At 35.6% G+C, this 67,410-nt stretch overlaps 3 protein-coding genes across 4 annotated transcripts in view; 2 read left to right on the forward strand and 1 right to left on the reverse strand.

The window, feature by feature from the left end:
- Nucleotides 1-28,854: 28,854 nt before the first annotated feature.
- Nucleotides 28,855-41,228, reverse strand: LOC104898686 (ABC transporter G family member 28). 2 transcript variants are annotated; one of them, XM_010685790.4, is made up of 14 exons: nt 40,406-41,228; nt 40,248-40,324; nt 37,503-37,775; nt 36,443-36,506; nt 36,204-36,350; nt 35,363-35,397; nt 35,130-35,203; nt 33,896-34,788; nt 32,853-33,149; nt 32,009-32,482; nt 30,870-31,018; nt 30,027-30,316; nt 29,365-29,498; nt 28,855-29,219 (listed from the first exon to the last, which is right to left on the reverse strand). In XM_010685790.4, the coding sequence occupies exons 1-14, from the start codon at nt 40,648-40,650 to the stop codon at nt 29,063-29,065; spliced, it is 3,309 nt and encodes a 1,102-aa protein (XP_010684092.1). In that variant the 5' UTR covers nt 40,651-41,228; the 3' UTR covers nt 28,855-29,062. The 2 variants fall into 2 exon arrangements, with proteins under 2 accessions (XP_010684092.1, XP_019106342.1); XM_019250797.3 differs by lacking the exons at nt 40,248-40,324; nt 40,406-41,228 and adding an exon at nt 39,041-40,211.
- A 7,267-nt stretch (nt 41,229-48,495) lies between these two features.
- Nucleotides 48,496-57,939, forward strand: LOC104898687 (serine/threonine-protein kinase PCRK1). Its single transcript, XM_010685791.4, has 5 exons — nt 48,496-48,776; nt 49,995-50,410; nt 55,405-55,665; nt 55,919-56,041; nt 57,037-57,939. The coding sequence occupies exons 2-5, from the start codon at nt 50,027-50,029 to the stop codon at nt 57,538-57,540; spliced, it is 1,272 nt and encodes a 423-aa protein (XP_010684093.1). The 5' UTR covers nt 48,496-48,776; nt 49,995-50,026; the 3' UTR covers nt 57,541-57,939.
- A 9,115-nt stretch (nt 57,940-67,054) lies between these two features.
- The window catches only part of LOC104898689 (transcription factor PCF1), a 1,152-nt gene continuing 796 nt past the window's right edge, over nt 67,055-67,410 (forward strand). Inside the window, exon 1 of the mRNA XM_010685792.4 lies at nt 67,055-67,410. This exon is cut by the window's right edge and continues 796 nt beyond it. The gene's annotated coding sequence lies outside the window, so the exon portion shown is untranslated.

A 67,410-nucleotide genomic window follows, 5' to 3' on the forward strand; every position in this document is an offset into this window, starting at 1 on the left:
TTCATCTGAGTCTCCAGAATTGCGAAGATGGCTCAGAAATGATTACATGATTCAATCATGGTTGATGAACTCTATGGAGAAGATCATTGCTGAAGGATTTCTTCTTCAACAGTCTGCACATCAACTATATGAAGAGATTGTTGAAAGATATGGTCAGTCTAACGCACCACAACTCTTTGAATTACATAAACAATTATCTTCAATTGAACAAAATTCTGATTCTATTGTTCAATATTATTCCAAATTGAAAAGAATTTGGGATGAAATTCAGCTTTTAGATGGATTTCTTGATTGTGACTGTGGTGCATTAGCAAATTGTTCTTGTGGTATTTTAAAGAAGGTACTTGCTGCTGATCAAAAGCAAAAACTCATTCAGTTTCTTGTTGGTTTAGATCGTAGTTATGATACTGTTACTACTAATATCTTGAGTATGGATCCTCTTCCAAATGTTAATAGAGCTTACTATATGTTGCTTCAAGTTGAAAGACAGAATAGATTGAATTTGCAACATGAAACCTCTAGTTAAACAAGTGCGTTTTTATCTGTCAAACAACCTTTAACTCAAGGAGGTTCTCAAACTTTTCTTCCTTCTTCTTCTGGTATAAAGAGAGATGGAAAGAGGCCTAAGTATGATAAATATGATAGAAAGTGTGATTACTGCAAGAAATTGGGACATACTATGGATCAGTGTTTCAAACTCACTGGCAATTATCCAGAATGGTTTCTTAATATGAAAAACAAGACCACTGGCAATCAGACTGGAGGGAGTAATAATACTACTAAAATGGTTGCTCATGTTATGGATCACAAGGACAATTATATTGCTGATACTCCATTGCATTATCCTACTGGTACTGAAGCTCCAACTACAGACAACAATGTTAATTCAGTACTAGTTCACGCTGTGTACAAAGAGATGATGAAGATGATGAAAACTCAAGGTTCTACAAGCTTTTCAGACATCAATTCCTCTGTGAATTTTGCAGGTATCATCACAGCTTCTAATGTTCATGCTATACCATCTTTTGATTCTCATTTAGCATGGATTGTGGACACTGGGGCCACAGATCATATGGTCTGGAATAAAAGCTTCTATGCTTCATATACAATTTTACAGAAACCTATTAAAGTTGGATTACCTGATGGTACATCCAAATTAGTTCACATTGTTGGCACTGTGAATTTGACTGATAACATTGTATTACAGCATGTGTTATACCTTCCTGATTTCAAACACAACCTTTTGTCTGTCAGCAAGCTTTTACTTCAAAATAATCTCCTTGCTATATTTACTCCTTCTTCTTATCAATTTCAGGACCCTTCAACTAAACAAATTCAAGCTGTTGGATATCAACAACATGGCTTGTATATGTTCAGTTATGTTTCTTCCTTACCTACTGGTTCTTCAGTTTCTAATAACACTTGTCATGTAAATGCTGTTCATTCTGATTTTAGTATTTTACATGCTAGATTAGGACATCCTTCTGCTCAAAAGATGTCTAAACTTTCCATTGTTTCTGATTCTAATAAACTGCAAGATTTTTGTTGTGAGTCATGTATTTTTGCAAAATCTCACAATTCTTCTTTTCCTATTTCTTATTCTCATGCTGGTGCAATGTTTCAATTAATACATGTGGACCTCTGGGGTCCTTACAGACATGCTTCTATTTCAGGAGCCACTTATTTTTTAACAATTCTTGATGATTTTTCAAGAACTACATGGACTCACTTAGTTCACTCTAAGACTTAAGTTCCTATTCTGATGAAAGATTTTATTGCTTATGTTTCAACTAAGTTTGATTCATCTATTAAAATCATCAGAAGTGATAATGGTACTGAGATTTTTCAAGAATCATGTACCACTTTGTTTAACAGCAAAGGCATTATACATCAAAGGAGCTTACCTGGAAAACCTCAACAGAATGGGAGGGTAGAGAGAAAGCACAAACACTTACTTGAGACTGTTAGAGCTATCAAAATTCATGCTCATTTGCCACATAAATTTTGGGGAGAGTGTTTGTTGTCAGCTACCTATCTCATTAATCTTATGCCTACTGTTGTCTTACAGTGGAAGTCCCCTTATGAATGTTTGATGAATCATTCTCCTTCTTATGATCATTTGAGGGTCATTGGCTATTTATGCTATGCTCATCATAAAACATCAGACAAGTTTGCACCTAGGGCCAAGAAGTGTGTATTCTTAGGCTATCCATATGGGCAGAAAGGGTACAAACTTTATGATCTTGACACTCACAAGATCTTTCTCAGTAGAGATGTCAAGTTCCTGGAACATATTTTTCCTTTTCATTCATCCTCTACATCTTCTACATCTCCTGAAGTTTCTGGTTCTAGGGTGACTCCTAGTATTTCTGAAGATGATATTCCTTCATTTTTCTCTTCTTCTCCTACTTCTCTTACTACACCAGCTCCTATTCCTTCTGTAGCTTCTCCTCCTTATTCTATTAACATACCTTCTATTGATCCTTCTATTTCTCCCTCTTCTTCTACTAAACCTTCTAATGATATTACTTCTTCTCCTATTACTTCTCCCTTACCTATTTTGAGAAGATCTAATAGAGTGAAAGTACCACCTGTCAAGTTACAGGATTTTGTTGTTTCTCTTCCTACTCCCTCTATTTCTTCTTCCTTTAATGTCTACACTTGTCTAGAACTTACTCATTTACCCTCAGATCATCTTGCCAGCCTTGCAAATGTGTTGTCTAATGTTGAACCATCTTCCTATGCTCAAGCTAAGATTGATGCCATTGGTCGGGCAAGAGGACGTGGAGGTTTTTCTGGTTCAAATGATGAGCGAGAAAGTACTCTTAATCAACTGCTTGTCGAGATGGATGGTTTTGGAACTATTGCTGGAGTAGTGGTCCTTGCTGGCACAAACAGGCCAGATATATTGGATAAAGCTTTGTTGAGACATGGTCGATTTGATCGCCAGATTACCATTGACAAGCCTGATATTAAAGGTCGTGAACAAATTTTTCAGATATATTTGAAAAAGCTCAAGCTTGATCATGAACCATCGTACTACTCAGAGAGGCTTGCAGCACTTACTCCTGGATTTGCTGGAGCTGACATAACAAATGTCTGTAACGAAGCTGCATTAATTGCTGCCAGAAATGAGGGGATTGTTATTAATATGGACCATTTTGAATCAGCCATAGATAGAGTTATTGGTGGCCTGGAGAAGAAATTTATTCCAGGAAGCAAGACAATGTGCACCTAGTATTGTTTTTATCGATGAGATTGATTAAGAGAGTAATAACAAAACTCTAGAGAGAGAAACTTCTCTTCTACATTTCCTTTCTTGATTCAGAATTACTTGAATCAAATATCTTCATCATTTCCACATGGTATCAGAGCACAGAGCTCAAAATTCATCGAAATTTATATGGTTTGGCCTACCTTGGGAATAAAACAAGGAAATATTCTCAATGAAAAGACTGTGTATGGTTTGGATCTCTCTGTGCAAGAGGGAGTGTTAATTCAAGGGAGGATTGGTCCTAGGTCCTCTCACAAGAGAAAACTGCCCAAGGCTGTGGAAGAGGAACCAGTGAAAGTCATACTGGAGAAACAAGTTCCTGCTCCCACAGAACCAAAGGAACAAAAACCTAAGAGGCGCAAGACTGTTGCTAAAAAGCCTTCCCCTCCTGTTCCTAAAAGAGTTAGACAAAGCTCTAGATTGAAAATTGCTCAAACTGTCTCTGTTCCTTCAACTAAGGACTTTCCTTTAGTCCTATCTGATGCAGAGGAACATGATCACAATTCTCTTAAGAAAACAACTCCTCCACCTCACCAAAAGTACCAGTATCCCTCACCAACATCTTTTCCATCTCCCCCTCATCCTTCTCTGTTCCTTCCAGCTTTGAATAGTTGAAGGTTGAGATGAATGAACCAAACCCTTTTTTCTCTACCTTTACTGACCTTCCAACATAATCACCTTTTCTTCCTTCCATTTACACTACCACCTGACCATCTGTTTCTCTTCCAGGAACAACTGGTCCTCCACAAGAAAACACCCCAGTTGCTCCACCTAAATCATCTTCTGCCTCTAATTCTAAGGAAAGGAACAAGTTCCTTCAAATGAGTTTGGTTGGGTTAACAAAGTATGTCTCCCTACTCAACATATGATTAAGTTTTACAATCACCTTCACTGGACTTTAGATGCTAAAACTGATAAAATGATGGGTTTAATCAAAGTCCTTAGTGATACCGTGCTTGAACAACAAAGAACATGGAAATGATGGCCCAAGCCATTAATAGTTTGAAGCAGCAACTTGATGGGAAACATGGAGAGGTGATGAAGAAGTTGGAAGACGTGGTTGAGGAAGAAGTAGTTGAGGAACACCATTCCCCTTCCCTTCCTAATGTCTAGTTCTTGTTTCTCTTCAAGGAACAAGACTTCTTAGCTTTTAATTTGTTTCTTTTCTTTTCTACTTTTTCTCTTTGTACTTTAAGGGAACAAGTGCTATAAATAGATGTTTTTTGCTATATTTGTCTTCGTTTGTGACTGATGTGCACAATTTCTTACTTGGAATGGCTAGTGATTGATGTTTAAGCTAGTCTACCCATTGAAAATCCGAACTTAACCATTTTTTGGTGCTTGTTAATGGTCTCAAGGTATTGATCAATCTTCCCAAAATCACCAAGAGTTTGATCTTTTTGACGATGACAAAGGGGGAAAAGATTACAGAACAAACTAAAAATTGAAAAAAAAATGAACAAATTGCAAAAAATGAAAAATTAAAATCCTTAATCTACCTTAATTAAATATATATAAATTATTATTTTATCTTTTTCATTCTCTTATGTTATTTGTTGTTTTTCTTAGTTTGTACTTTTGTTGTCATCATCAAAAAGGGGGAAATTGTTGAACCCTAGTTTTGATGATGACAAAGGAACAAAGATGCAAACTAAGTATTGGACTAACAAGTTGTTTAAGTGAGTGAATTTCAAGGTATATAAAGGAACAAAGAAATACTAAGTCAAGGAAGAAATCAAGTTTGGATTTTGAAGACAATAGTGAAGATGTTTCAATATTTGGTACTGGAGCGATTGGAGCAAGAAGACTAAAGCGAGGCTTTTTGTTTCTAGTTCCATTGTAAAGCAACGAGTAAGAATGGTAAGGAACTATGACAATTAAGAATGAGAATGATCGTTTGTTCCTTTGTAAGGAACAGACGAACTGGCGCTAAACTAATAAGTCAAAGGAACTAACTATTAAAAGGAACCAGACTTAGGATGGAGCATTACAACGGTTCATTTATGTCAGTTGAGTAAAAATGTCTAGATTCTAGGTAACTGTTTTTATTTAAGGAAAAATCTGATTTTAAGGAAAATCTTTTTAAGGAAAATCTTTTATTTTTCTATAGATAATAAAAATTCTTTTCGGTTTTTAGGGAAATATTTTAAAGATAATATTTTTGGTAAAAGGATTTTATTTTGTTATTAATAATTAAAATGTTTTTAATTAAATCAGATTTTCTAATTAATGCTTAAAGTGGTTGCTAATATTAAGGAGCAGTAACTTAATTCTCTCCCACGTTTGACAGTGATCATGGAGATCATGGGATGATTGAGGAACGTGTTCCTCCGGGTAAGGAACATCATGAAATAATGGTTCTACCACTTACACATATTTTAATCTCATGTTCTAAGTTATTACCACTATAAATACTAATGTCTAATTAAGTTCTAATTTGTGTCTGACCAAGTGATTTCGTGAGTTTAACTAAGTAAAGTATCAGTGCCTTCATTCTGTCATAAAAGCCATTTGTTCTTTGCCTTCTTACTCTAATTCCACTACGTTTATTTGATCAATTGTATTTTGGTTTTTGGGGTAAGGGGACTTGGAGTGAAGTTCTGTAAGAGAGAAGCTTTGAGTAAAGCGAGTTAAAGTGAGAAAACTTCAAGTGAAGTTGAGAGGAACAACTGTTAAGAGAACAATTGTTCAGGAACTTGAGTTTAAGAACTCAAGGTGTGGCCCGTGAGTAGAATTAGGTTGTAACAAAGTTGTTGGCCTAATTAGTGAAAGAGGTGAGTTTAAAATCCCTAGTGGTCGAGGTTGTTTCTTCTTGTTCGGCCCAAGAAGTTTTTCCTCGTAAAAATCCCTTGTGTTCCTTTAGCTTGTTTCTTTGTTCAAGTTTAAAATTCGGCAAAAAGTTACGTTTATTTCTACACATACAATTCACCCCCCCTCTTGTATTGTTCCTAGTGAAATAAACACACAGACACACACAGACACACACAGACACACACAGACACACACACAACACACACACACAACACACACACACACACACACACACACACACACACATACACACACACACACACACACACACACACACACACACACAACACACACACAACACACACACACACACACACACACACACACACACAAATATCTATCTATATATCTATATATATATATATATATATATATATTATATATATATATATATATATATATATATATATATATATTTAGGATATCATAAGATCATCCTTGTCATATCATCAGATCATCCTTGTCTTATGTATTGAGAAGTATGCTTGTTAAACCTGCTTTACTTTTATTATTCGATAATAAAATTCACCTATTAATTGTTATATGATTAATAACTATATTTCCTTGTTGTAGGGTTCATTGGACACTGATTGTGATATGTTTGTCAAGTAATTAACCAAGTCTACCACTTTGATTCTTTGCGTCAAAAACCACCACAGTCCTTACTAATGAATTATTTAATGTATTGATGTAGTGTGATGAAGCAGAATAGTGGTGTAGGACTTCGAGTAGGCAAAGCTCCTGTGTGGATATCAATCGAGGTAACATAACTAATTTGCTTGTCCTTATATAGGAATACTTTTCGCCACATACTTCACGTCTAACATGAATATTTTTGGATGCATGTTTTGGTGAATTTTACTGTCCGTAACAAGATAATAATGGAGTTGCATGTGGCTATTACGTGCTAGGGTACATGTTTGATATACTCAAGCATTGCACTAACATCCATGATCTTCAAAAGTTATGTAACTAATTAGTATATGTTACTTTTGACTAGATCGATGGGTAATAGTTAGTTGGTTTAATAACCAAAGTAGCACACATTCGCAACAAATAACCAAATTCTATCCCCAAAACATGGTACTTTGATGAATTTCATATAAATTTGACATATATAGTACAAATATGCATAAAGTATGTGATATATGCTTAGTTTAGCTCATAATTACAATAGAAAGTTCATAAGATAAATATTGAATTCGGGAAGGTAAAGGTGATTTTAGGCCTATTTTCCACGATTCGAGTCCAATTCGTACTTCTCGAGTCGTTTAACTCCAAATTCTTTTTGAAAATGATAATATGAGTAAAATATAACTAGTGTGTAGATTTTTCGGCTTGCATTGGGTGTTGATTGAATTTCGGAAATGTAAATGTGATTTTAGTCCTATTTAGCCGATTCGCATCAATTCATAGATTTTGAGTCATTTAACTCTAATTTCTTTATAAACATGATAATATAAGGTATAATATAACTACTGTGTAGATTTTTAGGCTTGCATTTGTTGTTGGTTGAATTTCGAGAATGAAAAGGTCATTTTGTTGGCCATTTCGTGTCCAATTCTTAGATTTTGAGTCATTTAACTCCAATTTCTTTTTGAAAATGAAAATATGAGGTATAATGTAACTAATGTGTAGATTTTTAGGCTTGAATTTATTGTTGGTTGAATTTCAGGAACGTAAATGTGATTTTAGGCCTACTTTTCCCGATTCGTGTCCAATTCGTACATCTCGAGTCATTTAACTCCAATTTCTTTTTGAAAATGAAAATATGAGGTATAATATAACTAGTGTGTAGATTTTTCGGTTTGCATTGGTTGTTGATTGAATTTCGGAAACGTAAATGTGATTTTAGTCCTATTTAGCCGATTCACATCAATTCATAGATTTTGAGTCATTTAACTCTAATTTCTTTGTAAACATGATAATATAAGGTATAATATAACTACTGTGTAGATTTTTAGGCTTGCATTTGTTGTTGGTTGAATTTCAAGAATGAAAAGGTCATTTTTTTGGCCATTTCGTGTCCAATTCTTAGATTTCGAGTCATTTAACTCCAATTTCTTTTTGAAAATGAAAATATGAGGTATAATTTAACTAATGTGTAGATTTTTAGGCTTGAATTTGTTGTTGGTTGAATTTTGGGAACGTAAATGTGATTTTATGCCTACTTTCCCCGATTCGTGTCCAATTCGTACATCTCAAGTCATTTAACTCCGAATTCTTTTTGAACATGATAATATGAGGTATAATACAACTAGTGTGTAGATTTTTAGGCACTAGTACAGAATAGACGATTTGCTTCTTTAATTGCGTCGCACAACTGGAACACCAATGCAGAAACATCATTTGCGTCGGATACTAAGGAGGTGCGATGCAAATTATAAGTCATGTGTGTCGTACCTATGGTGCATTCGACGCAAAACATGAAAGCAAATGGCTGTGATTTGCGGATCCTACTTACGATTTACGTCGGATATACTTAGCCCACTCGACGCAGATAGCCCAACCCAGTTATAAGAGGAACTAACTATGTGTGTCGAATGTAAAGCCCATCCGACGCATATCGTCCCTTCTCCTTTTAATTCCTGAAACCCTAATCTTATGTATCTCACTCTGCTTTTTAAACCCTCAAACCTTAACCTTACACCCTCTCTCTCTGTCCTTCTCCCACTCTTAACCGCCGCGCCGCTCCACCTCTTCTACTTTCCCTAACTCCCTTAGTCCATCCCCTTCTTCTACTTTCCATCTCCTATCATCCGAAACTTAAGAACAACGAACAAAATTGAAGATCTTGAGTACAATCGCGAACAACGAACAACTCATCGGTTTCTTCATGCGTCTCCGACGACTTCATGCGTCTTAGGCTGGCTTCTTCCTTCTTCAACAAATCTCCTTGATTAATTTCGGCAAGATCTTCGAACAATCGCGAACAACGAATCTCAGGCTGACTTCGTGCAAATAAATTCGTCTCTCTTTCCCTAAAATCTCTAATTCTTTCGATTGTTTTCGATCTCCTTGATTAATTTCGGTAAGATCTTCGACTTTAATTCTATTTCTCTTTCCTCTTTTTGTTGGTTTTGATTTTGGTAGAATTTTAATTCTAGTTCTGTTGAGTTAATTTATGGGTTTACTCGCTTGTTGTATCAGATTTTACGAAGTCTATAGCAGTGCAAAGTTGAAGAATGAGATTTTCAAGCAAGGTTCCATAATTTAGGTTTAGTTTTCATTTTTTAGGAAGTTTCCAGTGTTGTAGGTTACTTTCAATTTTTTTTAGATCTGGTAAAATTGTAAGCCATGTGTGTAAATTACATTCTTTTAATGAAATTAAGTTGCTTTCATCTTATGTTGCTCGATTTTCTTGTAGTTACTGAATTTGTTTTTTTTTTCTTTTTGAGATTTGATAAAACAAAAGAGTGAAATTCATGGGTTGATAAGCCTCATGTGCGTCGCACATAGCACTACATGCGACGCACATGAGTGAGGCTGGGCTGCTGGCGTGGCTATCTGCGTTGCACTTTACTCTTCATGCGACGCAGATGAGTGAGGTTGGGCTGCTAGCTTGGCCATCTGCGTCACACTTTACTCTTCATGCGAGGCAGACTCTTCATGCGACACAGACGAGTGTTTTGCCTCTATGGCAGGGGCGAGTTATCTGCGTCACATGGTAGGCAGGGTTCAATGCAGATAGCCGATTAACTACGTCGCATTGTTGTCCGGCGCAGATCCTGTATCCTGATCTGCGTGGAGGCTTGTGGCGCCGGACCCATGTCCGATGCAAATAGGCGCCTCACATCCGACGCAAATCGTCTATTCTGTAGTAGTGAGGCTTGCATTTGTTGTTGGTTGAATTTTGGGAAGGTATATGTGATTTTATTATAAGTCATTTAACTCATAATTCTTTTTGAACATAATAATATGAGTATAATATAACTAGGTTGTAGATTTTAGGCTTTCATTTGTTGTTGATTGAATTTCAGGTAGGCGTATGTAACATTTAGAACTATTAACTACGATAAATGATTGAATCCTTATATTATGTGTTTTATCTCATGGTTGTTTCAATTTGCAAGGTTTATATGAATAACACACCAAGGTTGGAGACCTTCACCATAAAGAAATTAGATGAAGTTTCAGAAAAGTTGGCAAGCTACATTTGTGATGATTGCTTATGATACATTATGGGACGATTTTGTGATATAAGTAGCTAGACCTAGTTGGTATTTCCTTTCTTATAATAGTTTTAAGCTAAAATGTTGGTATGTCAATTCTATGTACACTTAGACCAATACTTTTTGGCGATTTGAATTTCGTGATACCATAACTTGTTTGGTTAGGACTAATTAAATACTAAAAAAGATACGAGGAGATTCAGCCCCTTCCTACATATTTGATACCTTCCCCTACAAAAAAATTGCATGGTATCATAAATAGCTACTCCGGGTATTACCCATCCGCTGGGAGAATTTATAAACAAATACAAATCCTTGGTATCGTCCTCGATTTTTCTAATTCTGTCTTGATTACGTCCAATTGGAGTTTTACATTATTAATACATTATGAAAGTTAATTACGTTGAAAAACTTGTGATATATTGTATTTTTTTTTTGTGTGGAAGGGAAGTGTTGGGGTTGGGGGCTGCCACGGTGGGGTGCAGGGCTGGGGCAGTGGAGGCTGGCAAGGGGCAGCAGGGGGTTCTAGGCTGGGGTAATGGGTGTTGCTGGACAGTGAGGGGTGGCACAAGGGGTTGCAGGGCTGGGGGGCAGTTGGGGTGCTGGCATGGGGGCTGGTGGGGTGTTGGGCTGGGGGGAACAGGGGTGGTGCTAGCAAGGCAACAGATGGGTGTTTGGCTGGGGTGAGAAGGCTGTTAGGGGGGTGTTGCTGGGTAGTGGGGGGGTGGAAGGGGATTGTAGGGCTAGGGGTGTGTAGGGCAGTAGGGGAATGGCAGGGGGTGCTGTTAGGCAGTGGGGGGGGGGGAGCAGTTGTTGGGGTGAGGTTTTTTTTTATATAGAAAAACCTAACCAAAAGGGTTGTGGTTTTAGGCCTAAATCGCAGCCCTTGGGAGTGAAGGGTTGCGGTCAAAAATCGCAACCCTTTGCCGAAGGGCTGCTACTTCGAGGACTACGGGCCAAACAAGCAGCCCTTAGGGCTATTTTGACCGTAGCCCTTGACATTTTTTCTACTAGTGGTCCATCTTTTCCCGCCCCGCTGATCCAAACGTTCTCGCCCTCTAGGACAAGCATCAGAGTGAGGATGTGTGTATGAGAGTATGTAGCGAACACGATATTCTTATGTCGGTTGCATCATCACAGTGTCACTCGTGATTGGGAGGTTCACGATAGAGTTCTTCGGTATGTCTAGAGTGCTGGTTTTCTCGACATTCATCGTTTAGTAGGGGGCGATTGGGAGCTCGATCGAGCACTTCTCACCGCATTAATGGAGTGGTGGAGACAGGAGACACATATCTTTCATTATTTGACTGTTAAGGAGGCGACAATTACTTTAGAGGATGTCACTGTTATCCTTGGACTCAAAGTGCATGGGCCACTTTTTATTGGTTCAGGCGAGGGTAATTAGGCTGCAGTCCTGCACGAGTTGTTAAGGATTAGGTCCACTATTCCGGAGAACCAACCAAAAGTTCTCCATGGTTCGTCTTTGAGTTTGACATGGCTTCGGCTACAGTTTTTCTTGTTGTCGAACGATGCTTACATTCTTGTCTTGATGGGGTCCATTCTTTTTGCTGACAAGAGTGGAGATACAGTTCAGGTGACTTATCTCCAGCTCTTGGCTGATCTTGACGTAGCGGGGACATATAGCTGGGGTAGTGCGCCCCTTGCATACTTGTGTCAACAACTATGTCGGGCATCACATCGGGGTGCAAGGGAGTTAGGTGGACCTGTGATGTTGTTACAGCTTTGGGCATGGGAGCACATGCACATCAACAGGCCTGTGATTTGAGGGTGTGGGACCCACCTCCACAATTTGAAGATGATGTTCCTGTTTCAGGCTCCCAACATGTTTCCGGGGTTGACCCTTTAGCTGTCAGGTAATATCCGCCGTCTCAAATTTATATGTTAATTTTATTTATTTTCATTTTTTAGAAGGATATTAATGTATAGTTCTTTTTAGTTGGCTTCGGGTACACCTCACCAGTTCCCACTTAGCAGGTTGACTTTCTTATTATACGGATGCAGTTGACCATAAGAGGGACGAGCAGGTACATAGGGTCTATTATCTCATAACTTATGTACATTAGTAGACCTCTCTCACATGCCTAATGTTTTAACTTTAATTTCTTTCTTTATAGATGACTTGGCAGCCATATACTGAGGCGAGACTTAAGTAGTTACCTGCTATATGTCGAGCTGACCGACATGTATGGCGCACATTGGCTCCACTTATTTGTTTCGACATTGTGGAGTTCCATTTTCCTAATTGAGTTATGTTGTAACACCCCCAAATTTCTCTCTTTTGGAAAACTTATTTTAATATAAAACTCCTTGAGAAACTTGAGAGTATTACTGCCACGTGATAACGTTAAAGGCTTTAATACTGACTACTAACTGAACTAACTTCTCTTTATTAATATAAACTTTATTGTACAACTATATAACAATAAAAATAAAGAAAATAAAATAACAACTCCTTGACTAATTATGATTCCTCACTAGCTCCCCCATATGAAGTATGCATCATAACAACCTGTAAATTCTGCTCACCAAAAGGGTCATCACAGGGACAAAGCCATAAAACAAAACAAAACAAAACAAAAGTGTGTCAGTAAAATACTGAGTACATGTATATGTGGAATATTAAACACTTTATTTAATAAATCCTTTGAAATATTTAATTTCAAAAAAACCCTTTCTTGGATACTTGATAATACTTATATAATATAAAGTATATAGCCTTGATAAAAATCCTTTTTCCTTGCCTAGGTACCTTGCCTAAAGTGTGCACACCCCCCAAGTTTAGTATTCCTTACTGAGTCTATTACGAGGGGAACTACCTTGTCCACATGACTTATACAAAAAATACATGAGTATATAATATAATAGCTATCTAAAACTTGAATTAATATGCGAGAGGTTCTCTCTCTATACTCACCTTCTCTCACTACAATTATATTAATCCTCTATCCTATGCTAGTTTACCTTATCTCTCTTATCGTTTTTCCTAAATCCTTCCTGATCAAATTAGAGCCAGTATGTTATTAACTCTTTCTTTGAATTTCCTAGTTGAAATGCATGATTGAATTTCGTAATTTGTTAAGCCTTAATGGAACAATCCCAATCTACTTCTAATTTTGTTGTGTGGCATCGAAAGCAAGGTCCAGTACTCAAAACTCCCATAGAGCATTTTAGTAATCACCCTATTGATGTATCTCTAGTGCTAGTAGGCAAGTTCCTGTATCTGAGAGAATTCCCGGTGCGCCATGTTCAGCTTTGGGTGGATTCATGGTTCACAAGAGGTCGAATCATTGTTAAAAAGGAAGGTAATCTCTATTTCTTCCACTGTCGCGAGATCCAAGATAGAGCAGACATTCTAGGACTATATGATACGATGAATTTCCGAGGGGCCCTTCTAATAATAAAAGCATGGAAACCGCTGGATTCCTTCAAGTCTTTTAATTTCTCAGAATCAGCTCTATGGATAAAAATAGAAGGGATCCCTCTAGTTATCAATTCTAAGTCGCTTGCAAATCTAGTTTTTTCACGAATTGGGAAAATTCTATACTTCGATGAAGCATCAGGGCAACCGGGGCTCAAAAAACATTATCGAGCATTGGTTTGGCTCAAAATTAAGGCTCCATTAATTCCTGGGATGTATCTAGAGATGCAGGAAGGTCGAACTGTTTGGATTGATCTAAGGTATGAAGGAGTCTACGTTTTCTGCAAGCGATGTGGAAAAATTGGTCATAAAAGCTCGTCGTGTTCGACTCCATGGGATAAAGCGAAGGCAGCAATTGAGAAATCCATTTCCAACGCGTGCATTCCTGAAGCTCCGGTGATGTTTGGTAGCCCGAATGCGTCTTTGTATTCAAACAAGATAATAGGATTGCCACACTCCCCCGAATTCATGACAAGAATAGTTAAACTGGATGAGCCTCGCCAACCACCTTCAGTTAATTTCTCAAGTAGTAGCTCCGACAATGATGATGACGGAGATGATGCAAATAATTCAAATGACGAAGAAATGCATAATGCATCTTCGGATCCGGAGCCAAGGTACAATGGAAGTGGAACGGAAGGAGGAGCCAATTCAGGCCCATCCTCTAGACCCGCGCATGGGCCTTCTCTTCATCCTCGAGCCGCAGGCGGGCCCAATGCATGGGAGGGGATGAACGTGAAAAAATCCAAGTCAAAGCAAGCTCCTGGCAACGTGTGTAATAGTAAGGGTAAAAAAGTCCTTTCAATTAAACCCCCAAAATTCAAAAAATCCAAGAAGAAATTGATTGGACTATCTGAGACAGTAGCAAAAATCCCCAAAGAACCTGCTGCTACAGCTCATCAGCCGCAAAAATCAGATGACCTCATTGGTCATAATCATCACCACAATCTCTCTCCTCAATTAAATCAATTTAATACCCGTTTTCATCCAACAAATCTGACCCCAAATATACAACCCCACCAAATTGGGTCTTTCCTTCCATTAAACTATAACATCATAAATAGACACTCACCCCCTCTCTCCTCATTTAAATCTCCTCCATCTTACTCATCTTCACGTGGGAAAACAACAATAGAAATGGACTCAGCTACATCATCTCCTCACTCTTCAAATTCTATTACTCAGCCCCATCCTTTACCTTTAACCCCACAACACCCGCAAAATATTGAAGGAAATATTCCCCAAAATAATATTCCTGTACCTTTTGATGACTACATAGACTTGCTTCAACAGGAAGCTTTCGTAAGCAACGTCAACCCATCTGATGTTAACAGCTCATGGGGAAATTCCTTAGCCCCTAACAGCTTTTCCTCTTTCTTTAATTCTGAAGATGCTTTTTTTAGTGGGGACCCTCTCTTTGAACCTTTCTCTATAAGTGATCCTTTGGACTGGGGTTCACTTCAGAATTTTCTACAAGATCAATCCTCTAACCCTTCACCTCAAACTCCCCTTCAACTACCGGGTTCTCACTCATCTTTGCAGACCGGTTCGTCGAGCTCCTTCCATTCAACTGTGGCCGGGGTTCCAGCGTCTCAATTTGCGGACCTTCGAATATTTCCGGCCTGGCAGAATCCTCAAGTTCCGGCAATGGACGAGCATGAGATTGGTGGGAAACTCTTGGGAAAGCGTAATTTTGATGAGTTAAGTGAAGTCCTGGATGCTGCGGTGAAAAACAAGGAGGTGTTAGTGGATGTTCCGGTAAAAGTTGAATTTGAGGACTCTCAAGGCAAAAAATCGCAGTACACTGAAAACATGAAGAAGAAGCTAAGGGTCGAAGAACTTGTAGAGGAAAAGGGTGTTCAGTGTAAGGAGGTAGCAGTGCCAAAAGATGGAGCAGAGGATTTCGAGGTCCAGCCCAATGATGAAGCGGGTCCACAACCAGGTAAGCTCATAGCGGGGAAGGCTGTTATTTTATCTGACTCTGAAAAAAATGACCAGAAGGTTGTGTTTGAGCCTCCTCGAAGAGGCGCGGGTCGTCCTCCGAGACCTAAAAGAGTAATAGTCCAGGCATTAGTTTGTGATAAAAAAGGAAGTTCGAGGAATTTGAGCCATTAATTGAGGAGTTTATAAACGAGGTTACCTTGGACCTTCATAAATGGATTGCCGAGAAGAGGCAAGAGATTATGCGCAAATTCAAGAAATTTAAACATAGGGCTTTTTTTGGTGAGGATGGCTTGGAGACTGGGCCCAAACAGTCTCCGGGCGCCCCATGAAGATTATGGCGTGGAATTGTAGGGGTCTTAAGACAGCGGACTCCCCTACAATTCCATTTCTGGGTTGGCTAGTCCGCAAGTTTGCTCCTCAGATCCTGTTCCTTTCTGAAACTAAATCGAATGATGCGATTATTAACAATCTAGCTATGTACTTAGGGTTCCCTAATGTTGCCACCGTTGATCCCATAAATAATGCAGGTGGTTTGGCTTTATTTTGGTGTAATGATGTATATATAGAAGTAGGAACCTCTACCACTAATCATTTTGCATGTATTGTCAACGATGAAGCTGATAAGATGATATATAAATGGAACCTTATTTTGTTGTACGGATCGCCTTACTTAGAATATCGAGGAGATGTTTGGGATTGTATAACCCAAAGTATTAGTCAAAACAATTTAGATAGTGTAATAATGGGTGATTTCAATCAAGTGGAATATCTTCATCAAAAGCTAGGAGGCTCGGATCATATCCCGGGTAAGGAGCAGTTTTCCACTTGGAGAAGTAATTTGGGTTTAACGGAAGTGAACTCTCATGGACAACATTTCACATGGTGTAATAATAGATCGGAAAGTGATAGAATATATGAAAGACTAGATAGAGTTTATGCTACGGAAGAATGGTTACATAAGAAGTCTGAAGCTACAGTTTTAACTCTCCCTATACTAGTCTCTGACCATAGCCCCATTCTTCTGCTCACTTCTCCGACAAAGACAAGGAAGCAAACGCCTATCAAAATGGAAGCATGGTGTTTAGATTTCAAGGAAGTTTCGAATATCATTCTAGATAAGTGGCATACCCCGGTTATTGGATCCCCAATGTTTACTCTAGCTCAAAAATGCCGGCAAACACGATATCAATTATTCAAGTGGTGCAAAGACTACAAACATCATCATAATATAAGTTGGGAAGAATGTTTAGACAAGTGTGGATTGATTCAAGCTGACCTTCCACTAGACGATGGAGGAACTATCGACGAAGAGGTTAAGAAGGACGCAAAGGAAAAGATAGCGGTTCAATTAAAATTCTGGCAGCAAAGAGCTAAGAGCAAATGGAAGGCGTGGGAGGATACAAATTCCAAATGGTTCTTCAGGAAAGCAAAGAGTCGGAAGCGACGTAATGAAATATTGATGCTTAAAACTGCAGAGGGGAATTGGGTTTCAAGTAAGGATGACATACATCAGGAACTTCTAACTTATTTTTCTCAGATCTATCAGGGAGCTCAACACGATAGTACTTATTGGGACGAACTAGCCTCAATACGGAATCTAGTTCCTCATATTTCCATAGAACAGCAAATCAACCTGGTAAAGCCGGTTACTCTTGAGGAAGTAAAGTTGGTAGTGTTCCAAATGGGTAATCTCAAAGCCCCTGGTCCAGATGGAATTCCTGCGTTGTTCTATCAAAAATATTGGCCGGTTGTGGGCAATGATATTTGGCAAGCTGTTTCTCACTTTTTTTCGTTAGGGTATCTCCTTAAAGAGTGGAATCTAACGAACATATGTTTAATACCCAAAAAGGAGAGTCCTGAGGATGCAAGCCAGTATCGACCAATAAGTCTGTGCAATGTGATTTACAAAATCATTTCGAAAATCATCTCCAACAGGCTTAAACCAATATTACAGAGCATAGTTTCCCCTTTTCAGAATGCCTTCGTCCCAGGGAGGCTAATGGCAGACAACTGTCTCATCGCTCATGAAATTGTGGGCAACATCAAACAACGCACAAAAGGGAAGCAGTACGATGCCGCTCTAAAAATTGACATGTTCAAGGCGTATGATAAGGTTGATTGGAACTTCCTCCATTGGTTGCTCATTCAGATGAAGATTCCAGCTAGGTGCTGTCACTGGATCATGCAATGCGTCACAACAGTATCGTACTCTATTCTTATAAATGGAGAGCCAACACATAGATTCAAGCCTACTTGCGGCCTCAGACAGGGAGATCCTTTATCTTCATATCTTTTTATTCTTGTTATGGAAATCCTCTCTAGGTTACTAACAAAAGGATCGGAGGAACGCATTTTTCAGGGTATCAAGCTGTCTAGAACTGGACCTTCTGTGTCTCATCTGTTCTTTGCGGATGACTCACTTATCTTCTTCAAGGCTACGCCTGCATCATGCGAGGGTCTAAAGAACATTTTGTCGAAGTTCAGTATGCTGTCAGGAGAAGTAATTAACTTTCACAAATCTCTCATCATGTTCAGCCCAAATACTCCGCCAGAGAGTCGTCACCAGATGAGGAATATCGTTAACACTCCTTCTGCTGAGTCTTTGGGAAAGTATTTAGGATGTAATGTTGAAGTCAATGGCAGAGCGTCTCGACAATTCCTTCCTCTTGTTGAGAAAGTGGAGAATCGACTTTCCAACTGGCATCACCGCTCTTTCTCCATGTCAGGAAGACTCATCCTAATAAATAGTGTGCTTGCTATGCTCAGCCTAAATATTCTTAGTGTTTTCCTCATCTCGAAGACGACAGCAGACACGTTAAATTCAATTTTTGCACGATTTTTATGGGCGGGATCCCGGGAAACAAAACCAATTTATTGGAAGAGCATGGTTATTCTAGAACTTCCCAAGGGAGGAGGAGGTCTGGGCATATCAGGAATGTTCACCTCTTCAATAAAGCTCTTCTAGCTAAGCAGGCAGTCCGGATACATTCCTCATCAAGCTCTCTCATTTCTCAAGTTTACTGTGCCAAATACAAAAACTCCCCTGTGAACATGATCTTACAAAAACATAAGTTAGGCAGAGTTTCGTGGGGATTTCGAGGTCTCTGCAGATCAATCCAAGACTGTTCTGAAGGCTTCGTCAAATTAATCGGGGATGGTGCTGGTACAAGCATTCTGGAGGATAGATGGTTAAAGGGTGAAGCTATCAAGCTCAAACCGGGCATCAATTTAGAAGCCATGGGACTCCGGCAAGTAAAGGACCTGATGAAACCAAATCATAGAGCATGGAATACCCCACTCATATGCAGAGTATTCTGGCCAGACACTGCTATCAGAGTTCTTTCAACATACCTTCCGCAGGAAACCTTTTATGACCAATTTTCCTGGAGCGAGTCCAAGTCTGGCATTTTTCGGGTCAAAGACGTCTACACTCACTTTCTGCGTCAAAAAGGAAATTTAGATGTTGCGCAAACTCAAAGATCGTTTTGGAGTAAACTTTGGGCTTCAGATCTCAGACCCAAATGGAAAATGTTCGTGTGGAGACTTTTACATAAGGCCTTGGCCACTAATTCCAACTTGGTAAAGCGTAACATCCTTGTGCAGCCTGATTGCTATCTTTGTCATCAGCAGAAGGAGGATGAGAACCATCTTTTTAGAGATTGCAGTATATCAGCCCATGTCTGGTCGAGCTCAACCTTAGGCATCAAATCGGGTTCGAGCCAAGTTATTCCCTTGAGAGAATGGGTAAGAAACTTCTTACAGTTGTTTTGGAAGGAGGATGGAATCAAGTCAGAAAGAGCTATAGACTTCGTTGCCATTCTATGGTCGATCTGGTTACACAGGAATAATATCGTGTTCAGACAAATATATGACGACCCCTCTAGCATCCTACGGAACAAAGACATCCTTCTCAGAGATTGGACCGAGAGCAAGACTTTAAGAGGAAGTTCGAGTAAGAAGACCCTTTTCACATATGAAGTTCAGCAAGAGATTCCTTGCTACCCATCTACTAACTCCAGGAATGATATATGCGTCATGGTGGTGGATGGGGCCTGGAAAAGACATAAGGATAAGTTTCCACGAGCAGGTATTGGTTGGTCAGCTAAGGTAAATGGGACACGAGTCTTTGAAGGAAACGCAAGAATAGTTGCCTCGTCGTCGCTTCAATCTGAAGCTCAAGCTGTTTTCAGAGGTATCTATGAAGCAAAGTTGAAAGGATTCCAGCATTTACACATTCACTCGGATTCAGTGGATGTCGTTCGCACTATTGGTAGCACACATCAACCCTTTGAGATCGCCACCGTTATTCATGACATTAGAGCCTTACAAAGGGAGTTTAGTTCTTGTATTATAAAGAAAGTTGCCAGAATGGATGTCCTCCCAGCACATAGGTTAGCCGTTGCAACAAGGCAAGGTAACTTAGTGTCCTAAAAAAATAATAATAGCTAGCTACCGTTCTTGCTAATAAATAACAAGCCGTGGCCTCTTTATAAATCGTGATCATAAAAGATCATATAACTAATAAACATCCTTCGGAAATAATCCTCCTTTAAAAAGAATAATAATTCTTATATAAAACTTTAGCCATATAAAGGCATAAATAAAATAACTTGCTTAAGGGTTAACCTTTGAAAAATAATAATAGTTCAAAAACACTCCTTTTTAAATATTTAGACATGAATCAAAAGATCAAACTCCTTCTAAAATATTTGAATATAAATTCAAAGATCAAACTTTATAAATATATTAAAAGAAAGACATAATTCAAAGTTCATAAATAAAATTTATAAACATACAAACATGTTCATATAAAACAGATGCAGTTCATAATAAAACTCATAAAACATGTATTTCAATCCAAAATATTTTCCTAAAAACATGATACTACACTTGCAAAACAATTATTAAAGATCTACAAATACACGCACCTTGAATAATAATAACTACTAGGGAGAAGAAAAAAGGTAGGCTAAGAGGGAGAGAAAGTTTAAACTTGAGAAAAGAGATGTATTTCTCAAATTTGGTGTTGAAAATATGATGGGTGGAGACCCCTATTTATACTAGTTGGAAAAGTAGAATCGGAAAAGGATTAGGAAACTAAAAGATAGATTTTTGAGAAAAAATAATTAATTTAGTTAAGATAAACTATCTTTTATGATCATATAGCTAGAATAGAGGAATATTCCATAAGATAAATAGTCTAGATGCTAATTAACCAAAAGATAAAATAACCAAAAGATAAAACAAACAAATTTAACCAAAAGATAAGTCAAACAAAATTAACCAATTTGGATGCAACTCACTGGCGTGAGTTTGCACCGAAATTGGTTACTTAGATTTTTATTTTATTTATTTTATTTTTCTTTTGTAAATCCTTTTTGAAATGGTTTTAAAAATATTTTTAATTTTATTTTGAACCAACTACTTGAATGTAAAACTTAGGAAAGTTAGGCCCAAAATTCATTTGGGCTAAAATTTGTTTTAAATACCCAAAATATGCCTTTCTAATAAATAATAAGCGTTTTAGTAAATAAAACCTTTTTTAAAAAACTAAAACCTTTATAAAAATATAAATAATAACTTACTAAAAATACGGAGTATTACAGACTATCCCCCTTAAAAGAAGTTTCGTCCTCGAAACTTGAAACAAGCAAGTAAGAGATAAAACAAGTAATTAACATAAATACCATAAAGTTTCTATTAAAGTAAGTTGGCTCACTTAATAACTCATAAAATAAGTCAAAATTAGGTCAAAAATAGCATTTTAAGTTAAAAGCGCGAAACTCTATCGCATTCTACCCCCTTTAAAAGGAGTTACGGCCCCGTAACTTGCTAAGGCTTAAAACTTGACTTCAAAAATCAATAACACTTTGTACAATATAAGAATTGTTGCAGGAAATATAATAATAAAATCACTAGAGAAAAATAACACTTTCAAAAATAGCTTTTAAACTTGAAAAAGAATAACCTCTATGTCAAGGTATTAATTAAGAATATAATAAATGCCTTCAATAATATATCAACATAATAAAGAAAGTATTTGAATAAGTCCAAAAGGTATAGTTGATGACAAACTGAAAAGTTTATACAATTGGAGTAGGAAATATTTCCAAATTCTTGAAATAATAAAAAAATTACATACTGATATAAAGACAAGTTTTGTAGGAAAACTATTTGAGCAAATACATATATATTATCAAGATACTATAATATAGTGAGAATAGAAGAACTTTATAAAACCGTTCGTAAGCTTTACTCGAAAATACAATATTTAAACAACTTTTTCCTTCTGTTTGTAACATACGTTTGCTTTCTCCTCAAAATTTAACCAGCTTCACATAACTCATGAAGGTCTCACAATGAATAAAAAAAAAATTACCCATGATCCTACTTGATTAATCAAAATCAAATCAATTCATCATTATTCACAAGCAAAACTTGTTAGTATATATACTAACACAACATATATTTGAAGAAAAAAAAATTAGACTTCCTTACTTAGGTCCTCAAAACTAAAACTCCTCGAAATTCATCTTCAAATTTTTGTTAAAGTACCACAATTAATATTCTCTCAAAAATAGACAGTACTTAACTAGGACTTGAGATAGTAAATAAACGATATTTTCCTGAAAATTCATACAATCTTCATTTCAATAAAATTAACTCCTTCACATAATATAAACTCAATACTTAAATCCATAATATAAAAATACAACTATTCTTTCCAAAATCAATTTCCTTGATTGACTAATTTCTTCCCTTTTTCTCCTTTATTAATCTCCAGATTTTTCCCAAAATAATATATTAAGTGATATACCCAATTCTTATAATCACTCTATCTTTCATATTGCCAAAACAACAATTATACACCATTATTCAAGCTAAAGTTTAAGACTACTCCCAAAAATAATACTCCTCTTGACACTCAATAATCTCCAAAATCAACTTAGAATACATTTAAAGATCAATTCTAGTATCTTACTCCACCTTTTAAAACAAAAAAGATCTGAAGGAACCTGCTAAAGTTCAAATATGGCCTTATTTCATACTTTCTTTGCTTAACTATAACAACGATAACTCCTTTGCGATTCAACATAGAGGAAAATTCCTTAATTAAATCCAGCTTCGAATATGGTACCTCGTATACCTATAAGGTCCTCATAATATTCCTTATTTTGTCACCTTTGAAAGGTTATCTCTATATCATTGCTAAGACGGTGTTGACTAAATCCATAAACAAAATATATAACTTATCTAAATCTTAATAATTCCTCCAAGCTGGTATAAACCATTGACCTCCTAATTCTTGTTTCCACAAATTATGAAATTTCTCTTCCTTACTCATGTCACTAAATATTAAAGATCATCCAACTACATAAAACTTCAAATGACTAATTTCACAATCTTAGCACATAATATAATGGAATGTCTTCTTCACTCCTACTAAAAATAACTACTAAACTTCTTTCCTTCAAATGAATAAACAAGAACAATCTTCACCTTTAACGGATCTCAAATAGTAAACTTGGCTTACTTTGAACTAATAGGTTCTCCTAACACTTATAAATCACCAAAATAAACATATTGATGCTTTACGCAATGTAAATAAATCACTTTGCATGAATTAGATCACATGCATACATGTCATATAAGACATTAAATAACCGAGTTCATCTCATAGAAAATATACATGTCAAAAAAAAAAAAATCTTAAGAGATAGTAATATCACAACTTGCAAGTAGCTTTTCTTAATAACATGTCATCAAAGACAGAATAATAACTCAATTCTTATAATAAACAATAAAATCTTTCTCTTGCTTATGAAAAATACGAAGATTTTTCATATTAACTTGACAATAAGTCAAACTTCCTTAAAATATGTTCAAAATAATCATTACAAATAGAACAATAAATGCTAAACAGTTCTTAAAAAAAATCAATACTTTATAAAGAAGTTTTAGCTTTATAATTCGAATAAATATATATAGATTTATAAGAAAAATACGGAATGCATGTTGAAATAATAGTCAAAATAAAAATATCATTTGAACTATAATTTGAAATGAATTGAAAAAATATATGAAATTCCTATAAAAAAAATTGTTTGATATTCTTGAAAAATACATATATATGTATATGACCAAAAGAGTTATTTATTTGAGTACTAGGCTTAGTGTATGAATAATTAATCGAGTGAGTTCCCAGGAAAGAGAGGTGCGGCACAAACGAGCAACTTAAGTACCAAGTCTTTCCTTAGCCAGAACTTTCCTCAAAAAAATAAATCCACATACTTATTCCGTTCTTCAAAATATAAATCAGAAAATATTTATACTTAGCTTGAAAATATAAGTATTTGCTTAAAAAGAAAGAAGTATTTTTCTTTTTTTCACATAATATAAAATGTCAAAAAAATGTAAATAGAATGCGAAACTCTATCTTATATGCCCTTCCTATATCTACCCATACTCTCATTGACTGTGTATTCTACTTTCAAAAAGAACCTGAAAACTGATATCACTTTGTAACACCCCCAAATTTCTCTCTTTTGGAAAACTTATTTTAATATAAAACTCCTTGAGAAACTTGAGAGTATTACTGCCACGTGATAACGTTAAAGGCTTTAATACTGACTACTAACTAAACTTGAAACTAATGCAGCGGAAATAACTGAACTAACTTCTCTTTATTAATATAAACTTTATTGTACAACTATATAACAATAAAAATAAAGAAAATAAAATAACAACTCCTTGACTAATTATGATTCCTCACTAGCTCCCCCATATGAAGTATGCATCATAACAACCTGTAAATTCTGCTCACCAAAAGGGTCATCACAGGGACAAAGTCATAAAACAAAACAAAACAAAAGCATGTCAGTAAAATACTGAGTACATGTATATGTGGAATAATAAACACTTTATTTAATAAATCCTTTGAAATATTTAATTTAAAAAAAAAACCTTTCTTGGATACTTGATAATACTTATATAATATAAAGTATATAGCCTTGATAAAAATCCTTTTTCCTTGCCTAGGTACCTTGCCTAAAGTGTGCACACCCCCCAAGTTTACTATTCCTTACTGAGTCTATTACGAGGGGAACTACCTTGTCCACATGACTTATACAAAAAGTACATGGGTAAATAATATAATAGCTAGCTACCGTTCTTGCTAATAAATAACAAGCCGTGGCCTCTTTATAAATCGTGATCATAAAAGATCACATAACTAATAAACATCCTTCGGAAATAATCCTCCTTTAAAAAGAATAATAATTCTTATATAAAACTTTAGCCATATAAAGGCATAAATAAATAACTTGCTTAAGGGTTAACCTTTGAAAAATAATAATAGTTCAAAAACACTCCTTTTTAAATATTTAGACATGAATCAAAAGATCAAACTCCTTCTAAAATATTTGAATATAAATTCAAAGATCAAACTTTATAAATATATTAAAAGATAGACATAATTCAAAGTTCATAAATAAAATTTATAAACATACAAACATGTTCATATAAAACAGATGCAGTTCATAATAAAACTCATAAAACATGTATTTCAATCCAAAATATTTTCCTAAAAACATGATACTACACTTGCAAAACAATTATTAAAGATCTACAAATACACGCACCTTGAATAATAATAACTACTAGGGAGAAGTAAAAAGGTAGGCTAAGAGGGAGAGAAAGTTTAAACTTGAGAAAAGAAATGTATTTCTCAAATTTGGTGTGGAAAATATGATGGGTGGAGACCCCTATTTATACTAGTTGGAAAAGTAGAATCGGAAAAGGATTAGGAAACTAAAAGATAGATTTTTGAGAAAAAATAATTAATTTAGTTAAGATAAACTATCTTTTATGATCATATAGCTAGAATAGAGGAATATTCCATAAGATAAATAGTCTAGATGCTAATTAACCAAAAGATAAAATAACCAAAAGATAAAACAAACAAATTTAACCAAAAGATAAGTCAAACAAAATTAACCAATTTGGATGCAACTCACTTGCGTGAGTTTGCACCGAAATTGGTTACTTAGATTTTTATTTTATTTTATTTTATTTTTCTTTTGTAAATCCTTTTTGAAATGGTTTTAAAAATATTTTTAATTTTATTTTGAACCAACTACTTGAATGTAAAACTTAGGAAAGTTAGGCCCAAAATTCATTTGGGCTAAAATTTGTTTTGAATACCTAAAATATGCCTTTTTAATAAATAATAAGTCTTTTTAGTAAATAAAACCTTTTTTTAAAAACTAAAACCTTTATAAAAATATAAATAATAACTTACTAAAAATACGGAGTATTACATATGTGCCAGTTTGGATTCGAGCAGATGATTCTAGCACCTTGTGACAAGAGCACAACCCTTCATGGCATAGATCGGCTGTCGAAGAACAAGAATTATTCGCTCAGACATCGACCTTACAAAGTGCAGTGAGGTGAGCGCGAGAGACGTGTTGTTTAGGGCACTCATGCCATTCAGGAGTCTATGATATGGTATCGTCGCATCATGACGTTGCGCATGACAGATCCATTGAGACAACCTCCTTCTACACATTATCAGCCTGCGTACGCTGATATATTATCAGTATGTGACATGACTTGTATTTAATTTTGAGGCTATATAATGTATATTTTTCTTCCTATGCAGGCACATGCTTTATCTGATGTTGTTCATAGGTGCAATACTGTACTGGAGGCTGCTGAGTCATTGCCTCTAGATATGGGGAGCCTTTTGTATGCGTAGACATTGCAGATCATGAGGGGGTTGTGTATTGACATTGTTGGTCGAGCTGGACATGGCCACATCTTACAGGGCGTGCCAACTTCTACGCCCGCTGCCCATAGATCCACCACGATACATTTGCTTTCGCCTTTAGTCTGTCAGAGGATCTACCAACGACGTTCGGCCACCACTCGGTCTTCTCTTGTTGCCATTGCGGAGTCTAATGAGACCACACCTAGTTCATCTAGACTTACACAAAAGAAGAAGAGGGAGTTTAGCACTTTAATTTATTATTTGTATAGTTAGTTAGTTAGTTAACACTATGTTACATATTTTAAACTATGTTTGTGATTGATTTATTTTTTATCTGTCATTTTCTAAATCTTGCTTCATCATTAAGAAACTCTTGGTTTAATTATTAGTTTTTATCAATTTTGTGATGGATGAACTTGGAGTTTGTGATTAATGTTTGGATAAATTTGGATTTGGATGAACTTGGAGTTTGTGATTAATGTTTTGGATAAATTTGGATTTGGATGAACTTGGTGTTTGGTGATTCATGTGTGGATAAACTTGATGTTGTTGGATGAAATTGGAGATTGAGATTTGGTGCGGGAATTACAGGTTGGAGAGTTGATTTTGTGATGTTTCTGGCATTTCGACCAGTTGTGGGAAAGCAAAACTAGCTGGTGTGGTTGGGCATATAAACCGCTACTCTAAATAGCAGTTTACAAATGTTCAGAGTTGGGTAGCAGCTGGTTCCCCATAGGGAATCGCTACTCCAAGTGGTGGTTAATGCTCATAAACCGCTACTGCAGATACAATTTATTCAATCTAACCGCTACACAGTAGGGGTTAGTCTAAAACTGAATTGCTACTTTGAGTAGCGGTTTACTTTGGCGAAAACAAAAAAAAATCTCATGTGCTGTCTTACGTGAACGGTATCCATAAAATTAATTTGAACTTTGACGCATATGAGGAATTAATACTCTTTTCAACATTACTAATGGAAAAAATTCCAAACAAAAGAGAAATATAATGTTTTGCCTCCACTACTACTGCTATACCTCCCGTCGTCGCTGGCGCTTTCCCCCCTCCTGTCATCGTTGGTTTTTATACTCCCCCGTTGTCATTGGTGTCTTCCCCTACCCCGTCGGTGATACTGCTACTGTCGTGCCGGTTCCCCTGTCACAGTAGGATTTCCCCATCCCTTTCTTTCCTAGTTTTCGGTCGAGTCCGGGCCTCCCCTTCCCCTTTTCCCCTTGTCCTGGTTTTTCCGGTTGGGCCTCCCTGTCCCCTTCCCCCCTTTGTTATGTCGGGCCTCCCTATCCCTTCCCCCTGGTTTATTTCGGGCCTCCCTTTCCCCTCCCCCTGGTTTATTTCGGGCCTCCCTTTCCCCTTCCCCTTGGTTGTTAGTCACCCTAAGTGGGTTCATTGTAAGATTGTCTATCAGTATTCTCAGTATGTTTCTCAGTTTTTTCAGTATTTTTAGTACGTTTCTTAAAAGGTTAGGAGTCACTTGGCTGGATAAGGCATGGGGTTTCATAACAGTAGCAGTTGTGGTCTTTTTGGACTTTGTGTTGTGGATACAGGTGAATCAATTGGTCTGTGCGCGTGGTCGAGGCGACGCTTGTTTTTCATGGTTGGGATCTTTGTTTGCTGGTTTCGCAAACCGGCAAAGTGTTCGAGAGCTCACTTTAATTAGCTCTCTCCCTAGCTTGGCATAGATCTTTATGGTCCTTGCCTTGACAAAATCAAATCTGCAGGCAGCACACCAGTTGAATTTGGTGGTTTTCAGCACGCCCATTCAACAGCGTTTCTCCCTTCAATTGGAGAAACCTGCAATACTATCGAGCGAGAGTATCGAGTCACAAAGGAATGTGACTCTTATCCGGATCATGAGCCCAGAATCCCAGGCAATAGCAGTTTGTTGGGATTGCTCATGCGGCGAGGTACGACGCTCACCTTTCGTTGTTCATTGTCCGAATTGTGAACGACAATCGTTCCTCTTACCACTTTCATCAGCGATCCAAGTTTTGACTCCACCATCACTAGTTTTGACCAGCGATGCCCTCCGTCACTTGCGACTCTTTATTGTTTTTTGTTGGTTTTTGTTACTATGTATTGTACAAGCTCTTAAAGTTTCTTTACGTTTGGTTGTATTAGATGTGGTTGTATTAGCTTTAGGTTGTACTTCCTCTTTTAATTAATGTACGATTTTCCGATGTCAAAAAAAAAAAACTACTGCTATACCTCTACTACTACCGTACCTCTAATTCTTTTGATATCATTTTTTGGCTTTATATATATTCCAATCATTCCTGGATGTAATCAACTCATCCAATGTGATTGTTTATCTGTTTCTTCTAGGAAGTTTCCTTCCCTCCAGCACGTGTTCTTAGTGGCTATCTACATTTATATATACCTTGTTTAATTCCGCTACAATCTCAAGCTGAATGACTGAAAAACAAGAACATTGAGAGACTGAAAATCCTCCCTGCATTCTGTACATTTCTGTCTTAACAAACAGTTTAGAATGTTTGAATTTACATTCTATGATTTTGTTGATTTCGAGTTCATAGGTAAAACGTGTTTGGTACCTCCATAAACAAAAGAATAACTAAAATCTCTACACACAACATTTTTTTTGTACGCTAACATTACAAAATTGCTAGGTAATGTTTCTATTTCTTTTGGAATATTATCATGAAAGCGAAAGCTATGATACGACTAAGAACCCCACTTATAATGAGAAATACTACACAACGGTTCCAATGATTAAGACTATAACCACTTTGCATCAAAGAGCCGCAACGAGTTACTAGCCATACTCCGTCATACCTGCAAAATATTGCATAAACACATTAAGTTTCATTGGAACTTGATATTATATGTTAATTTCGTGTAACATTAACTTATTTAAATCACTAATAAATTTACGATGTTAACACAATTGATTGTATCTTAAGAGAGAACTTTATCATACTTCTCAGCATTGGCAATGACAAAAGCCTCTAGGGCCCATTTTGTGTAGGTAAATTTTCCTATTTCGTACATAACTTTGCTGTCTTTTTCTTGACTAGCAATGAGTGATAACACTACGGGAAGAAGCACGCACCACTGTAATATATCATAAAAGTTATTGTTAATGAACAACATGGTATATAAAAAATACTTTAAACAAACAAATAAATATGTGTTTTGAAGTGTTTTTTTTTTTTGGAAAAATTGTTTTAAATAAGTCAACATTTGCGTGGTCTTCTCATTTTAAATCTACCTTTTGATTATCCCTGATTGAGTTAGACTTGTATGTCTGTTTTCTTCTATTGAGTTTTAACCTGTTTGTAACTTGTTTAATATGTTACTTATGATACGTGTTACAACTTCCCTTCTTCTAAAACAGGCGAGGGATGTGAGGGTGGGGGTGGGACATTGTAACACGTATAAGAAATAACCTACTAAACAAGTCACAAACAGGTTAAAAAACTCAATAGAAGAAAACTGAAAACATCCATACAAGCCTAACTCAATCCGGGATAATAAAAAATTAGACTTAAAATGGGAAGACCGTGTAAATGTTGACTTATTTAAAATAATTTTTTTTTTGGTTGAAATGTTTGAAGTGTTTTAGTGATTTATATGATATACCAGTTGGGCGGGGCCTGCCTCGAGAAATATTGCTAATCCATAAGCTATTCCGGTCACACAGTAAACAAGACAGACCAAGACAGCATAATTGGCCCAAAAACTTGATCTTGGATTATTGGAGAAGTAAAACATTGCAAGGTAAACCAAAGGCTTAAAAAGGGTGTTGAAAAGATCAATTGTATCTTTGGACAGAAAATATGCCAAGCTGCTCATGCCTGATGAACTTTCTCGCCAGTATTGTAATCTATCAAGCGTGAATGATCTCAAAGCTGCAATCTTGCACAAAAGAGCTGCCATTCAACAAGAAGCACAAGTATCAGATACAAAGAACTACATAACATTTGGAAATTTACAAAAATATGTGTGTAAAAGTTTTATACTACCTCTCTTTATTTTAATTTACCTAGTTTAACTTTTACGCTTGTCCATGCATAATTTTGGACCATTAATATCTTTATTATATAAAAGTATAAAATGTCAAACTTTTGATATTTAGAAAACATAAGGAGATGAATTTAACAAGATCGATCCTAGTCCATGACTATATATTTTCTTATATATAAGTCATGATGATGGTCATTATAAACTATGTGAATAATGCTAAAGTATACTGTTTGTGAATTAAAAAGAAACAAAAATGATAGGTAAAAAAAAAAATAAGGGAACATTATTTATTGTCATATTTTCTACTTTCTATATTACTTTTCACACAGTAAGAATTGAATTTAGTGTCATTTAAAAAATATTTTGTTGTTTAAGTATGAAAACTTGATAAGTATTTTAGAACTTCCTAAAAATAAGACGGAGGAAGTATGATTTAGGTCATGAAAGTGGAGTACTTACATACGGCAATTACGGTATAGTTGTAACCAAGCGCACCAAATGTCTCATCACTCACTTTAGCAAGAGTTCCTAAGCAAGCTCCAGCAAGTAGTAGAATCAAATAATCCACAGCTTGTAATTTGGCTTCACGAAGTCTTTGCTTCCCAACTCTAAAAAAGAAATAAATTAATTAAATTATTCTGTGTGAATAGATTGGAATAACAATGATTTTAAAAAATTAGGCTAAATACAGTACAATTATGTAAGAGTAACATACTTCATAGCTTCACTTACACTTGTTTATTTAACTTGATCGAAAATTGACTACTTTGATAAGACTTTTCTATTGATTTGATAATTTACATGAATTTATAAAGATTACATGTAAGCTTGAAACGACTAAATATTGATTTTTTTAATAATAAATTAACAATTATTCGTGTGATTCTGTTCTTATCTTGAATCGAGTATTTTTTAATAGATTGTAGATGAGAATTTTTTTTTTCAATTACTAAAAAAATTTGCAAAACTAATAAATCTAATATCATTCTCAATGATTCACTAAAGCCTGTAATTATATACTTCCTCCGGTCTTTATTAGTTTACCCGTATTCCTTTTTAGGATGTCCCTTATTAGTTTACCCCTTTCTTTTGTTTCTATTTTTGAAATGGGACTACTAACTTTTCATCACACATACATTCAACTTGAATATAATATAATAGTTTCTCTTTCTTTACGACCCACAACATTATTCGAGAATATTTATAGTACACCTGGGTGTACCATGCTCATGGTATACCCAAGGCAAAATGAGCGAATGAGCAAAATGAACAAATGAGCAAAATGAACAAATGAGCAGATGAGCAAACATTCCTACTCATTTAAGAAAATGAGCAAACACTTTTATTACAAAATGAGCAAAATGAGCAAATGAGTAAATGAGTAAATGAGCAAAATGCCCATATGAGCAAATTTGGTGTCAAATGAGCACATGAAGTTTTAATTTATTACAAAAATACCCCTGGGTGTACCATGCTCATGGTACACCCGGGTGTACCATGAGTGAACTCACATTATTCTCTTAAAACTCTGTGCAAAAGAAAGGGGTAAACTAATAAAGACCGGTGTTTTTAATAGTCGAAAAGAGAAAGAAAAATACCTTCCTAAAAAATATCTGTATTGTCGTGTAATTCCTGGGGGTATTCGATTAGATAAATCTTGTTTTGTTAAGAAATTGTGCATGAGATGCTCTCGTCTTAATACAACTGCACACTTGATTTCTTGAAGAAGATCTCCAATGAAAGACTTTTCAAGACGTTTATCACCAGGTTTAGTAGAACCCTCAGGAGAAGTGCTAGAAATTTCATCACATAGATGTAACATGTCTGGTGGTACAGGATAACCATTATGAAGCATCCATCTTACAGGAAGTTGTTCACGTGTAACATTAGATCCTGACTTAATAATTCCTTCTAAGATATCAATATAATGATCTGGAGGAGTAACTCTCTCAGGTACAATGATACCTAAGCCTGCAAAATACTCTTCTACTTTCTTTGTTGCGCCATGGTACACTGTAAGACCTCCTTTTGCAAGTAATATGAAGTCGTCGAACATCTTGAACAATGCATAGCTAGAGAACAGTACAATATACATTAAGATTTTAGAAAATAAATAGTTCAAGGACGCTATATGTAACGTTAAAAGCTTTGTTGATTATTCGTAGTGTTACTCCGACACCTTTCATTACCTCAAAAACAGGGTGTCGTGTCGTGTCCAACATGACACTTTACTTGGATACTTCATTTTAAACTAAAAACTTGATTTATTTTTTTTTACAAAATAGCCGAGTTGGACACTTGGACACCCGTATCCGACTTCACACTCAATCCGTGTCTGAGTAACATGGGATTATAGTCCTTTTCTACATTACAACGTCTATCACCATACATATATTGAGGCCAATACCTTGGACAATAAATAAGAAAAAATAGAGGGAGTACCTTGGTTGATGGATGACCATACATATATTCACGCCTTCAAGAGCTTCACGTCTAAGTGCTCTTAGGAGTAGAAGAGATGATGAACTATCTAAACCAGAAGTAGGCTCATCTAAAATCAAAAGTGAAGGCTCCATAACCATTTCCAATCCTACATTAACTCGTTTTCTTTGTCCTCCAGAGATTCCTCTTTTCTCAACTGTTCCAACTAAAGAATCTCGAATTGCTTGTAATCCTAACGCCTCAATTACTCTTTCAACAACGAGAACCTTATCTGCCTTTGGAAGATCACCAGGTAACCTACAGTTTGAGTTACACATGAGGGCGTTTATTATAAGCACGTTACATATGCATGTATGTATCCTGAGAATATATTATTTCTTATGCATCATCAATGTTCCTAATGTTATATATATGCTACTATTCTAAGTATTTCAACCTCTAAAGCGACATGTTTGATAGAAAACCTAAGAAAATTATTCAGCCTGAGATTTGATTTTGTGTCAAAGAATGTTAACCTTAGGTTATCCAAAACCCCAAACGAATAGAGCAAACCTGAGCCAAACCCAAATCAATAAGACTGGAAAAAGACTCAACCTAAATTAACCTGAACCAATATTAACGTGAGCTATAATAATATAATTATATTTATGAGTATATGTATGTTTACTGATAGAGTATAGATCTATTTTTGGGACCGCCTCAACAATCAGCTTAAGCTTTTGGTTGAGTTGATCATTTGACATGGTATCAAGAGCCAGCGTGACAAAAAGGTCACGGGTTCTAATTTCATCCACCCCTTCTTTTTCAGTGGAATAATATTGTGATAGAGTATAGATATATTTCTGAGGCCTCAACCATCAGTTTAAGCTTTTGATTGAGTTGGTGATTTGACATTTACACTTACTAATAAATACTTAAATTGACCTATTATGTGCCAAAAGCAGTCTTAAATAAACTTAGATTTTAATAATTTACTATGAATATATGCTACTTTCTATCAAATAATAATAATAATAATTTAGTATCAGAATAATTTAGATTACCTGCATCGAGCACTGAATCTTAGATTTTCTTCAACAGTCAAGTTTCCATGCACAATATCATCTTGTGGGACAAAGCCAATAATCCTTTTATAAGAGTGAATGGATTCATTCTTGCCATTGATTAGAATTTTACCAGTTATATTACACCCTGTTGCTTTTCCAGTAACAGCAGAAAGAAAAGTAGTTTTTCCTGCACCAGAAGGACCCATAACTGCAGAAACTCGACCAGGCATAATTTTACCAGTAATACATCGTAATAAATGTTTGTTCTTTCCTTTTAAAGTAAGTGTCAAATCTTTAAAAGCAACCTCTAATAAAGGTCTTTTACGAACATCAGTATCAGTTGCCATAGAAATGATTCCAGAAAATGTAAGATTCTTATTTTCTTGTTGCATTGCTTTTTCTTTCTCAAGTTGTCCATATGCATACTTAAAAATTTGACTACGTGTGTGTAATTCTTTAGCTTTGAATTGTTTCTTAATATTCTTATCTCCTATCTCCATATTAAAACCCTCGTTATTATCAGGATCATCTTCAATTTCTTGCATCATTTTTGTTAGATTGCTCGGTTGTTTCTTTTTCGATTTCGGATCTGTATTCGGCGTTGGAGGTATTGCATCGTTACTTGCAGATGATTTCTGGCCGAAGAAACCTTTTAATGTTTCTTGTCGTGTGGATTTTTTCTTAGAGAATGTACGTGACAATTGTTGTTGTAAACCAATGGCTCGTTTCCTAGCATTGTCCTTTGCTACTTTCCATCTTTCACGAGCTTGCGCAGTTTCCTTTGCACTTCTTATTGCGCGCTCTCTAGACCTTGCTAGCCTTCTTTCTCGAGTAGTAAGTACTTGATCTGAACAATTGTATACAAGAAGTAGGCTCGTACTTAATATAGCCTACAATTATCATTCAATGTGTTGGTCAACTTGTATATATATGATTCAGTTACGATTAAAGAAAGATACATAAACCACATCAATACATCAGTTGTTGAAATTACATTGTTATTTTCCAAACACTACATTAACACATCATTAACTATTGAAAATTTTCATACCTTTTTCGTTTTGAAATAAATAAAACGTTGTCCACAAAAAGCTCTTACATAAAAGAATTAAGCGTTTCATTTATTTTGAAATGGAAGAAGTATGTTCTAATGTATTGGAGTAAATAATGAATCTAAAGTACAAGTTGGACTTCATACTTTAAATTAATATGATGGGTGTAAAATACTTACAATGAGCAATATACCATAGGCATGTATATTTTGATTTGTAGTTTTTGGATTGCAGCTAGCCAATTTGAAGCATGCTGCAAGTAAAAGATAAAAGAAATCATAACACTTTTGCAATAATTAGAAAATTCAGACCTCCTACATATTATAGTATTAGGGAAAATACATATAGTTAAATCACATTATACATGTACTACAATAATCTATTTCTATGTGAACATAATTGTAATACTTACATAATTCTTCTGTCGAACCTTTTCTACAATAATGCCTGGAAATTGAAAAGAGTATAGGATTAACACATAAAGATGTCATGGTGTGTCATATAACATTTAGAGTTTGTCTTGTAAGAGACCGCCTACTTTTAAATTAAAATTAGGCAATGGTAAGCCCAATATTAAAAAGAGAATTAACCCAATAGTGACTAGGTTAATTTCTTTCGGTGATTATTTTAATCCATTTAGTGACTAGGTCTACTTTTATATTAAAATTAGATCGTCTCTTTTAATAATTTTTGTAACATTTAACTATACATATGGACAATACATCAAAGAAATCGATTAAAAGTCTATTATACCTTCATGGTGGGAATAAAAGTATACTTATCACTACAAGAAGATGGGTCTTTAGCTGGAAAAATCAGTCGCTAAATATAGATATTCCGTCACAAAAGGCATTTTGCGACCAATCAGGGACGGATTATCGACTACTCCCTCCGTCCCATAATATAGTGCCTATTTCATTTTTGGTGGTCAAACTTTAAAATCTTTGACCGAATATTCTCATTTGTATATATAAAAAAACATATTCATGTAGGATCTTGTTAGATTCGTCTCAATGTGTAGTTTCATAATATCAACTTTTTATATTTTTTATTAATAAGGAATTGAAGATATTAAAGGTCAAAGTTACGTTTTGGAGACCGTGAAAAAAGAAACAAGCACTATATTATGGGACGGAGGGAGTAATTCATAAGAAGGTATAAATTTAAGTATATGATATGGCGCAACTCATAAATGCTTTTAGAATTAATAAGATTTAAAATTATGGAAAAGTTTGTAATAAAGTAATATATACCCAAAACTACACGAAAGTTTTTCTGTTGTAGACGGACAATATGATCCAGGTGAGCAAAAAACTTCATCGCTATTAACAACATCTGACCACACATCAGCTCCACCACAAGTATGATTTGGCTTCCCAGGTGGTATTTGGTATGCATATCTGTAGAAATATATCTAGTATTTGAATCTTATACTACAAATAATATTTTACAAGTCATACAAATAAAGAGCTCAAGAGGAATCATGACTTACGGATCACATCTTCCTGTGGTTTTATTTAGTTCAGCAAATGGACAATAAGATCCCAACGGACAAGCTACATGAAAAGTGAATATTAAAACAAAGATCTGTTATTGGATATTTCTATGTGGCAATTAATATAATAAGACTTGTAAAAAGGTACTTGGTTGAAGAATCTAAATTAATATATGCATGGTGTAAGGTTTGATCCCGAAACTTCAAGAACATACACTAAAGTCTTAACCACTAGACCAAATAATATTTAGTGTTATCATCTTAAATTCTAATATTAATAAATGAAAATTTTCCTTACCCGGGGCATAGCCCGGGCCTAATAACTAGTTTAATATGAAAACGATACTTTAACTGCTCCCATACTAATACTTCAGTTTGATTTTGATGAATAATGAATTAACACAAATTGGTTGCTTGATGCATCAATGATTATAATATGGTGGTTGTTTATGACTTGATTTTTATCATAAGTTCATATCCTAGTATTTCCTCCGTTCCATAATAAGTGAAATACTTCTCTAAAAAAGCTCTCACATAAAAGAGAGAAGTGTTTCACTTATTATGGAACGAATGAAGTATTTTTTTTCTATGTGGTACTTTTGCCAAAATATATATTTTTGCCAAAGTATATGCAATACTTGTATCTTAGTAGGTTAAAGAGGAAAAGGTTTAAAGGATAAATAGTTTTTATTCCTAAAAGAGTAAGCAATAGTGATAGAGAATGAGATACTGAATTGTAAAGTATTTGATTTGACGAGTAATAAGGTCTCCTTTTACTAGTAAACAAAAAAGAAAGAGATAGTTTAAGAAGTTTAAGATATAAATTAAAAATAAAATAATAACGACCCTTGCAGTAGGAGTTCACCATGTTTTTCTCTCCTGGATAAACGAAAAAAAAGATAAAATAATAACCCTATATATTACATTATAAAATTTATTTTCTTAATCAAATTATATATCTCGATTATGATCCTACCTTATTGATTAGTATCTTGTGAAGAATTTAATAATTGGAGAATTGAAGTTCATGTTTTAAAATGGATATGAAGTTACTTACGGATCATGCAAGTAACACCCTTGGGGCAAAAAAATCCAGCACAACAAGGTTGACAATCTTGAGTTCTATCAGGAATATCCCTTGTGTTCTTCATATCAACTTTATTGTCTTTACCAACACTACATGCCCAACCTGGCTCACAACCATCAACCCATGAGCTCAAATTACAATTCTTATTTGGTTTTAAGTAATTTGAACTCTTTCTAGTCCCGTCAAGCAAACTAGTCATGTATATCTTCACTTCGGCTGCTGTACATACTCTTTTTGGAACATCTGTTAACATTCAGAGAAACAAAGTTACATTCATTATAATGATCCAAAAGCAAAATCATAAAATTTATAAGCTAACTCAAGCAGTGACGGATCTTGAAAGATTTGTTATATAGGCCAAATTTTTCCACAATAACATATTATGATGCCATGTAACTTGTTTTTGTATGTCGGATTTTGGGCTCTAAACTACAAGACTTGATTTTTTTAAAAAAAAAAACCTATAGGGGGCCAGGCCCAAGCCTACCCAGGGCCGTCTTAGTGATTTATGGGGCCCTGTTCTAAAATCAAAATTGGACCCTATACATATACATATTCATTTTCAACATATTTTTTTAAACACCATAATTTTCAAATTTTTATTCAAATCAATAATAGTAAATTAATACAAATTAAACTTTATAACAACCTTCTATCTAAAAAGTGCGGTTCTAGTAGCATTCTTTGAAGCAAAATTATCAATTAAATCTTATAGTCGCATTAAAATTCTCAAACTGCTTAATCGCAAATTAAGTCGCATAGAAAAATTGCAGATTTGCAGAAAATATATGTCAATTAAGTTGCTAACTGATAAATTCTTATACAATTTAAAAATAAAACTACTTAAATCCAAGCATAAAGATACACATAATTGGAAAAAAATAAAAATCTGAAATTAATCAGATGAAGTAAATCAGAGAAATTAATTAAAGAGAAACAAACAATGGCAGTGGTAAAGACTTGGGATGAAACCGTTCAAATACCATAAACATATACTGCATATACTACTATGGTGGACAAGATGAATAAATTAATGGAAAAAAAAACTTGAGGGCACAATCATTCACAATTTCACATGCATCAAGAGGAATCAAGAAACATTTATTGAATTACATAACAATAACCAAATCTTCAATATATACACCACGCCTTTGTCAATTTCTCAATGAGAGTCTAATTACATGTGGCAGTAGAATAAAGAAGATTAAAAATCCAGTTTTTATTTACGGCAATGGTTATTCAAGCAATTAGAATTCACAAAATCAACCCCCATCTCAACGTGTTGGCCTTTTTTTAACCAATATTTCAGAGAGCAACATTCCAATGAGGTCCAAGTCGATGATTCAACCCGATAAGCAGATGAATACTTTGTATAATTAGCAACAACAAGCACCTTGAATTTTTCGAAATTGTAATTAGCAATACCTTTTCAAAATTCGATCAAAATTGCAGAAAAAAAATGAAATTTAAAATTAAAACAGAATCAAGAAAATTAAAATACTACTTACTTGAATTCAAGATTGTCAATGAAAATTGAGATGATTGAGTCTTGTATATTCCACTTTCTTTGCATGTATTGATTGAGAATTGGGAAGTAGATGATTAAGAATTTTGAAGATTACTCCTTTATATAGTCCTCTCAAAATTTAGCCGTTTGATAGGAAGAAATTAGGAGAAATTAACATTAATCGTTGCTTGCCATTGATAATAAATGACAATCTCAAATTGGGTAAAGATAATTTTTTTCCCGTTAAACAGAGAAAAAAAACCCAACTTTCCATAGATAATAGAGAAAATTGATGAAGATAAAAAAAATTCGAGAAAGAATTGATCGAAGAATCAAAAAGTTTGAAAGATTTGAAGAATGAGGAAGGTGAATCAATGAATAATGGAGCGTGAATCAAGATAGAGGGAGAGTTTGAGGAAAGAGTAATTAGTGGCGTGATTACGAAGAAGGAAATATTGCAGACGGAAGAATTGAAACATGAAGTATGGGCTAGAATTTCCTTTACAGATCTCAAATTACAAAGCAGAAAATAGAAAATTGGGCCCTCCAAATTAAACCAATTTTTTTTAGGTTGGGGGCCCTGTGCAAAGGGTCACTTTGCACACCCTTTGCTACGGGCCTGAGCCTACCCCAATGAAGATCCGCCATTGAACTCAAGTAAAGAAATAAAATGTCATTTGTTAGGATTGAATGATACAATGTAAGAAGCAAATATTTCCTTAAACCAAGTTCATCCTAAACTAAGTATTGTAAGAGGAATAACGCTCTCAATTTACTTTTTAAGAGTATATGTATCATATTCTCAATTTACTTTTTAAGATTATATGTATCATATTCTCGAGAAAACTAGTTTAAAGGACTCATCAACATACCTAACTCTTAGTATATTTTGGAGGGTGGCCATCTTACTAGAGAATATAGACCATTATAACGTTCATGACATCAACCAATACACATAAACCCGGAAAAAAACACAACCCAACAATGTTTTGTATTCAATATACTAATATGTAATGCATACCACCATTAATAACATCAAAGGTTAACTAACACATTATATTGTCATAATTTGGATTAGATTAGGAATTCATCTTATCTTCCATCGTCATGATACATATTTTAGATTCATTATTCTAATCAATAGACTCATTCTCATAGAAAGATATTATATATAGGTAAATAAAGAATCAAAATTTTGAGAATTTTGCCTTTCGTTTTCTGCATGCAATCTGTCAAAAATCCAAGATCACTTGAAAAATTGAAAGCTGAATTCCAATCAGTTTGCCTGAAAAGAAAGGAATTAAAAACATGTGAAATCATCCTCCAAAATTTATGATAAAATTTGTGTAGAAATTAAATGACATACACATCCTTTATGCAGAAGCCCAAATGTTTCCTGATATCTGGCTCAAAGACATGAGTGACATTAGCTATTTGGTTGTACAACATATGTGCAACAACTTGAAGTGCTGCTGGGCTTTTAGCTTGGCTAGTATCTTCATCTAAATCATCTTGAGAATAAACAACACTTGTGGATAATAATACCACAACAAAGATTATCAATACAACCAATCTTAAAAGACGAAAATGACAAACCCTTACTTCCTTCATATTATTTTTTACAAAGGCCTCAAAAAAGCTTCTCAGTTTTAGTTAAACCAACAACAATGAAAAACATGATGATAAGAAAATCCTATGAATTCTATTTTTTGGTACGAACCAACATTAATAAACTTATATAATTTTCGAATGTCGAAGTTTTATGCATATGAAGCTCAAAAGATAACATTACTTCTCATGGGAATTGAAAAATATTGATGACAAAGGTACAAATATATGAATGGAATTTCCTTAGATTTTTAGTTGTTATGGAAATGAAGATGAATGATCATATGAAAAAAAAAAAATGAATGATCTTTGTATGCAAAATTTGTTGTTTTTTGTGTTCTTGTTAGAGATGACTTTCTAACTTTTGAAATTGGTGATGTAATTGGTAGGGAGGAATGATTGCCTACAATCAAGGAAGGTATACAGGGAAAACTTGCGCCACTATTTTGATGGGCAAGAAATAATATTCCATACACTAAGAAATCTCCTATATCTATGTTTCTGTCCTTCGCACGCGGAAGGATGCGATACATACTTCAACTTCCTTATAAAATGGAAGTAGTATGTTGAAAATACTTCGAACCAAATTAATTTTCTTTAGATTTCAACACTAAACCTTGAAGATATTTTCACACAAAAATTACCTCTACATTTATATTAATTTCTCAAATGAATAGTGTTTTTCCAAATCAGGTTGAGATATAACGAGACATGTAAGTTTTAAGTAGTTTTAAGCTGCTTACCATGACTTAACTATTTTATAGGCCCACGCTATGTCCCGGATACTTATAGTTTTCATTATTAATATTTCACTTTAAAATAATATTACCAAATATCATTTGGTTTAGTGGGTAATACTATAATATATAAACTTGAAGTCATCTGATCAAATCATATACAATGTATTTACTTTTTTTTTTGTTATATAAGGATTATGTGTAACAAAACATCTTAAGTGAGAGCGACATGTGACACCATTCCTTGATTAAAAAGGTCTTTAAATATATTAGTATAGATATATAAATTAAATTTGTTCTTTCAATAATTAACGTAAATCCTTCCATCTCATCAAAAGGTGTCTTCTTAAAAGCTACCCATTTCTCCAAAATTACTAATCATAAGCATATAAAAATGATGAAATTGTCGTTCTAGTGAGAATTCACTTCTTGGTTTGTATCTCTAAGTACATTATCTCTATTATATAAGTCAAGGGAGGAGGTGTGGTGTCCTCTTTTGAAGTGACCAAAATAACCTTAATGATCTAATTAATGGAATAAAAAAATTACAAAAGCAAATCATTTAAAAATTCTCATTCCAACTTGCTATTTTAAACAAGTTTAAAATGGTATATGCATCAAATACTTCAATCAAAAATTAAATAGACAAAATATTTATATCTTATAAAAAAAGATGGCATATATAACGTGCACATGAAAAGTCTGAACATTCACTACCTTTGATACTCTTTAATTCAGTTAAACCAACTCATTATTTTTGCTCTTTCTGTTCAATATTCATTCACAAAAAATTAATGTTAACAATCACTCACAACATTTTTATTTTTTTACATTAGCAAATTCATATATCTAAATTCATTTAACTGTTGAATTTTTCACATTTAAGTTTAATCATAAATAAAGTACGAATGGAGTATCTAATAGAATAACAAATTTTGAAATTAACGCACGCATCGCGTGCATATGAAGGCTAGTTGTTATGTGTAAGAAGAGAGTTAAGCTTTCATGATTCACCTTTTCAACATTACAAAATTTTTTGGCTTCCCTCTAAAATTTGAAAGCACTTAACCAAATGTTCCAACTACCACCAAATCTATGTTTTCCCTACTTAAGGGTTACAGACATTCCCCAAAAAATTCAGTTTTTCCTACCAACCATAATGCTTACATAAGGCAGAGAACATTCTCCAAAAAACATATTCACTGCACACACGCAACACTATATAAACCAACCAAACACTAAGGCAAAAAAAAAGAGTTTGTTAATGTCATAACCAGTTGTTGCATCTGGACAAAATGGAAGCAGCACAGGAAATCTACAATCATGTTGTTGATGAAGAGGACTAGGATGAGTACTACCTACAACTACTTCAAGAGATGGTGCCCAACTTCGACACTTAGATCTCCTCTCGAACCAGAATCTGATACAGAACAACAAAACAAAAGAATTAAACCAGAGATGAAACATGACAACAGAATGAAAGCTATAGATGAATTGTTATCTATGGAAGAGAAAGGAACATTACCATATGGTGCTATGAAGAAGACAACACAGAAGTACGGTGTTTCAAGATACACAATAGAGAGATTATGGAAAAGAGCATGCAAACAAAGAGCTAAGGGTGATGTCATTGATGTCAGGTCAAGAAAAAAGGGAACTGTGGGGATCGGAAGAGACCAAAGGAATATACTGAGGAGTTTCTCCAATCAGTGCCCCTAAATTTACGCACTTCAGTTAGATGCTTTGCAGGGGCATTGAAAGTGTCTCCTTCAGCAGTTTATAGACTGCTCAAAAAGGGGAAGTTGAGAAGTCATACAAGTAGTAATCATCCAAGTTTGACAGAGACTCACAAATTGGAGAGTATAAAGTGGGTTCTATCCCACATTCTGCCTGGCACACCCACTGAACAAGCACAGTTTATAGACATGGAGAACATAATACACATTGATGAGAAATGGTTCAACTTGAACCCAAATACAAGGAGATTTTATTTATTGCCAAGGGAAGATGATCCATATAGGTGTTGTCAATCGAAGAGATTCAAGATTAAAGCCATGTTTATGGGGGTGACTTCAAAATCAATTTATGATGCTCAAGGTAATCTGATTCATGATGGCAAGTTTGGTATCTTTCCTTTTGTAGAGAAGGTGGCAGCAAAAAAATAGCAAAAATAGAGAAAAGGGCACTATATAAACCAATGCTGTTGGATAGATCACTCAGAAGGTCATCAGGGACATGATTATACAACATGTAATCACAGCTGTAATGAGTAAATGGCATGTTGGTCTGTCTAAGGAAATATTCATCCAACTGGACAATGCAAGGCCTTACATACAAGGAAATGATGAGGCATTCAAGGCAGCAGCCACTCAGAATGGATTCAAAATCAAGCTCATTCAACAGCCAGCTTAGTCCCCAGATTTAAATGTTCTTGATTTAGGGTTTTTTTTAGAGCCATACAAGCTTTAATTTATCAAACTTTTCCTAAGAACATAGATGAGCTCATTGAATATGTGCAAGATGCATATGATAAATTTGATCCTAATGTTATGAAATACACATGGTTACAGTTAAAGTGGGTTATGGTTAAGATTCTAAAGGTGAAAAGATGTAATAATTACAAGAACCCTCATAATGAAAAAGCAAGATTAGAACGGTTGGGTCTTCTCCCCAAAAATGTCCAATTTGATCAAGTTATTGTGGATGAAGTTGTGCAATATTTGAATGATAAGTTACCAAATCAAATTGAAGAACTTGAGTACTTTGACATTGAGGGGGTTATTGATGAAGAGTAAAGTGAATAGTATGTTCGCATTTTTTGTGAAGAAAACAGTTTTTTGGAAGAAGATCAAAGTGGGTGAATTTTGTATGCAAGTTTTTGAAAAGCAATTGATGGTTATATACAGTGAAAGATGTTTTTTTTGGTAAATACATAGTCATTACATTGAAGTAGGAAGTTTTGTTAATCTGCAAACCAAACCTAAGCTTTGTAAATGTAGTGGAGGAATGTAGGTTTGTAAATCCAGTTTCTATGAATCATTATGCTTATTCTATTTTCAATTGTGTTTCTTATTGACATCATTTTAATTGTTTCCTTAAGTTTTAGGGACTGAGGCATGTATGAAGTAGAAAAAAAAACCACATTCACAATCAATCATGTTAAGACATCATTTGACCTTCTAAAATCCATCAGGGAAACTTTTAACTTATGAAGGAGATCAATTCATTCACACCTCAAGGCACAATGCCGAGCAAATCATTGACTCACTTCAAGTTATTGGTGAGTCCTTCATCATATGGATTAGGGAGTGATTTAAAAAAAACGGGGGACTCAATATAGAATAACAACAAAAGTGCTTTCTCTAGTCATAACTCATCATTCATCAAATTGACATCACCCTTAAACTCTAAGTCAAGCTCAACAGAACCCTTAATCAACCAAAACAACCAACAGTTTCCAACAACACAAGCATCCAACCAATATATCCAACAGCTTGCAACAACACAAGCATCCAACCAATGTATCAGAATCATAAGGACTCATACTTCAACATAATCCAAGCTTATCCAACACAAACCCAAAGATTAAACATCACCAACAGAAAGATTGAACATCACCAAAAGATTGAACATCACCAACAGAAGCAGAAAATCCATAAGCATTAAAACAGAAGAACAGAAGCAGAATAGGTAATAAGCATCAAAACAGAAAAACAGAACAGAAAAACCATCAGAAACTAGCCTAAACCAACATAATCCAAGCTTATCCAACACAAACCAGCAACATAAAAACAACGAGAAGGCAAAATATTGTCATGCAAAAAAATCGAATAAAATAAAGATAACAAAGGGACAGTAGTCAAACCTCCCTTACAAGAATTTTTGTTAAATTCACCACCACCAATCACTATTAGTTCCCCCTCCTCTTTGAACCAGATTTGAGGTAGGATTTTCTCCCACTTCCACCACTTTCCATAAAAGAACCCACCTTAGCCTTTCCTTTTTGGCTATATGAATAATAACTCATCTCAGAGTCCATACAAAGAAGAGCACAAACAGTAATGCGTTCAGAACTAGGGTTTTTAGAGACAGAGAGTGGGGGTTTTATGGGAGTTTTGAAAATAACTTTTTCTTTTACTTCTTCATCTGAACTCACCAGATCTATTACTTCATCTTTCACAATTTCATCTTCTTCAGAGGATGAGGACTCAGTTGGTAAATCATCAGGAAACCAAGGTTCCTTCCTGTCCTTGATAGCATTAAGAACAACACCCAAAGCTTGAGTTATTTAAATAGAATTAGTGTGGTTTTTCAATATATGTTCTTTTTATATTTATTATCATTATATGTTCTTTTCATCACAACCTAAATTTTTATTATGAACCGATCTTAGACATGAACAATATGTTCTTTTATTATTATTATTATTATTATTATCATTATATATATTCTTTTCATTACAACCTAAATTCTTATTATAAACGAACTTCAAACATGAACAATATGTTCTTTTTACCACAAACAATAATTTTTTTTACCTACATCTGTGTGTTCTTTTATTTTTAATTATATGTTCATATACTACGTGTTCTTTTCAAAAAAAACTAATTATGTTATTACTATAATAATAATTATTATTATTGTATTATTATTACTACTATTTTTATTTTATTTTTATTTTTATTATTAAAAATTGTGCATAATAATAATATTAGTAATAGTATTATATTTTATGAAAGGCAAGTACAAAGTAGATAAGTTCAAATCAGATTAGATCAGATTAAATAAGTTAAGATTAAATCATATTAGATCATATCAGATTAAAAAAGAAAAAATGAATTTAAATCATATCAGCAAAAATAAGGTGAAGTAAACAAAGTTAAGGATACAACAGGGTACTGAACTTTGCTATTTGTTCCAGTTTGGGTACTGAACTTTAAAAAGTTATAGATTGGGTACTCAAAATGGACGGCCGTTACTTTTTAGGAAATTTCTGTGAAACGCGCCGTTTGGTGCGTATTCCTAGGCGTGTGTGCCACACGAAACACCACCTAATGATTAACTTCATTTGGGCGATTTATTTGGCGGGTTTTATCAACTCTCTGTCTTCTTTCATTGTACTTATACTCTTTAACTCCTTATTTAAATCACTGCTACCTTTGTCCTCTTCATTTACTCCATTTTTAAACATAGCATGTGACCAGTATTACCACCATGAAAATTCCCAAGAGGAACTGAAACTTCTGCAGAAGGTATATTCTTCATATACTCCATTTTTTTTACAGATCTTCATTTACGTCTTTTGTTTTTCTTTTTGGTACTTTTTGGTTACCTTTTTGGTTGTTGTGCGTAAGTGGAGTAAAAAAAGTAATGGTTTTTTTTTTTCCTTTCTTGTTTAAAAAGTTGATTTTTGGAACTAGTTTAAGTTATTTTTTGTTGGATTTGTTTGTTTAATGTTAATAACGCTTAGGGTTTGATAATTAGGGTAAAATTAGTAAATTGATTTTTTTCCTAATTGGGGTTTGGGTTTCACAGAGAAGTAACATTTTGTGGGTGGTAATTGTGGTTGGAGTTGGTTCGTTAAAGTGAAAGTATAATTTTAAAAAATTAGGGTTATAGAGAAATTTAATTTTCATTTATTTTTGCAAATTACTAGGTATGGAAGCGTGACGCCATGTACATCCCTTATGTTCGAACCAAGACGTTATTGTGACCCACATATTCACTAGGCTAAGGTGGGAGGATCAGCTTCTGGTTGAGCAAACCTGTAAAAAATGGAGGCTGTGATGGAGACTCCGATCTTATGGTGGCGCTATGTGGCTTAGCGAGCGTAGGCAAACTGAGAAGTGGATATTGAATGATATACTCTATAACAATGGGAGGGACTTCCATGCTTGGCTCAACAAAGACATGACGGTGTACTTTGATGGGTTGTACCCCCTATTGTTCAAGAAGGATTGAAGAGAAAGATAGTTGGATTTTTTTTGCTTATTTTTTGGTGGGCAGGTTTATGGTGGTAGTTTTTGCCTCTGTCATAACTGTATTTAGGGGAGAATGTGACAGTCACTGGCTTTATTTAGGGTGGTTGCCACTGCTATGACAATATTATTGTTGTTGTTGATATGCATGTGGAAGTTGATATTTATGCTGCTCCTGATTTCTTGAGAGATTGAATTTTTTTGATGTTCAATTATATCTGTTCACATGGTTCAGTTTAAAATGTATATATGATTTTATTAATGTTGAAGAATTTTGCTACATTTTTTGAGTTTTAGTATACTGACTTAACTGTCATTTTGTAATTATTGCCACGTCACATTTTTATTTTATTTTTGGGGCTCATAACGGAACTTTACCCAAACTGAAACTTTTTAAAGTTTAATATTCAAGCTGGAACAAATGTCAAAGTTGAGTACCCTATTGTATCTTTAACTCGAAGTAAACATAGTCTAAAGTAGGGTGAGCGGAAATTCCGGGTACCCAGACCCAGACCCGGACCCAGTATGGACCCGCCGAGTCCGGACCCAGTATGGACCCATCGGGTCCGGACCCGATCCAACTGGGTCCGGGTCTGGGCCCAAAAAATTGGACCCAGTTGCATCCGGTTCCAATTCTGGGTAGAATTTTTTCGGACCCAGTACCTGGTGGGTATCCAGTTTGACAGGTTCCAGTTCTGGGTACCCGGTTGGAGCGGGTCTAGGTCCGGGTACCCGGTACTTAGAATTTGTTTTTTTCATGTACTCATATAGAATTGGTAATAGGATAATAGTTGTTAAGTAAAAAGTTAATGCTTAGTAGGCCTTTAGGCCCATTTAATTTTTTAAAAAAATTTTATAGCTCAATTGGCCCATCTTAATATGTTGTTAAATTTACAACTGAGTATCCAGTTTTGGACCTGGTATCCACCGGGTCCGGGTCTGGGTCCAACAATTTAGGATCCGGTTTGACCAATTTCAATTCCAATTCCAAATTTTTAATACCCACTAGATCCGGATTTGGGTCTGGGTCTATAAAATTCTACTGGGTACCCCTAGTCTAAAGTGGTGAACTAAATTGACCCCTCTATTAATAATGTCCGCAAAAGGTCGAAATCAGAAGTCCTTAAAAGCACGATCCCCGCAGTGACATGCTTTTCCCAAGCGAGCGTCTCTTTTGGGTTGGTACTCCAAGCTGACTTCCAGCTGCCGTGTCTAGACTTTCACTCTCTTTCTATCTTTCTCGTGTGTGACTTCTAAGAAACAAGCTTTCTTTTGCGTCCCCACTGTTTTTTTCCCTAAGCTCTTTCCTGGTAATGGGTAAATTTCCATTTTTTGCTTCATAGTTTGAATATGATCCTCTCTTTACTTCACCTCCCAATTAATCCTCCTTCCATACTGCCAAAATCTAGCTAAGGTAGATACTCTAAACAATATTTATGCTTTTTTTCTGTTTGATATCGAATGATGGAAATCTTGTAAAGTTTTGATGTTGTACATGATGTTTTATGTGTTTGCTATTGTCTGTTTTTGGTGTCTGAACAAGTTTTGATCTTGATTTTTGGGTAATTAAGGGGACTAATACTTGATTTTGGGTAATTAAGGGAACTCATACTTGATTTTGGGTAATTAAGGGAACTAATAGTTGATTTTTGGATGATTGGACTTCTGGGTTTCATTCTATTTCATGTGATAAACTCTCAATGTCTTTTTGTTGAAGCTTGTCCATTTTTACTTATGTAAGTTGGGTTTGCATCTTGGTTGTTAGTTATTCCTCTATTATCTAAAGCTGTAGGTAATCTGTGAATCTGTTTGCTTGATGGGAAATCATACGGGAAGTTGTATAAGATTGGAGAATGAGTTTCAATTTGGTGGTATTTGAAAAATCCACTTGTGAGTTTGGCCCACATGATCATAAACCAATCGCTTCTGAACCCCAATTGTAAAAATTAAGCAGAGAAATGTTTTGCTATGGATGGGGGCTTATTTGATCTCCATACTTGATAAATATGATTATTTGACTCTATATAGATTGAGAGCGAATCAGGCTAATTGAAGTTTCTATTGTCTATCTTCGAGTTTGTCAAACATTGAGAAAGAAGAGAAGAGGATTATTACATGTAAGAATATTGTATTATGCCAAGCATCACGAATTGTTTTTGCGAAACCCTCTCTTTGCCTGATGTGTAGTTCTACTCTCTTCTAAAATTTGTGTACACCATAGGAATTTCACGAGATGCTTCATTTTTTCGGTAGCAAAGGCCAAAGAGGGTGGATTGAGCAATTAGAATGCTGCCAAGCGAGTATTATCACCCTTTACAAAGTAGGAGTCATACTACTAATTAAAGTATGTTTTTAGCTACATTTCCTACGAAGTTGTGACTCTCTCACTCCTAACACCTAAGCATATATAATGGATAAAGTGTGCATCTTAAGAATGATGTTGGGCCTTTGGCTTATCAGCTCTAAGAAAGTTGTTAATGCTGGAATGTAGTTACTATGAGAGTATGTCGACTGTCAATCATTGACTGTTTATTTGATTTCAGCTCTCTTCATGTGCCTAATTATCTGGTAGGAATTGGTGGTTTCTCATTCTAACTTGCATGTGCCCCTTTCTTGTATTTCTTCTGTGTAGTGACTGCACACCCTTCTAGTTAGTTGGAAGCCATGGGGTGTTTTCCTTTCTTTGATGGAGCCAATACAGGGGAGCCAAAGGCAATGAAGGTGGTATCTAATTTGTCATCTAATTCTGCTCTTGGTGATGATGAAGAAAATATATATGGCTCTGAGCTCAACTCACAAAACGTCTCTGACACAAGCACAGATTCCATAAGGAAAAACTCATTTTTTAGCATGTCCCAGAGATCTACCTCCAATTTGAGAGTGTTCACATTTCAAGAGCTAAAATCTTGCACTAAAGGCTTCAGTCGATCAGGTAGGATTGGAGAGGGAGGATTCGGATGTGTCTATAAGGGGATGATAAAGAGTTTAGAAGATCCATCTGTGAAGGTAGATGTTGCCGTAAAACAGCTGGGAAAAAGAGGTCTGCAGGCAAGTAATTCATTTCAACATTTACTTCTTCTGTTCATCGTACTCTTGCTTCTAAGAATGTTTATCAGCCTTTTCTTGGGATATAACTTTCTCACTGTGAGATTGAGAATCTAAGATCAGGTCTTAGTCAAGTTGGTCTAAGACAATGTTTGACAATAGCTTTTCGAGTAGCTTTAAGTGTTTTGACTAAGTCAAAACGTAGTGCTTGGCGAAACTTAGGAAAATACTAGCTTTAAATGTTTAAGAGTAATGTTTAGCAAGAATTACCAATTTACCAAAATTAGCTTTTTTGGGGTAGTTCTGCATACTTGCATAGTATAACAAAATTAGCTTTTAGTGTACCCTTTTATTTATCAATTTATCTATATGAGAAGTTGACAACTCCTACAAGTAGTTGTATTGAGCATCTAGGTTAATAACTATTTTGACAACTGACCTTTAAAAATTTACATAGAAGAGTTGACAGCTACTGTGGCAGTTTACAATTATTAGAACACCTAATATAGCTGAGCATGATCATAGTCTAATCTCAGCTGCTCCCAAATTTTTTTATCAATGTAACAAAATAACGGGAAATATTTCTCTTATTCTCCTTTTTATTTGGGGGGGGGGGGAGTTGGGAAGGATGTGGAGATCCTCGTCATGTGTAATCTACCTTGGTATGACACCATGTTAAATAAAATTCATTTTTGTCACTGAGTGCAGATTGTATTATCTATATGATGAAATGGATACTCCTTTTGAAGTTGGAATTCAATTAGAAATTGAATTTGAAGATTTAGGATATCAATTCATTTATGGATAATACTTCAATTTTCACCTGGTGGAGGCTAGCCTTATTTCTTAATGTGAAGAGTTCTTGTTTTTCTCAATAATTCAACGAAGCTAGGTGTTTCAGTAGATAATGGTGACTCCTGCAGTGAGCATTTTCAGCAAAGGAACTCGGTGACTTTCTGAAGCTGGAGTTGTTAGATTGCATAAGCTCATCTAAAGCTGGGATGTTTTCCAGACTGCATTCCAGCTAGAAAAACTAACCATAAAAAAATATGGATGTGGTCAGTAACTGCTGGACAAAGACTATGCTTGTAAATAATTGGATTAACAAGACTATTGGATAGGCTAGTGAAGAATGGGAAGTATGGAATATGGGAGAATAAGAAGAGGCCAAAAGAAATTCATTGAGAGGAAAATGGAAAGCATAACCTATACTAGTTGCAAGTTGCCATATACTGCATGTTATAAATATGTAAATACCATTGCAGAATCTATATTCTGTTAAATTCTCAGGTTGATCTTTCAGGCCAACAGTTTGTGGACATTAAGTTGGTGCAACATATTAGACGTGTAAGATGGGACCAACAATTGTGAAGCCTCCTCCTTTAAAAGCTAGTGAATTTTCAATTTATTAGCATACAATGTCTATCCTCCCCTTCATTAGAACAATGTATGATTAGGAACGACCAAAAGTCTGTATATGTATGTTCTAAACTTGTGATCAAGGCATCTTCGTGATAATTTTATATCAAAGCTCTTAGAAAAACTATAAGATTTACATGATTCAACTATTGGGATGCTTAGAAGAGCAATTAAATTAGGTGTCTTCTAAATCAATCTACAAGAATTTATATGTTTTTATCTGTCAAGTAACTTGAAAAAAATAGACCGTAGATAATTGTTGTAAGAGAAATCAAGAGAGATGAGAAAGTAATTTTACTTTCTCACCATATTCCCATATGCCTCAAAGTCTCTTTTCCTAGAGAAATAAGTCAAAAAGGACTCTTGTTATAAATAGACACGTCTCTTGATTAAAAAATAAATTCTTCTCTCATTAATTTATATCTAATTGGTCTTTCTTCTCTCATTAATTTATATCTAATTGGTCTTATAACCTCACTAGATAATATTGAATTAGTTCTACAATATTTCTGAAGAAATAAACAAACAAAGCCATCCAAAACTTCTCTGAAAAATTGAAGAGTCTTTCTGTTCTTGTGCGAAACAGCTCGACCGTGTACAGAACCAAGAAATTTAACAGAGAAAAATAATTGTGCCACTGACCCCCATGCAAACCCAAAATACCATGAGCAACGTTACTTTGGGAAAAAATCTTCTTTAATACATTTCCTGTGTCACATCATGTATAACCCTCGACTCCGAGCAATGCGTGATTGCTTACACACCAATATCATAGTTTTATGGCGTGTTTATACTGTATTTTTCCGCCACCCCTCCCTCAAGGTTGAAAGAAATCATAAGACATTCCCTAGCTTGGATATTAGCAACTTTGACTTTTGAGATGGCAGTGTTTGGGTAAGTATGCAATTAAGCTGAGAGGGCAAATAATTGATCTGTTAGAGAACTTTCAAGACCTCACCTTTCAAAAATAGTCAATCTTGATGTGTTTGGTCCTGTTGGAGGAAAGGGTTCCTCTTATATAGACTTGGCCAAGCTAACCCATAAATATCTGCAGTGTAATTGACCAGACTCGACTCAGAAATAAATGTCTAATATTGATTGACTTTTTCGACAAAAATTGAATTATTGAAAGAGCCATATATGACTGGACTCATATTGACCCCAGCTGGGTCGAATGGTTCATCACCCTACTATGATCTAAACGATCGGTCTTCCACCTTATGTACAGCAGATTCACAAATGTATTTGCTAGATTTCAATAAATAGTGACGATTTTCTCCATCAACAATTTAAACAGCCTACTAACCTAAGATGTATCAAGATCAACTACAATACCGAATGATTATGCTAATACCTTCATCTATTCTCTTGCAAATTCAGAATATTGGCCTGACTCGTGTAAGTTGACCACCTGAGAATATTACCTCTTGTAGCAGTACACTTCTCATCTGAACTTGAAGAGACTGCATTTGATTTTGATTTTGCAGTGATTCGGTTATGGTGTCACTTTTGAGCCACATAAGCAACCTGGAACGCACAGAAAACCATTTTTCTCAACCTGAAGCCTTTCTATCTTTGTAAGAAAAGGCTGAAATGATATAGGTTTCTTGGGAACTTAAACATTGATTACATTAAGCTTCAAAAATCTTAGTTCCATAGAGTGTCCGCAACTCTAGCACTATGCAGCTCATTCCAAAACTCTTCAGCTGTTTCCTGCAATATCATTCTTGATGGAAAAAATAAGCTATGAAGTTTGCATATTGTTATATCCGTTGACTGTAATTCTGGTGTAACTCTTGAGCGCACAGAAATGAAATGTCATAAGAAACGCAATAAGTTTGAACATGTGATGAATCATGATGATGCTGCATTGCAGCTCAAATTGACATTTCTGATAGAAGTTAACCTTGATCCAGATTCAATGAAACGAGAATGATAAATTGTGATGATGAAACAGAAGGTGGCAATCAGATGAAAGTATGAAATTGAAGACAAATACTGAAAAATTGAAGAAGAAATTTACCATGATGAAGTTCAGGGAATGAATTGTATTGACAATCGCATGAGCCAAGCAAGAAAATGCTAGAAATCAAGTTAGTTCTCAGCTAGATTACACATAGACGGATACGGGTACGGATTTGGATTGGGGTACAAGTACAGAAAACGGCGAGATTTCAAAATTTTAGGAATGGGTACACGTACTCATAGAGGATACATATCATATCGGATACGGGTACGAGTATGTGACCTAGAAGAAGTACCCTCCCTACATAGGCTCTCAGCAATTGCACTTCCAGAAAACAACAGAACCAGGAATAATCAGAGTTAGGGAGAACAGGTAAGATTTGGTTGTATTGAACTATTGATTATAATCAATGGAAACATTCCACCAATTAGAATCTAACCAACCTTTAAGAGATTGGAGCTCTCCTAATGAAATTTCTCTCACTAATTTTCTCAATGCCTTCCTCTAAGCACCTCCCCCTTATGACGGTTCATGTTAGGTGACCCCAAATCATTTTAGGAGTAAGGCTTTGTTGTTGATTCTCACTAGCTTGTTCTTCACTCCAGACTCTAAGCATGTATTGGCTTATCAAACAACTTTTCACCTCAGTGAAATTTGGGAGCCTTCACTACTATATAGACTGCATATCTGCATGTATTGATTTGCAAAAGTTACTGCCCAGTAGAATAAAAATCAGTTAGATTCCTTTATCATATGCACCCTAGAATTGTCTTTAAAAGGTTGCAGTCACGAGAACGTGCAGTTACATGATTTAGACGGAAAAAAAAGTCAATTTTATGTGTGAGAGTGTTTCTTCTCACCTAAAACAAACTTTTAGTTGAGTTGAAACAAGAAAGCTCAGTAAGACACAAATAACTTTGCTTAGTATTGTTTACTTCAGCATGTATAACTTTGCAAACACACACAGAGAAGATCGATACAGTTCAGAAGAAAAATACAAAGAAGTTTAAAGTAGTTCAGTCCAGCACAAATATGCTGAGCTCAGTTCCGTTAATGTTACACGAGATTTAGTTAGTTACTAAGAAATCTGTTTGAAGAAGTTAAAAGGTTTTTTATTATCTGTTAGCTCATTTAGTCGATTGGTTAGAAGTTCTGTAGCTAAATTCTTATTGATTGGTATTGTATAAATAGAGATACAACCTTTGTAATAATCATTTAATCATATACATAATTCTTCTTATCTCAGTTCTCTATTCTATTCTCTCTAAAAAATTCTCTCTTCTCTTTCTCTTTCTATCTCTCTCTTGTGTATTGTCAGTTAGAATTTCTGACTTATCTTGCAGTGATCACAGTTAAAAAAAAAAGTAAGTTTATCTAGTTATTTTACTTTGACAGAGAAGCAAGTTCATTGATATGTTGAAACCTCCTGGATAACTTTGAAACATAGCACAAAACTTGCTTTTGTCAAGGAATTGTATGTGTGATTATATGGTAGTAAATTTTTATATGTATTTGATGATGAACTTGGCTAGTTTACATAATGCTTGTAGTTGATTCCATGTCTTATAAAGACATAAAATAGCTGCTCATTTTCTGTTATGTTTGTCTATAGGGTCATAAAGAATGGGTTACAGAAGTTAGTGTTTTGGGGGTAGTGGAGCATCCCAACCTTGTCAAGCTATTGGGTTATTGTGCTGATGATGATGAGAGAGGTATCCAACGGCTTCTGATTTATGAATACATGCCCAACGGAAGTGTGGAGGATCATTTATCTTCTAGGTCTCGAACAATTCTCCCATGGGCTATGAGACTGAGAATAGCTAGGGATGCTGCTCGTGGTCTAACCTATCTTCATGAAGAAATGGATTTTCAGGTAGCTCTAGCTGTATCAACTTAATAACTATTAGAAGAGTCAAAGTTGTGTGTCTTTCCTCTTAGTTTAACATTTTTCAAAAACATAGATTCAATATTTAGGAATTGTTTTGTTTAGGTCTTGTTTATGACGAATGTACTCCATTGTTTACTTTCTCTTCTGATGCTGTATACATATCATATATGAAGCCATTGTTAGTTGCTAAACTCAATCTTCACTTCTCCATCTTTTCTAATCAATTTGTTGCTAACAGATTATATTTAGAGACTTCAAATCCTCAAATATACTATTGGATGAGCAATGGAACGCAAAGCTATCAGATTTTGGGCTTGCAAGATTGGGCCCTCCAGAAGGGCTGACTCATGTCTCAACTGCAGTATGTGATATGCATTGATTATTTGTCACATGTGTTTGACTGAATTATTGAACTTTCTGAATTTTCTCAAAGAACGTTAGCACATTTCAAATCAGTATTACTAGTGAGACTTTGGACTGAGATTCTCTTGATTTCCCTGCTGCATCCTTGTGCATAACGAGGTGAACCTATATCTTTCTCACTTGTCACTGGCTGTAGCCAGCAGAAATGTTGGCACAGTTTCATGATTGAAGAGAAATTGACTCTGACCATCTAAAGATGAATTGTCATTAATTCTTATTGCTTCATTCAGATAGAATATCAAATTTTGGGAGATAGTGGCAATAGAAATAAGAATTTGCAATATATGATGCTACTTGTGAGAGTATTTCAACTTATTAGCAATTTCATTCTTTCAAAAAAAAACTTATTAGCAATTTCTGTACGTAGGTGAGCCACAAGTTCAAGGGTTTGTTTTGAAATTTTACTCAAAAAGGACATTTTCAATGGGTAGTGAGCCAGTGAGTGTAGCTAGAAACTCTGTTCAAATTGATACTCTAAGGTTTGGAATCTAAAGTATGCAGTATCAAATATGTTTCTGTTGGACATTGTCCTCGATTATTGGTTGTAAACCTCTGGGCATCTCTACGTCTCAGTCTCTGCTCTGTTATATGATTGAACAGCCTGATTAACTATTTGTAGACGAATTGTTTCTGAGATATACAAGCGCTGTTTGCTATATGTTTCAACTGTCAACCATTCTTTTGTTCGCTTCCTCCCTGCCACAAAACTCCCCAGCCTCAAAGGAAAAAAAAAGAAATATACTGAAGATAAAAGAACCCCGTAAGTGAGTTAAATGTAGCCGATGTGCCATGGCATATTGACTTGTCCAAATACCAATTTAGAATAATAAAGCTTTTGAGTAACTACTGGAAAATTCTAGTGTCATTCTAGCTATTATGTCACTCATTCTTCAGTGTTATCATTTGAATTTAAATAAATATTATTCTTGTCAGATTGTAGGAACACTGGGATATGCTGCTCCTGAGTACATCCGAACAGGACGCTTGACGTCCAAAAATGATGTATGGAGTTATGGGGTTTTCCTATATGAACTTATCACAGGACGCCGCCCTATAGACAAGAACCGCCCAAAGAGTGAGCAAAGACTTATAGATTGGGTGAGACCGTACCTTTCAGACTTAAAGAAGTTTGAGTTGATTGTGGACCCAAGGCTTGGTAAAAACTATCCTCTCAAGTCCATTCATAAGCTTTCAGTAGTTGCCAACAGATGCCTTGTTCGACAACCAAAATCACGCCCTAAGATGAGTGATGTCCTAGACATGGTAAATCATATTGTTGGTGCATCAGCTGAGTTAGCGGTTCCCATACCAGTTGTGATTTCAGACACAGAGGAAGCCTCCAAAGATAGCCATGCAAAAAGAAGTATGGGCACAAGATTCAAAGAGGATAATTGGGTTGCTCGTTTGTGGAGACACAACCTCTGGAAGACACATTGATGACAGCAGCCTTTGTCAAGGCCTTAATCTTGTGTAAATTTACACGTCGGAAGCATAGATGGGTTTGCATATTGGAGATCAATTGTATATTGGATGTGATGGTAATTATTAGTTTGTATTGTGTTTTTGAGTAACCAAAGATTCATTGGTGAGTGTACATTATGTATTGGTTGTAATACAGGGATATTGGGGTGATCAATTTCTTCCCTTTATTGCACAAATGCGATTACCACGACATACAGCTAAGTTGTTTGAAGAGCTGATCAGCCAGCAGTTAGCCAGTTTTGGGGGTGATTAGCAAGTACTACTGTTAAATCTGTTGTACTATATAGATTTTTGTAATATAAATCATAAAGTTGTCCAGTATTTTATAGGTATGTTGTCTTCATTTCAATTCCACTCATGCGAATTATTGGTTCTAAACTTGCGTAGTCCTTGTTGTTATTCATGAACTTGGCTTTATAAGTTTTGTTTTTCTTAGGAAATGAGGGAAACAAAACTGCTAACAAGCAATTGTTCTGTAAATTTTCAATCCTATTGCAAAATGCTCTCTTTGCCATCCCCAAACAAAAATAATGCTCTTTTGCCTAAAATTAATAGTCTTGAAGTATATCAATAGTCATGTTATGTCATTGATTCTTTGCATGGGACAAGGCAAAATTTTGGGACGAAAAAGCCCGGTAAGACCATGAGTTTTAAGTCCTTGCAAGGAGACATTATTCGGCATAGTCTGCCAATGGGTTCTACGTCCTCGGGGCTTCGTTTTGGGTTTGGGTGGCCTAATTCGGGCACAGGCCAGTGTATTGTATTTTAAGGTTGTGTCGTGGGGTAAGCGTCCAACAAGGGCGAATGTCATTTATTCATGAAATATATAGTTTTTAGAGCAACTACAATGACAAGTTACTAACTCCAAAAGTTGAAATTTCTTTAAAAAAAGATGAGAGAGAAAGAGAAAAAAGAAGAGAGAGAAGGCGAAAAGAAAATTTCCCAAATCCGCTACCCAAAATCAAAAAACCCTAGATCTTCACCTCTGCAAATTCCTCCTGCTTCACCTAATCCGTCTGGCAGGTCTAGATATCATAATGCAAATCTATTGATTACGATTCTCGAAAGTGTAATCTTTGTCTTAGTTGTTTTCCATTCGAAGTTACAACCTGTTAAGTGTATTTCAGGCGAACTTAGAGTTGGGAGAGAAATCGTCCTTTCCTATTCTCAAAATCATTCATCTCAACTGCTTTTGGTTCAGTCTAATCAATTCTGGGTGAGCTGGTTCTTACCTACTCATCCCAGATCAGAGGTTCGCAAGATTTATGATCTAGGGTTTCTCTCTTTCAAGTACAAAAGGAAGGGTAAATTTGGGGATTTCGATTTGGGTGCATTTAATGCTAGGCCTTTAATCGCCTTTGGAGTGGAGTGTATTATGCTGTCGTCTGGTAATTCAGTGCGTGTTCAGGAGAAGGAAGAGTTCTTAAAGGATTGTGCATTTAATGCGAAAGTGGATTCACTTCTGCTGTTTCAGAATCCCTTTCCCTCTATTAGAGGGGTTGGTAAGAATAAACCTTGGTTATCCAAATCTAGTATTCTTGGATTGTGTTTTCACACTCTTACTTCTAACTTCAGTTATACAAATTTTGTTTGCTTGGTTGGTAGTCTTTTAATGGATCCTCCTTCTTCATTTATGGAAGCTCTTATTTCATCTTCTGTTGTTACTAATAGCTCTAACCTTTCTAAAAATATTCTGAATGTTGATTCTGGTTCTGTCCTTGCTGAGTTGCCGTATAAGGGCGATTCATTGGTGGCGGACCCTGATGTTCCCCAGTTTGCTCAGGCCAATGTGGTTCTGGATGAACTGCCTCAGGTAAAACAAGATATTGTGGAGCTCACAAAATCTTGTTTAATAGGTAAAATGCTTAGCTCTACTATTGATACTCGTACTATTATCTCTCGTACTAAGGCTGATTGGAAATTTGTCAAAGGGGAGGTGGAATATCTTGAAATGGGGAATAGGTGGTTGATGCTTAAATTTTCTAACCCTGGTGACCTCTTGCTTGTCTGGAGTGAGAGGCCATGGCATGTTCAGGGGGATATCTTTGTGATCTACCCTTGGCGCCCTTCTTTTGATCCTTATCTTGAGGAGATTAAGTGGGTAGACCTGTGGATTCGTATCCCTAGGCTCCCTGCTGAGCTCCTCAAATTTGATTCTGTTGCTAGTCTATTATCTGCTAATGGCATTGGTGCTCTGATAAAGCTTGATCCTAGGTCTTTGTTAAGGCATAAAATCCGGTTTGCTCGTGCATGTGTGCGTGTGGATATCAAAGCTCCTTTGTTAGAGTTTGTTGAGGTTTGCATGCATGGTGACCTTGTTCAAGGCTATGTTATATGGTATGAAGATTTTTCTTCAGGTTGCTCATTCTGTGGGTCTGAAGACCATGTTATTGACTGTTGTCCTTTGCTAACCTCCCCTAAAAAGGAAATGAAAGTTCGTCTAATGAAAAATCCAAAGCAAAAGTGTCTCTATGACAATATAGCTAAAGCTGGCCAAGCTAACCTTGATACTACTGCTGAGCAAGCAAATGTAGTTCAAGCTCAGGCTAAGCATCTAGCTAACCAGTCATTGAGTAAAGCTGCTAAGAAGGTGGTACCTCCTAAAAAACGCTTTAACCCTGTTAGAGCTGCCTCTAAGAAAAATGATGTGTTGTCTGAAGGTGTTGATGATTCTCACCCTCTTGTGGGTATTCCTGAAACTGCTCCCTTGAAAATTAGTCATGGTTAGAGATGGCAATGGGTAGGATCTGGACAGGGTCCTCTAGGATCCAGATCCAGATCCGTTTTTTAGGCAAAGATCCATATCCTACCCGGATCCGCTGGGTAATAAGAATGAGGATCCAGATCCAGATCCATATGGATCCTACGGATCCGGGTCCTAAATGGATCCAAAACGGATCCTTGCTTATTGTCTTCAAACTATCCTAATTTTCACAATAATTAAATATTTTAAACAATAAAGTCATGTAATATAAACCAAAAAATACATTTTATTTTTGGAAAATAACCACTGTAACTACTTACAACTATTCAATTATCAAAATGTAGATTAGTTATCAACCCAATTTTCGAACTTAACTATCCAGTGAATTCGCACAAAAATTGCACATTAATTGGAACAAATCCAAAATTCAAGCGAAATCCGTTTTACATGTATTAATAACTAATTTTATCAAAATATAATATTAAATTATAATAATATTATAAAAACGGGTAAACGGATCTGGATCTGGGTAATTATTTAGGAACCGGTCCAGATCCATATTTTTCAAGGAGGATCCAGATCCTACCCAGATCCATAGGGTCCAAAATTTGAGGATCCAGATCCGTCAAAAATGGATCTGGATCCACGGATCCGGGTAGGGTCCATTACCCACTGCCATCTCTAGTCATGGTATTGTTATTAAGGAACCTGTTGAGGTTCCAAGGTCTGTTGGTAAGGCTGGTGCAAGTGCTAATCTTTCTTCTCTTCATGGTGTAAGTAAGCTCAGTTCAGATGCTATTCTTGATAAAGGTAAGGGTAAGCTTGTTATAGCTTCTCCTACTGTAGAGATCTCCTCTGATGATGAGGATTCAGGGAGGCTCTCCTCTGTGCTCCCTCTCTCTATTGTGGGCCCTCCTCAGATTGAGCCTGGTGTTGGAGACATAGGGAATCCAGACTTACCTCTTGTCCCTGCTCTCCCCCCAATCAAAGTGTTCCATACTTCTCATCTCTTCTCTGAGAGTTATTATGATGATATGCTGTGTGATGATGAGTTTGCTGCTGTCATATCCCCTCCTGGTAGTGATGAAAGGTCTGGAAGTGGGGCATTCTTTCTGGATATGCCTCTCAATGAGGATGATGATGTTAAGACTATTACTGAGAACTCCTTTCAGTCCCTTCACTCTGATAATTCTATTGTGCAGCAAATTGAACAGTTGGGGGTTGAGCAGGTTTCTCCTATGGAGCACACCTCTCAATCTGAGTCCTCGAAGAGAAAGGTTGAGGAACCAGAGGAAGAAAGTGCCTCCTCTTCCCTGAAGAGGCCTAGAACCTAATCTCTACAGCTCTGAAGGTATTAAAAGTTTTTTGCGATGGTTTTTGCTAAGTTTTAAATGAAGATTGCTTGCTGGAATATTCGAGGGTGCCGTAGGAAAAATGCCTTTGATGAGGTTAAGGACTTTTGTAAAGCTAATTCCATTAGTATATGTATGTTATGTGAGACGAAGTGTAAGTCTCCTCCTTTGAACCTCTATGCTTTAAGTTGTGGTTTTAAGTTTTTGGATTTCATTCCCACCATAGGTATGTCTGGTGGTTTATGGATCATGTGGAAGCAATGCTCATTTAATCCTTTCTCTTTGGATGTAATGTATAAAAATGATCGTTTTATTTCGTGCCAAATTACTCTCTCTAAGTCTTCCTTACAGTTTTTGATTATCTTTATTTATGCTCCTGCTAATGCTGTGTTTAAAAATGAATTCTGGCATGAGCTGATTATGTATTGTAATTCGCTTAGTGTTCCTTTTGTGGTCATGGGGGATTACAATGAGATTAGTAACTCTCGTGACAAAAGTGGTGGTGCTCCTCCCTCCTCCAAGAGGTTTGAACGCCTCCTAAACTTCACTTCCTTAGTTCCATGTAAAGCTCTCCCTTCTCAAGGGTCTGCTTTTACTTGGCGGAAAAAAGCGCATGGAGTGGACAATATTCATGAAAAACTGGACCATGGTTATGCTAGCATAGATTGGTTATCAATGTTCCCCAATGCAGCTATTACGAACCACATATTCTCTTCCTCTGATCACTGCCCTATCTCCCTATCTTTGGGCTTATCTTTTTCGTTAAAATCTACTCCTTTTCGTTTTGAAAAAATGTGGTGCCAACGAAAAGATTTTGACACACTCATTAAAAAAACTTGGTGTCATAAATTTAATGGCTCGTATATGTTTTGTCTAGTGCAAAAGTGTAAACAACTTAAAGCTAATATTAAAATTTGGAATAAGACTCGTTTTGGTAATATCTTCACACAACAACGTAATGTTGATAAAGATTTAGGCCAAATTCAAGCTCAATTATATGCCGATCCTAGTAATGCTGGGCTCCAACAAAAGCAACAACGACTTTTAGACAAGAAACAACAATTATTTAACTATCATCATAAGTTTTGGAAGCAAAAGTATAGGGGTCAACATCTCTCTTTAGGGGATCAAAATACTAAGTACTATCATGCGTTTGCATCGATCAGACGTAATCGCAATCAAATTAAATCCATTAAAGATGCTTCAGGTTCTTCCTTCTCTCACCCGGATGAGATTTCTCGTTTGCTTACCCAATCTTTCAAGGATAGGTTTACTTCCGATTCTCAATGTCAGTTTGGGAACCCTTTGGATTTCAATCTTGTCTCCCCTGTTATTACGGAGGCGGATAATTCTCTTCTTACGGGTCTGGTGACGGACGAAGAAATTAAAAGTGCTATGTTTGATTTAGCCCCCGATAAAGCACCAGGTCCTGACGGCTACCCTCCTTTTTTCTTCCAGATTTATTGGACACTTGGTCCGTCTGTTAACCGAGCTATCAAAGCTTTTTTCCATTCTGGGTATCTATTATCAGAAATCAACCACACATTTTTGGCTCTCATCCCTAAAATTGACAATCCGGAGATAGCTTCGCATTTCCGCCCAATAAGTTTATGTTCTACTATTTATAAAGTGATCGCCAAAATTCTTGCAAATAGATTAAAAGTTGTTCTAGGGCGGATTATTCATCCTCTCCAAGGAGCTTTTGTCCCTGACCGACTTATCCAGGACAATATCCTCATAGCGCATGAAGTTTTTCATTCTTTCCGGAAAAAATCGGGTAAGGAAGGCTGGATTGCCATTAAGCTCGATATGGAAAAAGCTTATGATCTGTTGGAATGGGGTTTCATTTTTGCTATGCTACACCATTTGGGCTTCAGTCAAACGTGGATTGATTGGATCCGAGCCTGTCTTTCATCTGTCTCTTTTTCGGTTTTAGCTAATGGTGTTCCTGGGGATCGATTCTTTCCTTCCCGTGGGATTCGTCAAGGGGATCCTTTGTCTCCTTATTTATTTATCCTCTGTGCAGAATTGTTAGCTCGTCAATTGCACTATAATAGTGTCTCTAATGGAAAGTTGGTTAGAGTAGTAGTGGGCAAATCTGGAGTGAAAGTTCCTTTCCTCACCTTTGCTGATGATACTATGATTTTCGCAAAAGCAAATGTAGATAGTTGCAGGGCTATTCGTTCTATTTTAGATAAGTACTGTATTATGTCTGGTCAACTAGTGAATTATAGTAAATCAGCTTTTAAATGTACCGATAACGTTGATCAAGTGAAGTGCGAAGAGTTTAAGCATATTTTAGGGATGTCCTACTCACATTCGTTAGAGAATTATCTGGGATGCCCTATTATTGATAGTCGAGTCACAAAGGAGACTTTTACGCCCATTGTGCATAAAGTCCAGGCCCAACTCCCCAAATGGAAAGCAAACTCACTCTCTCAGGCAGGTAGAGTTGTTCTCCTTCAAGCTAATCTCGCTTCGAAAGCAAATTATCAGATGCAGAGTTTCTTGCTGCCTTGGACCATTCTCTCCAAGCTAGATTGCTGCTATCGCAATTTTTTTTGGAATAAAGCTCCCAACTCGACAGCCCCTAATTTGATTGGGTGGGACCGTATTTGCTCCCCAAAGGTGGTAGGTGGTTTGGGTTTCCGTAAAGCTAGTGTGAACAATATGGCTAATCAAATGAAATTGCTATGGAAGCTTCTTAGAAATGAAAATAACCTCTGGGTGGTGCTGGCTAAAAAGAAATATTGTAAAAATAAGGATTTCTTGGTGTGCAAGGTTCCTTCTTCTGCCTCTTGGCAATGGAAAAAGCTGATGTCTTTGCGCTCGATTTTTAAATCTGGCCTCCGGTGGCAAGTGGGTAATGGGAATACCATTAATTTCTGGCATGATAACTGGGTTTTCCCTCACTCATTGAGCAAAATTATTCAACATCCCAGGATGAATAATTTATCTAGGGTAAGTGAATTTATTTTGGAAAATAGGACGTGGAATGTTCCGCTTTTAAGCTCCTTCCCCCGGATGTTTGTCTCAAGATTTCCAATATTTTTATCCCTAAAAATAATGTTGATGATGAGGTTTTTTGGGCTCTCTCCCCTGATGGCATTTATTCAGTTAAATCTGGGGCCCAGCTGATTATTGATCAGAAAGTTGGTGGTCTCACCCAGGTTGATTTTCAGTGGATTTGGAAGTCTAAGCTTTCTCCTAAGATTAAAAATTTCTTATGGAAAGCTTGTAATGATGGCCTCCCAACAAAGGCCAGGTTGAAACAGGTGCATGTTTACACTCCTCAGCAGTGTGAATTCTGCTCTTGCTCAGTGGAAACTTCGTCGCATCTCTTTTTTCAATGTCAGGTTACTCTTGACATTATGCATCAACTTGACGTTGATTATGGGTGGCCTCAAATTCCGGCAGCTGCGAATTTGGACTCGTTTCGAACCAATTTGCAGGTTTGTGTAGACTCGCTAGGAATCTCGAAGACTTGTCAGCTAGCTGTTGTTTGGTGGTTTGTTTGGTCCACCCGGAACAAACTCATCTTTTCGCAAGAAGCTTTTTCTGTCCGAAAAATCAGCTTCCTTGTTCATAAATTTATTGAGGAGAGGAACTTTTGTGATGAGTCTTCTCCTAGCTTTCAGCCTTGTTCTTTTAGTAAGCCCTTGGGTCATAATGCTTTAGCCCGGCGGTGAGCTTTTTGGGTTCCCCCTCCTGAGGGTGTATTTAAAGTAAATTTTGATGGGTCCAAGTATAGTGATGGGCGAGCCGCTTTTGGTTTTGTTATTAGAAATTTCCTGGGTGATGCTATTCTTGCAGGGTGTAACTCGTTGCCTTCTGATTGTTCTATCATTCAAGCGGAGACTTTTGGGCTTTGGGAAGCAATCATGGCTGCCCTTTTTTGTAATCTCCCTCGGATCATCATAGAAGGCGATAATCTCTCGGTTATCAACGCAGTCCTTAAAATTTGGAAACCTCCCTGGGTTATCAACTCTTTATTGCAGGATGTTTGGTGTGAGTTGGGTAATTTTAACAGTGTCTCTTTTTCTCATTGTTTCAGGGAAGCTAATAGGGCTGCAGATTGTATGGCTCATCAAGGTCAGGCGGCTCAGAATCTCTGTTACAAGTTCCCGCCGTTCTCTGTTGACTTCTCTCTTGTCATCCGTAAGGATGTTTTAGGCTGGCCTCCTGATTAGGGGTTTGTTCCTAGTTTTTCTTTCCTGTATCAAAAAAAAAAAATAACTCCAAAAGTTGAAGAATTACAAGTTTGTCCAATTTGTACACCGTTGCATGTGTCTACGAAATTTTGAAATCAAATCTACACTTATAATAAGCATTCACGATGGTAAGGCACAACTATTCCTAGTTTACTATGCCACATCAAATTTTCTAAACTACAACAATTTCAAGTTATAACCTCTCCAATGGAAAGTCACAACCACTTATAATTTTTGTAGGTCCTACTTGTCAAAATTTGTCCAAATAATAGTAATAAAAAGCATATCCAGATTATTGTAGAAAGTATGTAGCTTTGTTAGAAAGCTAGTATCTTTATCTTTTATATATTTACAAACTAATCCTTCCCTTCAATCATTATGCATGTTTAAAACCGTTCTAATTCTAATCATAGAAAATAATTCATCATCTGATTTACCAAACACTTCACATCACATTTAACTATGTAGATGATGTAAATTTTATTGAATATTCACTTCAAAAAATTTGCCAAATGTAATCCTTTAAAGTGACCACTTTGTTATTGCATCCCTCTAATTTCAATATATTCAATTACAACCTCAAATAAACCAAATTCTTTTAATTTGCAACCCAAAGCCAACCTATTTGTATGCCTTTTGGGTTGCAAGATTTTGATTTATTTGAAGTTACAATTGAAAAGATTGAAATGAAAGGACTACAATTAATAAAGTGACTTTTTAGATGGCGCATTTGGCAAAAAAATTATTTAACATTCATAAGAGCACCTCCAGCAGTTGCTTGGAGGTCCTAGCGTGCAATTTTTTAAAAGTTAGAACTAGTAGCTTTATTGTTAGAAAGAAAGCAAACTTGTTGCTTTGTGAAGTCAAGTAGCTCCACAAAGCTACTTGCTTTGTCAATTTTTTGTGTCCCCCACTTTCACTTTTCTCTTTAATTGTTGATATGGTGATAACATGTGGGACCTACAAAAATTACAAGTGGTTGTAGTTTTCCAATGGGAGAAGTTGTAACTTGAAAATGTTATAGTTTGAAAATTTAATGTGACACACAAAGCTACAAATAGTTGTAGCTTGCCATTATGGGTGCTCTAAAGTGCCGCACTATCTCCTAAAAAAAGACTTACAAATGACTTGATCAACTAAAGAGTACAAACTACAGTATTCCTACTTTACCCCAACACGTTAGACATACCTTTCCAAATACCATTAATTCTCTATAAAAATAAAAAAATAATAGTATATCATTAATTCTCGTCAAATATGCAACAATTTTCCCATAATAAAATCCTTGTACCTAAAACTAAAGTAGACTTTTGTTCCATTTTCCCTTTTTATGAAATCAACATTAAAAGTAAAAACTTTTACAAGTTGCAAACGTATTCCAAATTAACAAGAGATGACATAATCCAATCTTATTATGGACCCCACTTTCCATAACTGAGCCCACACAAACAATTTTACCAAAATTTCTCTCTCCTCCCAACTCCAAGCTGCCCCCACAAAATTATTTTCACCATCCATCAAACAAAAAAACCCTAACCCCCACCTACACTCTCAAAAT

Source organism: Beta vulgaris, chromosome 7 (genome assembly GCF_026745355.1).
Source record: "Beta vulgaris subsp. vulgaris cultivar EL10 chromosome 7, EL10.2, whole genome shotgun sequence".
In the NCBI taxonomy this organism is placed as follows: Eukaryota; Viridiplantae; Streptophyta; class Magnoliopsida; order Caryophyllales; family Amaranthaceae; genus Beta; species Beta vulgaris.

Coding starts and splice junctions, on each gene's coding strand:
- LOC104898686 (XM_010685790.4), bottom strand. CDS start 40,650: ATGAAGGAAGTAAGGGTTTGTCATTTTCGTCTTTTAAGATTGGTTGTA. Junction 31,019..32,008: donor TACAGATATTTTTTAGGAAG/GTATTTTTCTTT, acceptor TTTCTTTTTTAG/AGTTGGGAAGCAAAGACTTC. Junction 30,317..30,869: donor CTATACCGTAATTGCCGTAT/GTAAGTACTCCA, acceptor GTTGAATGGCAG/CTCTTTTGTGCAAGATTGCA.
- LOC104898687 (XM_010685791.4), top strand. CDS start 50,027: ATGGGGTGTTTTCCTTTCTTTGATGGAGCCAATACAGGGGAGCCAAAG. Junction 55,666..55,918: donor ATGAAGAAATGGATTTTCAG/GTAGCTCTAGCT, acceptor TGTTGCTAACAG/ATTATATTTAGAGACTTCAA. Junction 56,042..57,036: donor TGACTCATGTCTCAACTGCA/GTATGTGATATG, acceptor TATTCTTGTCAG/ATTGTAGGAACACTGGGATA.